This window comes from Ambystoma mexicanum, chromosome 5q (assembly GCF_040938575.1).
Source record: "Ambystoma mexicanum isolate Mex_15411 chromosome 5q, UKY_AmexF1_1, whole genome shotgun sequence".
Classification (NCBI taxonomy): Eukaryota; Metazoa; Chordata; class Amphibia; order Caudata; family Ambystomatidae; genus Ambystoma; species Ambystoma mexicanum.
In genome coordinates, this window is record NC_090933.1 from 1,211,916,589 (window position 1) to 1,211,988,677 (window position 72,089).

The window sequence follows — 72,089 nt, forward strand, 5'->3', positions numbered from 1 at the left end:
TGTTTTAAAGATTTGAATTATTGTAATACTTATCAAAATATTCAAACCATGCAGTTTGCAGCCTTAAATTGTTTGTCCCCAAATGGGCATGCAACGACGGTGTCCAGCTTTATGCTGTGTGGTCCTTAACAGCTGTTCCGGAAATAAAGCTGTGTTCTTTCTGCAGTTTGTGTGCTCCATCTTTGAGCATTTTCTGTCTCCTAGTTTTGGGTCATCTTGGCCTTGACATTGGCCTTTACATTGGGAGGCCCCAGTGAAATTCTCCAGTTGCCCCCGAGGGGTTGGGTTAACCCGCTGCTCACCTGGTGGAGGTGATTTTTGCCTAGGGAGACAGGTTTATCAAAAAGGACTATCTGATCCCTTGAGGCAAGAGGGTGATGCAGGCAGTGCAAGCAATTGAGAAGGGTCTCAGCATTGAGGGCTCTCGGAGGATCCAGCATAGCGTGAGTATACTGCTGCATGAAGAAGCAATATTGTGAATATGTTTTGTAGAAAATTCTGGTATTTTGTAGTACATTGCAGAGAAAAGGGATCTTTCTTTTAGAGAAAGGGAAAGGCAGCATTGTGTAGTAGCAGTATTATGTGTGTTCAAAGGTAATGACGTGGCCCTCCACCACTGTGGGAGATTCTGAGATTATAATAGAGCAGAAATGTGCATTGATTTGGGATATCTCCTCTTATAAGAGGAAGGAAGGCGCTGTGTAGATGTGGAAGAAGTGTTATTCGGTCCCAATAAGGGGGACCATGTTTGATCATATTTGTTTATGGTTTGTATGAAGGGGATAGTGTTTTTGGTTTTTCACGGTGGGGGACGTGAGGGTCTGATTATAATAAAGAAGTGTTTTTTGCAGTTGGTAAAATATAGAGTTGAGAGATTTATGTTGTGAGATGGGATGTTTTATGTTTTGTTCATGTGGGTTGTTGTGAGGTAAATATATTTTGTTGTGAAAAATGTGTGAATGAAAGGAACGTTGGATGGTGTGTGATTTAAAGTGCAATTCCACCTTTGCACCGCTGACGTTAGTTCAGGAGACATGAGGTCTCATCTGCGCATGTGCATTAGCTATTTTGTATACTGGTAGGGCGTTAAAAGCAGGTTATAAAACCAGTTTGGGGCCAGCCAATAGAACCAATGCCCCAATAGCACATAAATAAGGGAAATTCAATACAAATTTGGTGACATAAAAGGCAAGAATGTAAATCTGTTCTCCTGAAGTTATTAATCATTCTAAAGAGGTCATATTTATATATCTGGAAGAATCAGGAACAGAAGATGAGCATGCATCATTTCAGCTAACAGTACAAAATCTCAGAAGCGGACTGTAAATTCCTCCCTGCGAGAACTGAAGAAAATAAATATATTTCCCCACTCCCCCCACCACCCCCAATTAGGTTTTCAGACAGAGCAGTGAAAAGGGTTTTATAATCAAGAGCACACATGAATCATAGCTTCAAAGAACCAGACTTGTAGCTTCTGCCCATTACAATGCATGACAGCCTTAAAGCTGAAACATGGTGAAATGAAGCACATGCTTAATTGGTGTGCATTCTGTACACGTGATGCCAAGTGTTAGAAATGCTCCTATTCTTTGAACTATTCTAGCCAGAGAAAAAAAAACATTGTGGTTGTGATCTACAGAAAGGGAGGTTTCCAAATAAGTTAAATATATATTTATTCATCTATATTCCAATATGATAATATTTTGATAACTTCAGTTCTGGTAATAAAAGACAAATTGAACTTGCATGTCAGATGACAACCCACTTCAAAAAGCATAATCTAGTATTGCTGAAAGTGGGAAGATTTTGAAAATGCAACTGTAGTAACCTGACTACATATTTTATAAAATGGTCATTTTACGGTGAGGAGGGATCAGATGCAACATGCCATTTTCTTTCCAGTGACTATGGTGATATGGTAGTGGAGGATCAGCCTCTAGTATACAATTCCATTTATGCTCATATGATCTGTTTCCTGTCCATTTGTCCACATGAATGGTATGCAGAGTGAGCTATATCAGTGCTTCTATAGGCCAAAGGTTGAACTGCAAATATTTTCACCACCTTCTCATTGTAGAAACGCACCAATTCATTGTTCCTGTTCCACTTTGTAAGCTTGATGAAGCAGTGTTGATGCTGGAGTGCTAAAGGCAAGACTTTGCAAGTGTGCTGCCAGTCCATCCTGGGTGCCTGGCCCAAACAGGTATGACCATAAACAAGCGGGGTGACATCTCTGTGCTGACTGTCGGGTGCAGGTAGCATGGGACATGCTCAGATTTTGTGGACGTGTTCTTCTGACAGCCTCATCAGCATCATCGCCCTCTTCATCGACCATAAGCACTCTCACTTCAGATGAAGTTTGAGTCACCCTTCCACTTTTTTTCTGATAAGCTTTAAATCCCCCTCCATGTCTATTTTCCAAGTGACTCCACGGCCCCCAGTGCCATAATGTGTGTCCAGGTTAAAACGAAGCACAATTTATTTTCAGAGTATGGAAACTGCAAGGTTGTCATTGCTCTTTTTTAAAAATCTTGCAGGCAGATGATTGGGCCTTTTATACACTGGAAAAGAAATTGCCAGGGCTTCCTATTTTGGTGGTGATGGCGGCAGATAGCGTTAAGGACAAAGAAGAACACAGTCTGTTCCTGCACTACACTTCCTGTCGATATTGATTTACTTGCCCTAATTTGCTTTATTTTCTTGTTCTTGGGCAATAAAATGAACGAATAAGCACCCAACATGATGCTTCCTTTGCGCTTTACTTCAATGTCTCCTCAGTTCTCTACCCAACATGATGTTTCCTTTGTGCTATACTTCAATGTCTCCTCAGTTCTCTACCTAACATGATGTTTTCTGTATGCTATGCTTCAATTTCCCCTCAATTCTCTTCCAAACATAATGTTTTCTGTTTGCTATGCTTCAATTTCTCCTCAGTTGCACTTGCACTCACACATCTGCGGCTAACAGCATCACTGTTATCATCGTCATCTCAAGATGGCATTGCCAATTCTTGAATCGTTATTTTCCCAGGGACTGCTGGGATCTATATGGGGTTATTGAGATCTGCATCACCTGAATGGGGTAATCTCCAGGAAGGGGTGCAGACACAGCTAGGCTTTCTTGCAGTTTTTGTTCTAGATCGTGCTGCTCCGCCTATGACTATGTCTCACCACCGATGATTATCTGCAGCACTGCAGTGAAAGTCACATACTTTCCCACAATTGTTGAAATTGTGGCTCAATACCACTTCCTTGTTAACCACAGAGTCCTATAATTGTTGGTGTGTTAGGGATACCAAAAGGTGACGTCTGTGGAAGACTTGATATGCTATGGTATTGTTTATATATAAAGCGTAGATACAAATGCGATAGTTTGATCCCCTAGTTAGCAACACCGCTGGTTTTCATGCCAATTTTAATACATCTATAATAAAATGTACTATATGATTGTATGTTACTTAACATTCGTATTATGCCTAAAACATCTTGAATATTGCAAGTAAGAGCATCTAATTTCCTGAGGAGCCAAAACAAAATATGGCTCCAAAAAGCAAGCTGGGGCATTTTAGCTAATTTGCATACCCACAATTCTTTGCTCATGTGGCTCTGAACTGTAGGTAAAGTTTCATCGGTGGCTACTAGGTGGCTCTCTGGCATTTGTGACTTGGCTCAAAGAGCCTATTCTACACATATATTTTGTTGAGGCAAAACATGACAATAGGGTTATATCTCATTCAGGCTGCAACAGTCGTTTGTTTTCACTATTTCATACTCTTCAGATCACTTCATCACACATAGGAATAAGGAAGCTCTTGGAAAAACGTGACTGCTTAAGAATTCACCTCTGGAATGCCTTATATGTTTGTGTCTGTGGTTCTGTTGTGGGGTTCCTTCCGAAAAAAGAGCCATTCACTTCAGAATGTACCCCGTGCACTGCTGCTTTTTAAGGTTTAAATGGAACATTGCAAACTATATAACAAGCAGGCAGGGAAAGGAAACACTGCTGGGCTTTTCTCAGGGAGGTGTCAACTGAGGGGCTATGGTCAGTCTTGGCATGTGCAAACCTACCAAAGGCCAGTCCATTTTATGTAGAGCCGGTTGTGTGGCCATCTCAACTGAGCCTATTGCCCACCATGCCGATCTATGTTTAAGCTTGGGATAGGAAAGGCAGTCCATCACATGGTCGAGGCTTTTGATCACATTTGCTGTATTTCTTGCACACAAATGACTTTGCTCGATTTTTACGATGTTACCAAGCTGTATAATTGTTTGGTTCAGCACTTTTTATATTACCCTTGGCTAACACTGTGCAATCAAACTGAACTGCATACATGCTGCATGATGCCTGTCTGGCTAATTAAAGGGAGATATGGTTGTGGTCTCTTATTGACAAGGAGATGGTCTTCTTGTTGGCCTCCACAAGAGCAGATCTCCCAAAACACTGTTCCTCTCTCTCCGCCACCTATTAATAGCCCCGCCCCCAGAGGTATCCCAACAAAAGCATGCCTAATGTACAGTATTACCTAAGAGATGCTTGTTACACCCATTGAGTAAAAGATTTACCGCCAAACCATGGCCAACTAGATGAAGCCATCTTTTTTCTTCTTGTTCATAAATATTCCTCTGATGTACTTTTCAGACTTGCTGGTGGTCTGTAGCCAGCAGTGTCATAGTACAGGAAGTACCAGCAGCCAATCATACACAGGAAATAGAGAAGGGGCCTGAAACTCAAAATTGGTGGTATGTGTAACAAAGTGACTACCGACAGGCAGAATTATGGTTGTATACAAATTGTTTGTTTCACAATTGTTCGAATTACAATTGACCTTTTCACAATTGACCGAATTGTGAAGGTCAATTGTAACATATATGCACGGGGGAAAACCCCCGCAACTCCCCACCCAGCGCAAACCCCCCCAAAACCCTACACATATATATCTATATATATGTATACGGTCAACTGTGAAAAGGTCAATTGTGACCCTTTAAAATCGGTCAATTTTTCATTCGAACAATTGTAAACAAACAATTTGGTGTATACCAGAATTATAGGTCCTAGTAGTGACTTAGCTGTCTACTCAGCCCACGCCGCCACTGTACCAGCGGTGAACCCAATCATGCAAGTGATGGGTATACATCCTTCGCCGTTGGTGGTAACGTGGGTTATACTTTCAGGAGGGGGCGCGAGATCATAACAGTAGCGTCACAAAAAGCCAACATGCAAAGACTCTCGTAATAAAGGAATGTCCAATCACGATTCTTTAAAAAATATACATACATTCATTAAACTCATAAAAACTAAAAACACTAGCAAAACCTCACCCCGTTAAAGAGAATACAGTTAATGCAGGCTCTTTTATAGCGCGCCAGTCTGGGTACTTCAGTAGGGGTGTTCAGTCATGAAATTGCACCAATGTCACAAATCCATAGGATATGCTTACAAAGCCAGGGTTGCAAATGGGACTTCCAAGTCACTAGGGTTCCAGAAAGTGCACCGGAGGACAGGGCCTCTCAGCAGCGCCTCCCTTGTCTAGGTACTAGGCCTGTTTGCATTGAGGCACCGTGACGTTGTTTGCCAGTGCTGGAGTTCCCTGCTCATGCGTTGTATTCGTTCTGCGGAAACAGCGTCCTCCTAATCCACGTGCACTAGGCCCTCGCCCCTGGCCGCCCCTGCCAGCCTGTAGCTGGAATAATAAGCGGCGCCTCCGCTAGCAGCCTGAGCAGCCGAGTGCAAAATTAGAGCGTGTCGGGAGAATGTACTTCCCCCGGATATTGACGGAAACGACAGGCACGTGTGATTTGTTCTGCTCGCGCTGAGGGCCGAGGGTTGCACGTATTTCTTTTGCTACTGAAATGTTGATCATAACACGATGTCAGTGAAAATTGGAGCAGCTCCCCGCAGCAAATTAACTGGTTTATCCGCAGACGTTACGTTATATTTACGCGCGTCATTTAAAAGCGGACGGTGCTGTGAATTTGATAGGCAATAACTTTCGGCTTGTTGCCAAGCGATAAGGTCATTACATCTGAGCCGTTATAGGTTGTTCATGGTAATTAATTGTTTCACACACACTGAAGATGCTTTCCCCTAGGGAAATGTAAGGAAACCAGAGATATAAAATCCCATGTGTTTTAAAGCATGCAGGTTTGATTTCATAGACACATTTTCAGGGGCAAGTCGGACGCATTAAAATGGGGGACTCCTTAGAAAACTCAATGGGATGTGACGTCAACAGAAATTCACATATCAAGGTGAAATATGCACATTTAATTAAATTGGCTTTGCATAGCCACCCACATTTCACAGGACGAATGGCATTTGCCTTTCATGAAATTAACACACACACAAAACCAAGAGAGAATATTTTCTTCTAATCGTGTTTTTGAAAATGTTAAAAGGTGTGCATGTGTTAAACTCCAAGAACCAATACACGTTTTCCCTGGAACTTGCAGTACCGAAATGGAACATTTCACCGTAGTTTTTTGCAATGTGTCTTCAGGTTATATAGTGCAGTGGTGAAGGTTCTGTCCTGCAATCCTGACGACTGCATTTTAATATCCGAGTTCGGCTTTAAATCATTAATTCAACATGGACATTTTAAATGTTTTTTGGTTTAGCTAGTGGGGACTTAGTACGCCCTCTGAAAAAAGTGGGTGGACTCCGTACCCGCGTGTACCCTCGACTTGAGCCCTGCACATTTTATAACATAGTTCAGTTCACATATAGTGGTTGGCAGTAGACCGTCTAGCACAAGACCTGTTGGTGCAGTCAGAGCCTTCAACCCACATATGGGCTCCCATAGGCATTCTTCTTCAAATCCGGGGCAGAGATGCCCCAGGTGTTTACATTTGCGATAGGTTAAAGTGCTGAGTATGATTCTTTTGTCGTATCCTTGTAACCATGCTGATTATCCAAAACTGGTTAATAACATATCTTTATAAACCATACTGCCTTAACATTCAATAGATGAGTTTACTCACCTGGCTTACAGTGCGGACGCCCCTAATCGGTGGCAGTCTCGAGGAATTCCAGGGAGTACAGAGCGGCTGCACTCCATGCAAATGTGGAAATGCCTACAGGCCCACTCCCCAAAAAGCTTGGGCAGGGCCCAGAAATTGTAAAAGGTTTCTGCTGTCACGGCTGAGCTCCATGGGAGTACCAGAACATGGAGTGACCCAAGACAAGTTGTACCAGAGTAACTGCAATGCCTGTTTTTTTTTTTTTTTTAATTTGTTTATTTGTTTTGGTAGCAAAAATTAATTTACACCTTTACAAATAATACATAACACATAGAAATCATGTAAAACAAACAGTTTGATCAAAGTTGATCAATACTTGAACAACTAAAAAAAGTAAAAAGATAGTAAAAACACTTAGACATATTTCCAATACATCACCAGTAATCGCAAATGGGAATCTTAAAACATCAGATAGCAAACCAAACATAGCATGACAATGATGATAAATTGGCATCGCAGCCCTCCACCAACTTAACTACTCCCACAGCTAGTTGGCTAATACCATCAATCATAAGGAAGACAAAATCTCAAGCACCCAAAATTTACCCTCTCCAAAAGGTCCTATTGAGTGACAGCAGTTGTTCCTCAATTATTTCAACCAGTCTAGCAGTTGCTAGTATAATGGACTGTGAATTACCCTGCATGCATCTTAGCCATACTAGGTGACATTCAAACAGAGAATAAGAGGTAAAATATGCGACCAAGCAACATTGCCTATCCTTCGCAAAGAAATCGCAGTACATAAAAAGGTGTTCCAGAGTTTCGGGCTCAGATGTATCTAAGCAAAATCTGCATCCCTCCCATTTTGCCAAAACCCTGTAACAGTCCCAATTCCTAATACGAGCACCCGTCTGGATAAGATCCAGGCGGAAGCGCATATAGGACCTTCTTGCTACTTTGTCCGGAAAACATAAAATATATGGCAGCCGAGGTGTAACTGCATGCCTAAAGGTGGCATAGTTGTTAAAGGAAGAATAGCCTCCAATCTGATCGGAATTGCGAGCCCAGGAATTTTTAAAGAAACGCCTTTTAACTTTAGCGGGGGTATTAATCAAATCATCCAGCGTCATATTCAATGAAGTTAAGATCGCTTGTATCTTCTCTTTCACTATGTAGATCGAAGTTGGACACTTTCCAGCAAGCATTTCATGAAAGTCCTCATAAAGTGAATTTGGGGGTGGGGAGATCATTTTGGAAAATGCAGTTACACTCCTCCAAAGATATTTATCTTCTAATGGATATAAGCCCAATTCATGTATAATGATGGCATTGGGTAGATATCCGGGAAGCCCCAAAGTCTTCTTCCAAAGTTTACCTTGTAGGAGATTTAGAAGGGGCCCCAAATTCAGAAGGCACATGTCAACTGCATATAGAAGAATGGGCTCTATTTTCATGGTATAGTATTGTATGAGAGGCAGGAGGGAGAAACGACAATATTTGATGAAAATAATTCTCATTTGGGCCAATAGTGGGTTAAACTTCGCGTTCAACACTGTGCGCCATTTGCTAATAGACGTCCCATTCGATAGGTGATAGCCCAAATACTTGATCTCTTCTTTTCTCAAGATCGGCTGGGCATTTATTGTAAGGTTGAATCTCGGAAGCTTTTTTTTGGCGGTAAAAACCAATATGTGTGATTTGGCTGAGTTGATAGTCATGTTATTCAGTTTACAGTATTCGCCAAACAGGTTTAATTTATTTTGGAGTCCAAACGGCACTCTATCGAATATTATGACGTCATCTGCAAATGCTAGCCAGTGGAGCCGCAAGGAACCCAGTATTGCCGGAAAAGAATTGGAACCCAGCCAAATCTTGTCAATATCGGCAAGGTAAAGATTGAATAGGACCGCAGCCAAATTGCAGCCCTGTTTGACACCTATGTACGTAGGTATGTTGTCAGTCAATAACCCTTCCGCATTGATACGGACCCTGTAAGATGTATTCCGGTGTAGTGCTGCAATTAACGCTACTAGTGTAGATGGTATACCATAAGCCAGCATCTTTTGCCAGAGCCGCGTGCGAAGCACATTATCAAATGCAGCTGAAAGATCCAGGGCTGCCATGTATATGGTTCCATTTGACTTGGAGTGAGCATTCCGAAGGAGATGGGCTAAAATTGAAGCATTTAGTTGAGTGCCCATTGCTCTCCGAAAACCGACCTGGGCTTTTGAGAGAATGTTTAGGTCATGTATATGGACTTCTAGTTCTGACAGGATCAGTCGTGCAAAGATTTTCGCAGCTGTATCTATAAGGGCAATAGGCCTAAAGTTTAGAGGATTGCTTAGAGCACCCTTTTTGTGTATTGGAATGATTATGGCGGTCAGCCATGATTTTGGAATATTGCCAGTGTTGTAGATCAACTGGTAGCAAGGAAGGAGATATCTGGCCCAGAAATAGGGATCGTCTTTTAAGACGCAGGGGGGCAGCCCATCTGGCCCAGCTGCTTTAGAAGAATTCAATTGGGAGATTGCCCATATAATATCCTTTATATCCCAGGGACAAACCCGCGGAAAGGACAATTGCATACAGCTACTTTCTGTTTTGGAATGCATAGTTGGCAGAGCATATTTTTGGGAAAAAAACTTCTCCCATTCCGGTCCCGAGATGGTCGCCACAGAGCGGGTATCTGCCTTACCTGACGGATTTCTTAAAATGGCCCATATCTCTCGAGTTTTTTTTTTGCAGAGCAGACTAATCATACGTTGGTTGACGAAGGTAGAGGCAGCTTGATGTAGGGGCTTTATTTGGTGCTTAAAGCGCTGAATGATATAGTTTTTTTCACGATGATAGATAGGAGGACTGAGTGACTTTTTCCTTATGTTGGCCAATTCGCGATTTTTTTGCTTTTTTAAGATTGCAATCTGATTCAAGTTTGGATGGGCATCCAATGGGATACCTTTACACAAAGCATCCTTCGCTAAGGATACGAGGTGTGTCTGGATCATATTGATATTTCTTTCGTGAATTTTTTCGATATTCCCCAACGATATGGAGTCGTCATGGCAAACTATAAGGTCTCTATTCACCAGAAACACCAGTTTCCTGCACACGACAGGATTCCAGTTGACAGAGATGGTACTTCTGTTGGGAACCGCCAAACAGGCAGGAGGTGACGACATATAGGCATCACACCTCATATGGAATTTCGAGCACAGCATGTGGTGGTCGCTTAGGCCCAGGTCTAAAATTGAGATTGGATCAAGCAACCCAGAACACACTTTGGATGCCAGGACATAGTCGATAAGGGAAGAAGCATTGCCCCGAGACCATGAAGTCTGTAGAGAATGAGGTGCCAAGTGAATTGGGTAAATGCCCCATTTTTCAAAGAAACTTGTCAGTTGTTGCCCTCTAAGAAAAGCTTGTTGAGCATAGGAGGAACAGGAAGTAGGAGAGCATGTTATATTAGAGAACTGTAGATATGAGTTTAAATCGCCACCGATCACAATTTCGTGATTGGGGCACGAAACAGAGGCATGGCCCAAAATCCTGTCCAGATCCTCCAAAAGACAAGTAAGAGAAACTGACTTAGGATTCCAATACATCGACATTAGAAGCAAGGGCGAGACCTTGGTGGTTTCAAACGACAACTCCACCAGAATGCATGATATCGAGGTATCCAGTATAGAGGCCACTGCTTTGAGACCATTTTTAATAAGAACAGCGATACCCCCGGAAGGACGGCCTGCAAGTATGCGGCTGGCTGGAATAGAAAAACTGGAATAACCATCGAGAGTAATCTCATTTAGGCTCATCGTTTCCTGCAGAAATAATATGTCTGGTTTCTTCTCAGGAACAACCCGCTTATGCCATCCTACCAGGTTACCTTTCCACAACAATTCCAAGATGAGATGGTCAGACTGGCCAATTATGAGCCCGGAGTGGGCCCTTTAATGGCTGCAGCTGTTTTTATCAAAGGTTCCAGCCAAGCCAGCCCACTCAGTGGTTGGGTTAGCGATGCTAATTGGAGTGATAATTGAGTAACCTGGGAGTCGGACGAATCCATGCCTGGACCCACTGGACATGCTGGCAAAGTGGGAGGCACCCAGTCAAGAAAGGCCCATGCGCTATCCATATCCGAAAATAGGCATGGTATGAGACCAATAGAATGAAAGTCCTCAGCAAACTCCATCAGCATCTTAGTTATAATCTGCGATTGGACTCTGCAGAGGGCTCTCTGGTTGTTAAGAGTTGCCAATTTGACCCAGTCAAGGTCCTTGGATGAAAGATTCCTAAGCGCTGGAATATGGAAAAACAAATTCATCAAAAAAGACCTATTTATACGGGCAGGGCCATTTATCTCTGGATTACTAGTCCAACCCAGGATTAGTTTCATGTCCTTTGGTGTATGTATGAAAGACAGGGTGTCAGGAATGGATTTCCCTGCCACTGTATGTGGGGAGTGCACAACCTCCACACTGGGAGGCCGTACCGGGGACGCCAGAATCACAGGTGCTTCTGAAAGGAGGGGGGGACAAGCGCTATCTTCAACTACCACAAGGAGAGGTGCAGAAGGAATGGCAGCTACTGCCTTACCATCCGACACTCTTTCCAACTGTAAGGGGGCGCTAGTTGGGCTCACAGCAGGTGTCACGGTGCCCTCGGCTGGAATCGTAGTGCTTGCCTTTCTAGGTTGGATATTGGGAAAGAAGGAATGAAGCTGAGATTGCAGCTTGACCGTGGGAGTTCCTTGTGGGCCATATGGGGCGATCTGAATATTGCCTTTTTTCAACGCTGCAATCTGTAGGTGTTTCCTGCTTTCCTCATTAAGATCACATAAGACTAGACCAAGATCATCGTGGCTAGTCCCAGTACCCAAGATTACTTTAGATTCCGAGGGCAACTGGGCACAACCGGGAGTTGGTATTTTAGGGGTAGCTTTCTTCTGACTAGCCTTGGTAAGGTTTAGGCGTTTTTGAGCTCTTAGGAAGGACTTCCTTGCTTTTCGCGAGACAAAGTGTCTTCCTTCATGCACCACAGGTCCTTCCTCCAAATCCGGGAATACATCCGCCGCCATCGATACAGGACTAGGCAGGGCCTCAATAATGTCAATCAGGGGGGAGGGGCTGTCAGGAGGAGCAGCAAAACCTGGAGAAACTTTGGATGCCTCTCTTGGGGGATCTATGGGATCCAAATGATGCTCGGTTGCAGCCATCTTATAAAGAAGTTGCTCTATCTGTAATAGACGGTCGTGCTGGAGTTTAAGAACCTCCACCAAGTCTATGGCCTCTGAGTTTGCATGCTCCAACATAACCCGCTTATCCCCTTTCGCAACCTGAAAACAAGAAATCTGTGAGGAAACTATAGGGTAAGTTCCCGGGTCGGTTTGGGAACCGTGAGTGTAAGTCAAAATAGTAGAAGGGTGCTGAATTACTCTATCTGGGACATTCTCCAGCATTTTTTGAAATTGGGCCAGATAGAAGGATCTGGAATGTTCTTCTGCTATAATAAAACCTTCCAATCTGGCCATCTTGTCTTTCATAAACGATAATGAAGACTGCATCTCCCTTATGGAGCAATGTGTAAGCTCATGACCCTTGTCCAGCAAGTTAAGAATACGTGAAATTACAGGAAAGTTGGAAGGTTCATTGAGCTGAGTGTGTGAGCAAAAGTCCTCTGGGGTAGATGCCGATCTCACTTCACCCCTTCGGGCTGCGAGGTCTGCCTCATCTTTCACCGAAAAGAAGGGGTCCACACCTCCTAAAGGAAAGGGCCCTATCGACAATTCTTCACCAGTCTGAATATTATCATAGAAAGAGGCGGCTCCCCCTTCCAAACCCCTATTCAGGGAGGTCGACGGGATAGTCCCGTTGTCGCCATCTTTTTCACTATTGGTTTCTGAGGGAAGATGAAAGTGAACTTGTTCACGAAAGGGAAAAGCAGTCGACGCAGGAGACGAGGGTCCCAACGAGAGACGCACTCTTTTGCTTAGTTCACTAACAATGGTGGGGGCCAGCATAGAAGTGTCGGCGAAACAAGGAAGGCCTCGAAGGCCTTGGATAGGCGAGGAATCTAATTCGTGACCATGATTAGTAACATCACCCTCTTCCCCAACATACTCATTAGCTTCTTGGACTGAGAAGGTTGACACTGCCGAAGACGGGGGCAAACCATGTAGGGATAGGGGGAAGACCAATGGTGGTACAACCGTTGAGACAGTCTCATTACACCCCTCATGGCCCAGCCCAGCCCCCCTCTCTATTAGTAAGGCAGCCATAGATGGTGAGAGATCAGATGCTGCCAGAAATTGAGGGGGAAGGGTGAGTTGGGTGTTAACAACAGACTCTTGGGCGGGTTCCTGCGGATGTGAGCCAGTTTTACAGCCACTTCTTAAAGTTGGGCTCATGCTCTACACCTCTACACGCCCCAAAACCAAACAATGAAAACCACCCCTTTTTATCCAAGGACAAGGGTGGTGCCAAACCACTAAGGGCCAGGTAATGCAATAGCACAGGCCTACACTTCTTGAAATTTCCTCCGTAGATTCACTAAGAAGTTTAACAAGGTGTAAACATAGACTCTAAGCACGTAAGAAAAACATTCTGGAATTATGCCAGAGCAGGTACACAGCAGGTACACATCTATCTTGCCTTAGACACAAAGAAGAGAGCACCCCACTTAAGGAAACTCACCAGAAGCTGACCCCGCTGTATACAAACTGGTGGGCCGCAATACCAGAATTTACAACAAAGATGTCGAGTGGATTGCGCAATAGCAGTGTCAAAGGGAAAACCTGAGCACTCGCCACACTATACCATGCGCAACGCTACTGGAGGTCTAGATGCCGCCTCCGCGCTCCACGCGAACCGCGAACAGCCAACAGTACTTAGATGGTACTTGGCAGGTGCGCGGCGCGGGTGCGCGAGGAGGCTGGTTTTCAAAGAGACCTCCTGGGCGTCACCCGTCACAGGGGGGCGGGGCCTCCTCTGAAAGGGAAACCTAGGGGGGAGGAACACAAAAGAAAGAACGTTAACCACACCTCCAGGGCAGCGTTGGTAAGGCGGTAAAGCAGCAAAAAAAACTAGTGTAACAAGAAAGGTTCCCTTCCCGGGGAACAAGGCAAGTGAGGGACAACAAGGCAAGTGGGCAAGGACAAGTCAGTATGTTGAAATCAGTCACCTCCTTTCCTCGTTCGAGGGCCAGGCAAACTGTGTGTCACACAGTGAGACGTCCTCCTGGCTTACAGAAAGTCCAAGCCGTACACACGGCAACAGGAAAGGCAGGCGCAATGCAGCGCAGGGCAGAGGCGGCGCTGCACGAACAATCCAAAAGACAGGGCAGTCCAGTCCAATCCACAGCCAACAGTACTTAGATGGTACTTGGCAGGTGCGCGGCGCGGGTGCGCGAGGAGGCTGGTTTTCAAAGAGACCTCCTGGGCGTCACCCGGCACAGGGGGGCGGGGCCTCCTCTGAAAGGGAAACCTAGGGGGGAGGAACACAAAAGAAAGAACGTTAACCACACCTCCAGGGCAGCGTTGGTAAGGCGGTAAAGCAGCAAAAAAAACTAGTGTAACAAGAAAGGTTCCCTTCCTGGGGAACAAGGCAAGTGAGGGACAACAAGGCAAGTGGGCAAGGACAAGTCAGTATGTTGAAATCAGTCACCTCCTTTCCTCGTTCGAGGGCCAGGCAAACTGTGTGTCACACAGTGAGACGTCCTCCTGGCTTACAGAAAGTCCAAGCCGTACACACGGCAACAGGAAAGGCAGGCGCAATGCAGCGCAGGGCAGAGGCGGCGCTGCACGAACAATCCAAAAGACAGGGCAGTCCAGTCCAATCCACAGCCAACAGTACTTAGATGGTACTTGGCAGGTGCGCGGCGCGGGTGCGCGAGGAGGCTGGTTTTCAAAGAGCCCTCCTGGGCATCACCCGGCACAGGGGGGCGTGGCCTCCTCTGAAAGGGAAACCTCCTTTCCTCGTTCGAGGGCCAGGCAAACTGTGTGTCACACAGTGAGACGTCCTCCTGGCTTACAGAAAGTCCAAGCCGTACACACGGCAACAGGAAAGGCAGGCGCAATGCAGCGCAGGGCAGAGGCGGCGCTGCACGAACAATCCAAAAGACAGGGCAGTCCAGTCCAATCCACAGCCAACAGTACTTAGATGGTACTTGGCAGGTGATCAATCCGTATCCTGATATTTTACCTGTGAAAATATCCACACATGTTCACTGTAGCAATCACCATTGATCGCATGATCAGCCGAAACGGCAAAAGTAGCTTTCACCCCAATTACCCAGATATGGGGAGGGATTGCCTCCACAAGACAGAGAGAATACATCCTGATGAGCAAGCTGCAAGCCCAAGCGTCTGTCCAGAGTCTACTTCTCTTCACTCTCTATACTTCAACTTGTGGTGCCCGGATCTCCTCTTACAGCTTCTCCTATCAACTCTTCGCTGGCGACACTCAGAACATCTTCTCCTTTCACTACTTATCCGACAAGCTGTTGTCAAAAATGTCAAACTGTCTCTCAGACATCAAATATTTGGTGCCGTCTCACACGCTCATACGCAACTGCTCTAAGACTGAAGTTTTCTACTTCCCAGCCAAAACATGCTATCTCTCCCACTTCTCCTGTTCTTCTTTTCTCTCTTGACTACCGTGCTTACCCTTCTACCATAACCATGGTGTTACCTTCTCCCCATCACACAATTCCTCGCTCTTCATCTCTAAATCTGCCACTGCAGCGGGACGGAACCTCCTCAATATCAGAAGAATCTATCATCTTCTTTCTTTCAATACTGCTAAACAGCTAATCTCCTCCTTAGTGCTTTCTAGATCTCATCACTGTGCTAGTCTCCTCTATGGCCTTCCTAACTATGATTTGTAACTGCTTGACAAAGTACTTAACTGCGCAGCCGGCACACTTTTCAACCTTTTCATCATCTACTCTCCTCCTCGCTCATTAAGATAATACTCAGCTCACCTCCTTGCCACCACTAGAGACCCCTGTCACACATCCCCTCTTGTTTCTGCTCACTCTCTCTCCTCGCTCCACTATTCTGGAATACTCCTCCTTTCCCCCTCCGTACTACTCCAACTCTAGAACTATGCAAAACCAACCTCAAAGCTCCCCTTCTTTCTGAAGAAAGTGTTTCCTAGCACTCTACGCTACTGCATATCCCTGTCTGCCTCTCTCCCTACCCTTCATGGACAACCATGCAGCACTTTTCCATCAACCATCCATCCTTAATTCAGCACATTCTCAACCAACCCATTCCTGTGCATTTCTGTCCTATCCTCATCCCTGTTTTATGTTTCCACCTTCCCCTGAAACATCTGGTCTTAAAGTCACATTCTCTCACCTATTGTCAAGAACCCAATGTCCTCCACTCTTTTATCAATGGTAAATTATGTAAGTGTTTTTGTGCCAAAAAATGCATTGCTTTCCCTGTGACTTTTATGAATAGATTACTAAAATGTTAATAAAAAAACGTGCTGTGACATCCTTAGAGTGAAGCTTTGGTTGATACTTTGGCGATCCACACTTCCCTTGTAAGAAAATAACTGGAGGCCATTTCCCCCATCTTAGTGGGACTAGCCAGGACAAAGTCTCAATAGCTGCTGTCTACTCGAATTGTCAGCCTTGAGCAAAGGCGTCACCCTACTACTGGGGCATGGGTCTGTGGGAAGCAAGTCTGCCTGCAGCTGACAGAGTTAGAAATATCTAGCTATGAGGCCTAAATCAACCTACAAGCAATCATCATACCTGTTTTTCATTGTGAATGAACTACCATCATATCAAGTAGAGTTGGGTTTGCAGTGGAATGTCATAACTTTGATTACACTCCTTGCTGCACTCTATGACTGAATTCTAATCAGGGCTTTTACCAGCTCAAATAGCATCAAGGACCTGCTCATCTCTTACATGCCGGGGTAGACACCCAATGATTGATCCTGCTTTAAAGCCATATGCCATCACATTGTTTCTTACTCTAGCAGTGGCCTGTGCCACACCTCAGTATCAAATCATGCCAGAACCACACAGCTGCATGATACCCTGATAAGGATTGGCTTATTGATCCAGGCACAATAAGTCAAAGGAGCAAAAAAGCCACTCAATTCATCAAAAATATCTCTGGTGGAATTTCATTATGATGACCTTCATAAGAGGGTATTAAGATTCTTCCTGAACCTGAAGTGATCCTGGTTTCTTTTGCCAAACTGTGTTGGTGTGGCAGTCCCATGTGCTGCAGGTTTAAGTATTTCTGTTGACTTTTAATGATGTGGGCTGTAAAGTGAATGAAATCTGGCAGGATCAAGGTCTAGAGAGATTGTATTAGCCCTACTTCTTACTGTGATTGTTGGAGTTCAGGAGCGACGCTACTTAAGGAACGAGGTATAGCCTTTGTTTTTGATTCGACATAGGACCATCAGAGTGCTGGATAGATGAAACCAGGTGTCTGTGCAAAGTGCCACATGAAGTGGCAAGCAAAGTGAAGGCAGTCTGGCAGGATCGAGGTCTAGAGTCTTTCTACTAGTCCTAATGCTTGACTTAACGTGGGATCTTTGGAGTGCAGGAGCGATGCTGCTTGGATAAAAACTGCATGATTGTACGAGGTGCCCTCAGGTGTAGCCAGCAAAGTGAGGGCAGTCTAGAGATAGGTACCTTTCTATAGACCACGTGCCTTACATGAGTAAAATACAGACATCTTTATAGCCTTTTATTGCTGACACAATGTTAACATTGCTCTGATTAGAGGTTCTAACAGGTGCTTTATCTCATTGGACATTCAAGATGAGTACTGATGCATGCAACGTATAAAGTAGAGCAAATAACTTTCTCCTGTACCATCCTCTGAGCGTATTGTAAAAATGGAACATGTCAAGTGTATTATTAGATGCTACTAATAAAACATATGGCTCCCCCTACACTCAAAATATAACATACTTCTAGCACCAATTCTCACTTAAGGAAAATTACTTTTCTCTAGGGGCCCCCATTCACCCCGATTCAATTGCCAATAAATCTATTCCTTTGTTGATGCGCTCCCTTCAACTTTCTCCCAAAATACTTGCATCTCACCACAGAACTTATGAGCTGAATGACTCCTCTTTTATTAGGACTTGTTTAAGCCTTCAACAAGCAGCAAGAGTAATCTCAAAGGGTAATACCTCACTACCAGTGGGTTTCTTTCAACCTATAGTGGATCACAATGGGGGTCATTACTAGTATGGAGGCAACTCGTGTCCGGGTTCTCGGAATGGGGACTTACTGGGTCATTCCAACCTTGGAGGACCCGGTAAGTCCCCATTCTGAAAACCATTCCCCATTCCCGTTCGAGCCCCCATAGGGCTCAATAGGAATGGGGTAGGAGCTAATAACGGGCCCGTAAATTACCAGCCGGCCTTAGTGGGACCCACTAAGGGACCTCGGAATGCAGCGGGAAGGGGTTAACGGCACCGACATCCTTACCAGTGCTGTTAACCCCCTACCACCGTACTCGTAATGACCCCCAATGTCTCTAGCCCAGCCCCAACCCCACCTGGCCATGCACAATCTCATAGAGACTACTCACTATCTACATTTGTTTCACAGGTACCTCCCTCTTTTGATGCCTTGAATGTATTCCAAAAATTATTAATTAAGCTTTATGCTGTTTTGTTAACTGATGTTCAAACAACCTCATCATTAATAGGCAAATTAACAACAATTTGCTTAGAAAAGTATGTTTTGAAGCTTGGGATGATGCTTTCTTTGAACTTTTTATTCACTGAAGATCTAATTAACAGCAACCATGTCTCGGGAGGATAGCTCAGCTGCACCTTGCTCGCCTTGGAAGCAAGACAACATGAAGCAACACAGATTCGATCCTCGGGTCAGCACTTAGAAACCTGTGGGTATAAATAGCCTACCATATCATATCATAACCAGCAAGAACAACTGAAAATCTTATGCTCTACTCTGGGTAATTCCACAAAAACTTTGGTACCTGTGTGACAAAATTGGAATCTGCTTCTAATTCTATCAATGGGAAGTCATCTATTACAAAATGACTTATATCTAAAATAATTAATTATTGTAAATACAAATCGCCCGCCTTCAGCTGAAACTGTATCATTAGTAACAAATGACTATACTCGCTTTGAATTGGTGGAACGTGTGGGGGCTAAAAAAACAACTACATTTAAATAGATTAAATTTCCAAGGCACCATAACGATATTCATCACAGCTAAATCATTTCACCTCAATATGGATACGTCATTGGAGTGTGATTCCGATGAGGACTTTCCTTTGGGTTTACAGAACCTGACACTCACCAAGCCCTGGTCACATAGCCTTTAGTTTCCTATGTGGAATGAACTTCATTAAGTTCATCTTCAAAACTGGCCTCTTTTAATCCTGTAGCTAATCCTCAGATAATATAAATGAGACTCTGTTTGATGATGATAAACTCTCTTAGGGTAGTGAAAGAGTGCTTGCTACATGTTCAATTCTAGGTCCCTTCTTAAGAGATATGAATTCACCACATATAGCTCATATGGTGGAATGTCAATATGTTGACCATAATATGATTGGTCATATTGCACTTTTTGATGATTTGTGATTGTGTAATGGGTTCTGATCTCTTTTATGGGAAGCCTATTTCTATTTCTACTTCACAGTCACATATTTCACAGTGGCTTTCCGCTTAGTCTTTAAACAACGATTTTCATGCATCTGACAATCATTGATAACTTAATAACAGAGCATTCTTTTATTGAAGAATTTCAAAGATGTGTTATTTTTGAGAAATCACTAACAACTTCTCAGCCATTTGTTTCTGAATGGTCCTGGCTGTGGCGTCTTCTGCAGCTCACTCCAACACGTTGTCCCTGATAATTATGTTAACAGTTTGAAATTACTGATTTAATCAAGCATAAAAAATAACTTTATAAAAATTGGTAAAGTTCACCACATAAAACAATGCAGCTTACAAATAAATGGCAGACCATGCTTTTGATTTTAACAATGGCTGATAGAAGAGGATATTTGGGTCTATAAACTCAGTTAATCAATGTAAATTTAAAACTAATCTTTTTTTGTAGTTACTTAATTTAAACATGTTGGGCCATTCTTCGATTTGCCAGGATTTCAGTAGAAATGCTAGTTTGAACATCCCACCAGATGAGAAATGACTCTGATTATTATTTTGAAAATAAAAATGATATCATTTCATTAAGATATTTAGAAGGAGTGTTTTCCCATCAAAACATGTGTAATGTCAAAAAGAAATAAAAAAAAAAAATAACTATAGGACTCCAGGACTGGACAGTCTTGTTTTATGATATTTCAAACTGTGCACGTCTTCCATAAACATGGCTATATCATACATCATTCCCATATATAAAAAGTGATATTAGAAATTCTCCTGCTAACTTTCAGCCATACACTATTTTCGATTCAATGTTTTCTGTTCATTACTCTTGAATGAGTTGTTGTATTGTATCTGGCAAAACAGATTAATCCCAATGCATCAGACTGGCGTTAAGAAAGGTTTTAATGGTTGGGTTAATGGTTTGTTTTTGGAAACAATTAAGCACTGAAATTATCTGACCCTGAAAAGACAATGGGCCTCATTACGAGTCCAGCGGTAGCCGGCATACCATAGTGATTTACCGACACCTTGCCGGAATAACTGGGGCATAACAGCCTCGGCGGTCCAGTAAGTCAGGTTCCGGTAAAATGTTGATCCCCATTCCCGTGGAGTAGGACTCACGGGATGGGGACCATGGAAGCACCGGCACAGTTAATGACGGTGCCGGTGCTTCCTCAAACGTCTGCTGGCATGTGCCGTTACACCCACCAGGGTCAGACTTGGCTGGTGAAACGGCACCCACCAGTAGACTCATAGTTTGCCGGTCCAGAAACAACGGTGCCGTTAAGCTTACTGGCACCATTGTTTCTGGACCAGCAAACCTGTAATGAGGTCCAATGTGTGCCGTGTTGTTAGATTTTTCAATTATTCTTTGATACTGTTAATTGAGATCGCCTATGCAACATTTTCCAAATGGCATATACCACCTGAGCTCTTAACACTTATCATTATGTTCTAAACAAACAAGAGAATTATGGTGCAATGCAATTGGTCACATGGGCGTCTCTGTCACCCCTATTCCTATCACTACCGGTTTGAAGCAGGATTGTGTATTGGCCCCCATGGTGTTCACCCTATACTTTGTGCTTCACATGAGCAGGTCGGTAACTTACTAGATAAGTTGAGAAAATTAACTATTCATGGTTGGCATACACTGATGCTCTGGTTTTAATGGATAGTTCTCAGACCGGTCTATAGCAAATCCAAGACGCTGTTAGAGTAGAATGCTAGGAAATATTCACTTTGGAATGGTCTGGAAATAAATACTTGAACATAATTTATTATGCAGTTTACTACGAAACACTATAATAACAGATCACATAAGTGGATCATATACGGTGAACAGCTTAGAGATGTGTGTTATGATCTATATGTATCTTAATCACATGTTAATCTTATTGTAATATTATTTGTCTCAGTTATTAGAAATGTTTCATGCTGTTCTGTCTTCGCAAGATCTTTTGTAGCATGAGGGTGCACGCGAAGATTAGAATTTTATGAGTTGTTTTGATCAGTTGAACGGTGGGCTTGTTAAGAATAAAACTCACCTTAAAACTTTCTCTGTTTGTCCATATGAAACTTAACATTGGCGATGAGGATTTGCGGTTTCCGACGAGCCCACTGCCTGCTCATGCCCTTGCTAGTCAGAGGAGACCTACAGGACACACCAGAAGGGTTTTCGGAGCCGTCCTGCACAAGACGCTGTCGACCGGCGCTGAGAAGGGAGGAGAAGAGCTGCTCCACAAGCCGGTGTTGAACCGCCTGGAGGACCCCAGCCCACTCCACCTACGCGTGTGTAGCAGCGGCCGCAATGGTGCCCTTTCCCCTGGCGCCGTATCTTTGCGACGTGTGCCGCTCCGCCCTTAACTCCGTGGGCGTTGAATCGGCTGGAGAGGAGAAAGGAAGTACGCTCCTCGTACCATAAGTCTCCTAATAGAGGTGCACAACAGTAAATCAAGGTAAGCTCTATTGGCACAGTAATACGTGTAATTGTGTAGTACAAACTGAAAAGAGCTTAGATAGATGAAGGCAACTTTACCAGGATCCACAGAAGCTTTGCAGGCACGTGTTAGAAGGTACAACTTATAAATAAATGAAGACATATACATGAGGAAGGACAAGAGGGAAAATCTTCTGAACTGAACTTTATTGTGGAACAAGTACCAAGCTTAGGATAGCAGAAACTACATCAAATTCCAATATGGCAGCAGCAAGCATGCCTCTACCGCGTCCCTTCATGTCTGAACCTGGTACCTGTCATGATGCCTACTCCCGGAGAACCAGTCCAGGACCAGCATCCCCTAAAGCAGACATCATCTTCCTGGGGAGAAGGCCAGCAACCCCTAGTAGGGGCCCTTTGGACATTGTCCTGGCGCCTTTGGCGCCAGGCTCATTTTGGACCTCAGTCCTGGCGTCATAGGCGCCAGGCTCATAAAGGGAGTGTTTATGTGAACTTACCTGATGCAGACCGTGCTGCCAGATCCAGACCTCTTTAAGGCCTGAAAGGGACTATTTTACCTGTGGGACTATTTTGCCACTCGGGCGTGGCCAGGGAAGAATACGTACCTGGAACTACTTTGGGGGGGGCTATTTAAGCCACGCCCAGACAGCAGCTCATGCTTCGCGTTGTTCTGCACCTAGCAGCTGGACGCTCACCGTGTCTGCTCCTGCATCCTGACTCCAGCCACACCCGCCTCCATCATGGAACACCTGAAAGGAAAGAAGAGAAGGGAAAAGGGGAACAGAAGAACATTACCTGCTTCTACCCGGAGTCCGGAGTCATCACGCCGGCGATCCTAAGGGAAGACATTTATTTTCAAGACGCATCGCGTTGTTCGCTGCAGCGCCGCGTTCCACTCACCTGTTCACGAGGCATCTCTGTGCTCCTTAGCGACCATCTGCACGATCCGCCGCATATCTGCGCCTAAGGGGGAAGAGAAGAACAAAAGGTGAGCAAAAGGAACATATTGAGGAAAGCCAGATTTTCGCCATAAGACTTACCTGATTATTGTTGGGAGAATCTGTCCTCATCTCGGGTCGGCGCCGCTTCTTCGGCAGTACCGTACCCCGGCCCCTATGGGGAAAAAAGACACACGCATTAGTTGGTGAATATAAGGACATTAAAGGAACCACCCATCATAAACTCACTTGAGTTTACCTTCGGCAAATTGTTTCCTCTACGCGAAATTTTCACTCAGCACCTGTGATAAAAGGGATAAGAGACGGACTACTGAATATAAAGGCAAATAGAAAAGGAGGCCAACTCTTGAACTTTTACAACAGTATACTTACGGCACCTTGCCAGGAAAGTCAAGTAAGCTTGGATCATCACCAATCCGAACACCAGTGAAATAACTGGATATAATCGCACCCCTGCACCAGAAGCAGGATGGAGAGATCGTCCTTTCAAACCTTAAGGTGAGAGTTAACGGGGAATTTCGGAGGTGGTCTGAGGAGAGTGAAAGAGGGAAGTGGGAGGCCGACGCGCTACTCTGCAGGTAGTTAATCCCCTTTCTCCATCTGCAGAAGGATTCTCCTGCGAGTCAGACAAGCGAGATTTGGAGGTCCTGTCCAGTCGGTCTTCCGAGTTCTGCGCATCACCTTAGAAGAGGCTGCAGCAGTCCAGACCTGGTCAGCATCTCTGTGGGAGTCAGGTGAGCGTTACAGAACACGAAGCCTTCCTACAATTTCCCACCCAGGCGCTATGGAGACTTCCGAGACTGATCAGTTGGCCCACCTATTGGGGGAATTACGGGCCAAAGGGCATTCTGCTCGTCAGGAGACTAACGCTCTCAGGAGAGAACTAATTGTATCTAAGGAACGAACTGATGACCTTGCCAGGCAGCTATTGCAAGGTCAGGCTGGACAAACTCCCCTACCAGGTTCAGGGGGTATTCCCGCCCCAGTGGTTTCAAGTAACCCAGTGCAAATTAATCTACCTGGAAATATGCCGTTGGCCCCACCTGAACGTTTTGCCAGGGACCCCAAAAGATTCGCCGTATTCATGAATCAATGCCGATTGCACTTTCTCTGCAGACCTGGGGCCTTTCCTAACGACCAAACCAAGGTAGCTTTTGTATTATCATATCTCAGCGGCTGTGCTGCCGATTGGTCAGTTCCACTGGTTACTCAAGATGACCCAATACTCCGGGATTTTCAAGGCTTTCAGACACGCATGGAAAGACTATTTGCTCGGCACTCTCAGGGACAGGCCCTGGACAACGAACTTCTGTCCCTACGACAGGGTAACCAGGATCTCTTAGCCTATATCGCAACCTTCAATAGGTTGGTTGTGGAGACCGGGTGGCCAGAGGATAAAAGAATCACGTTATTTCATCGAGGTCTACGTGGAGAACTTAAGGATGTCCTGGCCCAAGTTGTAAATCTGCCCTAAGACTGCATGTAATATATAGACTTAGTGGTCCAATTAGATCACAGGCTTCAAAACAGAAAGGCAGACCGGTCCAAGTTTGAGACACGGGTGTTGGTCAAAACTCACGTTAACCCCAAGGGTGCCCATGTTTCTGAACCTATGCAAATTGGAGGGGTTAAAGGACCTTTAACTCAAAAAGAATGTGAAAGAAGACGGCAGATGCGATTATGTCTTTATTGTGGGGCTTCTGGACACTTTTTACGAGATTGTCCAGTAAAACCGCCCAAGAAGGCGGTAGGAGCTGCAGATAAGAACCATATGGAACCTGATTCGGGAAACGACCACGGCCGACAAGCGTAGGGGTCCGCTTGCCGAGCCTGAAAACTAACTCTCAGACCTCTCACTTCATCATGCCAATGGTCCTTGTAGATCCGGAACAGCCTGGGCGGTTGCATGCAATAAAGGCATACATCGATAGTGGGGCTATAGGAAACTATGTGGATCGTGAATTGGCTTCCAGGATCAACCTCCCTCTTCGTCCTGAAACCAGTAAAGAGGTCATCACCACAGTAGATGGAACCGAAATCGCCTCTGGGCCGGTAACACATTCCACTGCAGAGGTGACACTAGTGGGTCAGGACGGGCATCGGGAGGCTGTTGTGTTTGACGTAATCAAGGCTCCAGAGTTTCAGGTAATTCTAGGAATCCCTTGGTTAGAAACACATAATCCTCCAATTGACTGGCGAGCGAAGAGGATAACCTTTCCGGATTGTGCACAAACCTGTTATCCAGGAAATCCAAATATAGGCCTGGCTACAGTAACCTCTGCCACTTTGCAAATACCGCCGGAATACCAAGAATTTCAAGACGTCTTCCAAAAGGAACAGGCCAACACGTTACCCCCTCACAGGTCGTACGATTGCCAAATCGATCTGATGCCCGGTGCACAACCCCCTTGTAGCAGGATTTATGCTCTTACTGAACCCGAGAATCTTCATTTGCGACAATATTTAGATCAATACCTAGCCAATGGTTTCATTCGCACGTCAAAGTCTCCTGCATCCTCGGCTTTGTTCTTCGTGCCAAAAAAAGAAGGCGACCTCAGTACTTGTATCGACTACCGCGCATTGAACCAGATAACTGTTAAAAACCGTTACCCTTTGCCTCTGATCCCTGAACTTCTTGACCAGGTGAAGGATGCCTGCATATACACCAAGTTAGATCTCCGGGGGGCTTACCATCTGGTGTGAATAAAGGAAGGCGACGAATGGAAAACTGCCTTCCGCACCAAATATGGACTATTCGAGTACCAGGTGATGCCTTTCGGATTGTGCAACGCACCTGCTGCCTTCCAAAACTTCATGAACGATGTCCTTCGGGAACTCATCGATGTTTGTGTTGTCGTATATATCGATGACATTCTTGTGTACTCCTCTTCGGAATCTGATCACAAAAAACACGTCAGGGCAGTTCTTGAGAAATTGCGCCAACACAAACTGTTTGCAAAACTTGAAAAGTGTGTTTTCCATACCACAGAAGTTGAGTTTCTTGGTTTCATCCTGACACCTAAAGGAGTCCGAATGGACTCGCGAAAAGTGGATGCCATCCTCAAATGGCCATCGCCTAGCTCTGTGAAAGGCGTTCAAAGCATGCTTGGCTTTGCCAATTTCTATCGCAGATTTATCCCGGAATTTTCACGTATTGTACAACCCATCACTGCACTCTTGAGGAAAAATAAATGCTTTGAATGGTCTGAGGAAGCGAACAGGCCTTTCAGGAATTGAAAGCTAAATTTACCTCCGCACCTGTATTGAAACACCCGCATCCAGATCTCCCATACATAGTCGAAACCGACGCATCCAGCTTAGCCATGGGAGCTGTCCTGTCTCAAAGAGATCCCGAAACTAACCAACTGCACCCCGTAGCATTTTGGTCCAGAAAATTCTCGGCACCTGAGGTCAATTATGCAATCACTGACAAAGAGTTGTTAGCCATTAAGTCCGCTTTTAAGGCTTGGAGGCATTATCTTCTTGGCGCTAGACATACCATCACAGTGATCACTGACCACCGGAACTTACAATATTTGAAAACTGCCAAAGCTCAATTATCACGTCAGCTCCGATGGGCTTTGTTTTTTGCTGAATTCGATTTTGTAATTACCTACCGTCCTGGCAGCAAGAATGGCAAAGTGGACGCTCTATCCTGAATAGGAATGGGAGAAACAGATACAAACTCAGAACCTGTACCGATAATTCCCGAACAAAGAATTCTGGGCATGACCTCTTTACAAACACTGGAAGACATTCAAGCTAGAGTTAAACAACTCCTGGACCCTACAGCCTTGCAGGATTTGATTCAAAAGGGGTCTTACTTTACTGTCAATGATGATCTACCTTACTTCCAAGGGCGCTTATTTCTACCACACAAAGAATTACAAGAACTGGTTATTTCTCGTTGTCATGATACTCTAATAGAGGGGCACCCAGGTATTGCCAAGATGGAAGAAAAGGTTAAACGACAGTTCTGGTGGCCCTCTTGGCGAAAGGACATTAAATCCTTTGTGATGTCCCGTGGTGTTTGTGCCCAAAATAAAGGAAAAAAAAAGACCAGCTGGTCTTCTTCAACCCTTAGACATTCCACCGGCAACTTGGTACACCTTGTCACTGGATTTTATTACGGACCTGCCTCCTTGTTATGGATATAACACTATTCTTGTTATTGTGGATTTATTTTCCAAAATGGCCCACTTCATTCCATTAAAAGGTTTACCTTCAGCTTCTGTCCTAGCCAAGGAATTCCTTGAAAATATTGTTCGTTTACATGGATTCCCGTCCATACTAGTCTCTGACCGGGGAATCCAATTAATTTCCCATTTTTGGAGAAAGTGTTGTCAGCTGGCACAAATCGACGTAAGATTATCAACCAGCCACCACCCTCAGACTGATGGTCAAACAGAGAGGACTAACCAGACCCTTCCTTGAACTATATTTACGGTGTATGTTGCATCAATCTGAAAGTAATTGGAAGGATATTCTTTGGATTGCCGAATATGCATACAATAATTCGGTACATTCTGGAACTGGGCAAAGTCCTTTTTATACCTTATATGGGCATCACCCTCGAACCTCAGATCTTGACTCGCCTCAAAGCCTCGAAATGCCCGCAGTAGACCATCTGCATTCTACAATAACTCAAGCTTTCAAAGAAGCAACTACACATTTACAGCAAGCCAAGAGAAAATACAAGAAGAATGCTGATCTCCATCGAAGTGAGGCACCTCTTTACCAAATAGGAGAACAAGTATGGCTGGCTACCAGACACTTATCGCTCAAAGGACCTCGAACTTTTAACCCAAAATATTTGGGGCCTTACTCAATTACGCAGCGAAAAACTATAAGTTGGATCAGTGAAACGGGTTAACTCTGGCAGAATTTAGAACATATCGTCTTTTATTTAAATTTAACAGATGTTCTACTAAAAATTAAGCATTGGGTATCACTTGATGTTTTTTTAGATAGATATGTCAGAATGGGGATTGTATGAAGGTATGAAAGAGATGATGAACTGCTGATGTTTTTAGAATTCTTATGTAATTAATGATATATTTTTGTAATAAAACAATTTAAATAAAAGACGATATGTTCTAAATTCTGCCAGAGTTAACCCGTTTCACTGATCCAACTTATAGTTTTTCGCTGCATAATACCTGAAGGATCAGGAACTATAGTGCAGGTCTACCCCTTTGTTTCTTTCTTCTTACTCAATTACGGCCATAATCAACCCGGTGGCCGTCAAACTCGACCTACCAGCTAATATGCGGATTCACCCTGTTTTTCATAAAGGGAGTGGTTATGTGAACTTACCTGATGCAGATCGTGCTGCCAGATCCAGACCTCTTTGAGGCCTGAAAGGGACTATTTTACCTGTTGGACTATTTTGCCACTCGGGCGTGGCCGGGGAAGAATGCGTACCTGGAACTACCTTGGGGGGGGGCTATTTAAGCCACGCCCAGACAGCAGCTCACGCTTCGCATTGTTCTGCACCTAGCAGCTGGACGCTCACCGTGTCTGCTCCTGCATCCTGACTCCAGCCACGCCCGCCTCCATCCTGGAACACCTGAAATGAAAGAAGAGAAGGGAAAAGGGGATCAGAAGAACATTACCTGCTTCTACCCGGAGTCCGGAGTCATCACGCCGGCGATCCTAAGGGAAGACATTTATTTTAAAGACGCATCGCATTGCTCGCAGCAGCGCCGCGTTCCACTCACCTGTTCACGAGGCATCTCTGTGCTCCTTAGCGACCATCTGCACGACCCGCCGCATACCTGCGCCTAAGGGGGAAGAGAAGAACAAAAGGTGAGCAAAAGGAACATATTGAGGAAAGCCAGATTTTCGCCATAAGACTTACCTGATTATTGTTGGGAGAATCTGTCCTCATCTCGGGTCGGCGCCGCTTCTTCGGCAGTACCGTACCCCGGCCCCTATGGGGAAAAAAGACACACGCATTAGTTGGTGAATATAAGGACATTAAAGGAACCACCCATCATAAACTCACCTGAGTTTACCTTCGGCAAATTGTTTCCTCTACGCGAAATTTTCACTCAGCACCTGTGATAAAAGGGATAAGAGACGGACTACTGAATATAAAGGCAAATAGAAAAGGAGGCCAACTCTTGGACTTTTACAACAGTATACTTAGGGCACCTTGCCAGGAAAGTCAAGTAAGCTTGGATCATCACCAATCCGAACACCAGTGAAATAACTGGATATAATCGCACCCCTGCACCAGAAGCAGGATGGAGAGATCGTCCTTTCAAACCTTAAGGTGAGAGTTAACGGGGAATTTCGGAGGTGGTCTGAGGAGAGTGAAAGAGGGAAGTGGGAGGTCGACGCGCTACTCTGCAGGTAGTTAATCCCCTTTCTCCATCTGCAGAAGGATTCTCCTGCGAGTCAGAGAAGCGAGATTTGGGGGTCCTGTCCAGTCGGTCTTCCGAGTTCTGCGCATCACCTTAGAAGAGGCTGCAGCAGTCCAGACCTGGTCAGCGTCTCTGTGGGAGTCAGGTGAGCGTTACAGAACACGAAGCCTTCCTACAATTTCCCACCCAGGCGCTATGGAGACTTCCGAGACTGATCAGTTGGCCCACCTATTGGGGGAATTACGGGCCGAAGTGCATTCCGCTCGTCAGGAGACTAACGCTCTCAAGAGAGAACTAATTGTATCTAAGGAACAAACTGATGACCTTGCCAGGCAGCTATTGCAAGGTCAGGCTGGACAAACTCCCCTACCAGGTTCAGGGGGTATTCCCGCCCCAGTGGTTTCAAGTAACCCAGTGCAAATTAGTCTACCTGGAAATATGCCGTTGGCCCCACCTGAACGTTTTGCCGGGGACCCCAAAAGATTTGCCGTATTCATGAATCAATGCCGATTGCACTTCCTCTGCAGACCTGGGGCCTTTCCTAATGACCAAACCAAGGTAGCTTTTGTATTATCATATCTCAGCGGCTGTGCTGCCGATTGGTCAGTTCCACTGGTTACTCAAGATGACCCAATACTCCGGGATTTTCAAGGCTTTCAGACACGCATGGAAAGACTATTTGCTCGGCACTCTCAGGGACAGGCCCTGGACAACGAACTTCTGTCCCTACGACAGGGTAACCAGGATCTCTTAGCCTATATCGCAACCTTCAATAGGTTGGTTGTGGAGACCGGGTGGCCAGAGGATAAAAGAATCACGTTATTTCATCGAGGTCTACATGGAGAACTTAAGGATGTCCTGGCCCAAGTTGTAAATCTGCCCCAAGACTGCATGGAATATATAGACTTAGTGGTCCAATTAGATCACAGGCTTCAAAACAGAAAGGCAGATCGGTCCAAGTTTGAGACACGGGTGTTGGTCAAAACTCACGTTAACCCCAAGGGTGCCCATGTTTCTGAACCTATGCAAATTGGAGGGGTTAAAGGACCTTTAACTCAAAAAGAATGTGAAAGAAGACGGCAGATGCGATTATGTCTTTATTGTGGGGCTTCTGGACACTTTTTACGAGATTGTCCAGTAAAACCGCCCAAGAAGGCGGTAGGAGCTGCAGATAAGAACCATATGGAACCTGATTCGGGAAACGACCACGGCCGACAAGCGTAGGGGACCACTTGCCGAGCCTGAAAACCAACTCTCAGACCTCGCACTTCATCATGCCAATGGTCCTCGTAGATCCCGAACAGCCTGGGCGGTTGCATGCAATAAAGGCATACATCGATAGTGGGGCTATAGGAAACTATGTGGATCGTGAATTGGCTTCCAGGATCAACCTCCCTCTTCGTCCTGAAACCAGTAAAGAGGTCATCACCACAGTAGATGGAACCGAAATCGCCTCTGGGCCGGTAACACATTCCACTGCAGAGGTGACACTGGTGGGTCAGGACGGGCATCGGGAGGCTGTTGTGTTTGACGTAATCAAGGCTCCAGAGTTTCAGGTAATTCTAGGAATCCCTTGGTTAGAAACACATAATCCTCGAATTGACTGGCGAGCGAAGAGGATAACCTTTCCGGATTGTGCACAAACCTGTTATCCAGGAAATCCAAATATAGGCCTGGCTACAGTAACCTCTGCCACTTTGCAAATACCGCCGGAATACCAAGAATTTCAAGACGTCTTCCAAAAGGAACAGGCCAACACGTTACCCCTCACAGGTCGTACGATTGCCAAATCGATCTGATGCCCGGTGCACAACCCCCTTGTAGCAGGATTTATGCTCTTACTGAACCCGAGAATCTTCATTTGTGACAATATTTAGATCAATACCTAGCCAATGGTTTCATTCGCCCGTCAAAGTCTCCTGCATCCTCGGCTTTGTTCTTCGTGCCAAAAAAAGAAGGCGACCTCAGTACTTGTATCGACTACCGCGCATTGAACCAGATAACTGTTAAAAACCGTTACCCTTTGCCTCTGATCCCTGAACTTCTTGACCAGGTGAAGGATGCCTGCATATACACCAAGTTAGATCTCAGGGGGGCTTACCATCTGGTGTGAATAAAGGAAGGCGACGAATGGAAAACTGCCTTCCGCACCAAATATGGACTATTCGAGTACCAGTAGATGCCTTTCGGATTGTGCAACGCACCTGCTGCCTTCCAAAACTTCATGAACGATGTCCTTCGGAACTCATCGATGTTTGTGTTGTCATATATATCGATGACATTCTTGTGTACTCCTCTTCGGAATATGATCACAAAAAACACGTCAGGGCAGTTCTTGAGAAATTGCGCCTACACAAACTGTTTGCAAAACTTGAAAAGTGTGTTTTCCATACCACAGAAGTTGAGTTTCTTGGTTTCATCCTGACACCTAAAGGAGTCCGAATGGACTCGCGAAAAGTGGATGCCATCCTCAAATGGCCATCGCCTAGCTCTGTGAAAGGCGTTCAAAGCATGCTTGGCTTTGCCAATTTCTATCGCAGATTTATCCCGGAATTTTCACGTATTGTACAACCCATCACTGCACTCTTGAGGAAAAATAAACGCTTCGAATGGTCTGAGGAAGCGAACAGGCCTTTCAGGAATTGAAAGCTAAATTTACCTCCGCACCTGTATTGAAACACCCGCATCCAGATCTCCCATACATAGTCGAAACCGACGCATCCAGCTTAGCCATGGGAGCTGTCCTGTCTCAAAGAGATCCCGAAACTAACCAACTGCACCCCGTAGCATTTTGGTCCAGAAAATTCTCGGCACCTGAGGTCAATTATGCAATCACCGACAAAGAGTTGTTAGCCATTAAGTCCGCTTTTAAGGCTTGGAGGCATTATCTTCTTGGCGCTAGACATACCATCACAGTGATCACTGACCACCGGAACTTACAATATTTGAAAACTGCCAAAGCTCAATTATCACGTCAGCTCCGATGGGCTTTGTTTTTTGCTGAATTCGATTTTGTAATTACCTACCGTCCTGGCAGCAAGAATGGCAAAGCGGACGCTCTATCCTGAATAGGAATGGGAGAAACAGATACAAACTCAGAACCTGTACCGATAATTCCCGAACAAAGAATTCTGGGCATGACCTCTTTACAAACACTGGAAGACATTCAAGCTAGAGTTAAACAACTCCTGGACCCTACAGCCTTGCAGGATTTGATTCAAAAGGGGTCTTACTTTACTGTCAATGATGATCTACCTTACTTCCAAGGAAGCTTATTTCTACCACACAAAGAATTACAAGAACTGGTTATTTCTCGTTGTCATGATACTCTAATAGAGGGGCACCCAGGTATTGCCAAGATGGAAGAAAAGGTTAAACGACAGTTCTGGTGGCCGTCTTGGCGAAAGGACATTAAATCCTTTGTGATGTCCCGTGGTGTTTGTGCCCAAAATAAAGGAAAAAAAAAAGACCAGCTGGTCTTCTTCAACCCTTAGACATTCCACCGGCACCTTGGCACACCTTGTCACTGGATTTTATTACGGACCTGCCTCCTTGTTATGGATATAACACTATTCTTGTTATTGTGGATTTATTTTCCAAAATGGCCCACTTCATTCCATTAAAAGGTTTACCTTCAGCTTCTGCCCTAGCCAAGGAATTCCTTGAAAATATTGTTAGTTTACATGGATTCCCGTCCATACTAGTCTCTGACCGGGGAAGCCAATTAATTTCCCATTTTTGGAGAAAGTGTTGTCAGCTGGCACAAATCGACGTAAGATTATCAACCAGCCACCACCCTCAGACTGATGGTCAAACAGAGAGGACTAACCAGACCCTTGAACTATATTTACGGGTGTATGTTGCATCAATCTGAAAGTAATTGGAAGGATATTCTTTGGATTGCCGAATATGCATACAATAATTCGGTACATTCTGGAACTGGGCAAAGTCCTTTTTATACCTTATATGGGCATCACCCTAGAACCTCAGATCTTGACTCGCCTCAAAGCCTCGAAATGCCAGCAGTAGACCATCTGCATTCTACAATAACTCAAGCTTTCAAAGAAGCAACTACACATTTACAGCAAGCCAAGAGAAAATACGAGAAGAATGCTGATCTCCATCGAAGTGAGGCACCTCTTTACCAAATAGGAGAACAAGTATGGCTGGCTACCAGACACTTATCGCTCAAAGGACCTCGAACTTTTAACCCAAAATATTTGGGGCCTTACTCAATTACGGCCATAATCAACCCGGTGGCCGTCAAACTCGACCTACCAGCTAATATGCGGATTCACCCTGTTTTTCATGTATCACTTTTGAAACCAGTACAACCTGGAACCCGATTAATCAAGCCACCAGAACCTATTCAAATAAATGGAGAACCTGAATTCGAGGTCAAGAACATTTTAGATTCCAAGGTGTCAAAGTAAAAACTTTTCTATCTAATAGATTGGAAAGGATACGGGCATCAGGAAAGGTCTTGGGAACCTAGTGACCATGTACATGCACCTCGGTTAATAAAAAAATTCCACCGGAATTTCCCAAACAAACCGAAACCCCCGAGAGAACAATCTTGGGAGGGGCCTTGGGGGGGAATGCTGTCATGATGCCTACTCCCGGAGAACCAGTCCAGGACCAGCGTCCCCGGAAGCAGACATCATGTTCCCGGGGAGAAGGCCAGCAACCCCTAGTAGGGGGCCTTTGGACATTGTCCTGGCGCCTTTGGCGCCAGGCTCCTTTTGGACCTCAGTCCTGGCGCCATAGGCGCCAGGCTCATAAAGGGAGTGTTTATGTGAACTTACGTGATGCAGATCGTGCTGCCAGATCCAGACCTCTTTGAGGCCTGAAAGGGACTATTTTACCTGTTGGACTATTTTGCCACTCGGGCGTAGCCGGGGAAGAATGCGTACCTGGAACTACTTTGGGGGGGGGCTATTTAAGCCACGCCCAGACAGCAGCTCACGCTTCACATTGTTCTGCACCTAGCAGCTGGACGCTCACCGTGTCTGCTCCTGCATCCTGCCTGACTCCAGCCACGCCCGCCTCCATCCTGGAACACCTGAAAGGAAAGAAGAGAAGGGAAAAGGGGATCAGAAGAACATTACCTGCTTCTACCCGGAGTCCGGAGTCATCACGCCGCCGATCCTAAGGGAAGACATTTATTTTAAAGACGCATGGCATTGCTCGCTGCAGCGCCGCGTTCCACTCACCTGTTCACGAAGCATCTCTGTGCTCCTTAGCGACCATCTGCACGATCCGCCGCATACCTGCGCCTAAGGGGGAAGAGAAGAACAAAAGGTGAGCAAAAGGAACATATTGAGGATAGCCAGATTTTCGCCATAAGACTTACCTGATTATTGTTGGGAGAATCTGTCCTCATCTCGGGTCGGCGCTGCTTCTTCGGCAGTACCGTACCCCGGGCCCTTTGGGGAAAAAAGACACACGCATTAGTTGGTGAATATAAGGACATTAAAGGAACCACCCATCATAAACTCACCTGAGTTTACCTTCGGCAAATTGTTTCCTCTACGCGAAATTTTCACTCAGCACCTGTGATAAAAGGGATAAGAGACGGACTACTGAATATAAAGGCAAATAGAAAAGGAGGCCAACTCTTGGACTTTTACAACAGTATACTTACGGCACCTTGCCAGGAAAGTCAAGTAAGCTTGGATCCTCATCAATCCGAACACCAGTGAAGTAACTGGATATAATCGCACCCCTGCACCAGAAGCAGGATGGAGAGCTCGTCCTTTCAAACCTTAAGGTGAGAGTTAACGGGGAATTTCGGAGGTGGTCTGAGGAGAGTGAAAGAGGGAAGTGGGAGGCCGACGCGCTACTCCGCAGGTAGTTAATCCCCTTTCTCCATCTGCAGAAGGATTCTCCTGCGAGTCAGACAAGCGAGATTTGGGGGTCCTGTCCAGTCGGTCTTCCGAGTTCTGCGCATCACCTTAGAAGAGGCCGCAGCAGTCCAGACCTGGTCAGCGTCTCCGTGGGAGTCAGATGAGTGTTACAGTACCCCTAACATTAGATGGGACAGGTGGAAAAAACTATTTGATACTTACCTAGTGGCAATAGGTGGTAACAAGTTTGCACCAGCAGGGAAAGAAGCTACTGTTACACAATTTAGGCACAGAAGGAAGCAGTATTTTTGACGGATTGTCTGAACCTACAGACATTGGGCAAGTAGAAGAGGATCAGTTTATTATTGCCGTCAGGAAGCTACAAGCACACTTTGAATCGAAGAAAAATATCACGTTTGAGAGACAAAAGTTTTTCTCCAGAAGTCAAGACATCCTAGAACCGGTAGAAGCTTTCATTGTATCTCTACGCACGTTGAGCCACTCATGTGATTTTGGGCCCCTCACTGACTCTCTAATTCATGACCAACTGGTGCGGTGCACTAACAACAGAATACAAGAAAAATTGCTGTCAAAAGATTTGTATTTAGAGCAAGCAGTGGAAGTAGCGAGAGGCATGGAAGAAACCTCAATATATGGCTAGTATGAAACCTGACAAAAACAGCAATGAAGTTGCAGCTATAAAGAATGGTAAAAAGTTCAATATGGGAAGAAACATAAAGTGTAATAAATGTGGCAGCAACCGACATGTGTCCTTGAAGCCTTTCTGCACAGATCGTAATGCAACTTGCCTCAAATGCAAAAAGAAGGGACACTAGAAAACATTGAGATAAGTGTTAGACACCTGGAACAAGACGAGAATACCCTGGATCAGCAAAATGTACATGCCAAGCACATCCTAGAGGTTGGAAATGTTGCAGGAGGAGAAAAGGGACCTGTAGATGTTTTCATGATCAACAATAGGGTAATTACAATGAAAGTAGATAGCTGCTTCCCGTGGACAATAATGTCCAAAGAAACTTTTCAAAAATGTGTTAAAGGTGAAACTGGAAGGCTATGAACACCAGATCAAACTAAAGGAAGAATGCTGTGCCTAAAATATACAAGGTTAGGTTAGTTCCCCAGAACTTGAGAGACAAGGTAAAAACAGAAATTGAAACTTTATTACAGAGAGGCGTAATTGAAAGGGCGGAAGGTTCAGAATGGCTGTCACCCGTGGTAATATCGGCCAAACCCAGTGGCAACATAAGACTTTGCGTGGATTTGAGGGAACTCCACAAGAACATATTGGTTGACCATCACCCCCTGCCGAATATCAACGAGAAGTTGGCCACCTTAAATAAAGCCTGTGTCTTTTCTGTAATTGACCATAAGGTTCCATTGTCAGAGGATTGTCAAAGTCTCACCTCATTCATCACATCTGAAGGGACATTCAAATTCTGCACTCGGCTTAGCTTCGGCAGCTGCAGTATTTCAGAAAGTCATGGAAATGGTAGTGGAGGGTATTCATAATGTGGTGGTATTTCAAGATGATGTTCTGATATACGCAGACTCTAAAATGGAGCATGATAAGTTGCTCCGATCTGTACTTTCTAGATTAGAAAAGGCAGGCTTAACTGTTAAAAGGAATACATGCAAGATATCAGTGGATAAAGTGTAATATCTTGGTCATGTAGTGTCAGACCAAGGTATTTTTCCTAAATTGAGCCTAGTAGAAGCTATAAGGAGTGCACCATGACCATTAGACAAAGACCAAGTTAGGTCATTTTTGGGTTTAGCCAAATACTATCATAGATTTGTAAAAATAAAACGTTGCTGCCATATCCACACCAAAAAGAGCATTATTAAAGAAAGGAGCTAAGTTTCAATGGTCCACACAGTGTGATACAGCGTTTAGAGAGATTAAGGAAGGAATTGCGCATGCTCCATTCAATCATGAGGATCGCACGGTGCTAGTGGTTCATGCGAGTATTCTAGGTCTGGGGGCATCCCTTTTACAGTACAACTCTAACAATGATGAAAGAGTAATTGCCTTTGCCTCTAGAGCACTTAAAGGAGCAGAGGCGAATTACTCTGTAGTTGAACGTGAAGCTATGGCTATGCTCTGGGCCATTGGTCATTTCAAGTATTTTTTGTGGGGAAGGAAGCTCCTATTGCGCTCAGATCTCAAACCCCTAGTGCAACTATCCAATACTGGAAGATGGGCCTCAGGATCTCCCAGGATAAGGAGATGGGGTCTGGGACTTCAAAACTACAATTTTGAAGTAGATTACCTACCTGCAAAAAAAATGTAGTAGCATATTTTTTGTCCAGGATGCAGTTGACCAAAGATGTGAGTTGAAAGTGGGTTATGAGGATGAGAGCTATGTTGTTGCTGAATTATTCAGTGTAAACCAAGAAGAATGGAACAAGGCTGAGAATAATGATTTAGACTTGGAACTTATTAAACGATGGACCATTGATGAGAGGCCAGAAAAGGAAATATTTGATAAGAAGTATGATTTATGGTGGGAAATAAAAGATGAACTAAGCATAGTAAGTGGAAAATTGAGAAGGGGTAACTGCATTGTACCCCCTGAGGGTGTACGTAGGAGTCTCATCGAATCTCATCAGGGTCTCACCCAAAACCCCCTCTGGCAAACCCATTGGCCAGGTGGAGTCAGGACTCGGGCCTCTAGAGCCTGTCATCCTCTTCAAAAGCCCTCATGGGGCCAGTCCTGGCGCCAATGGCGCCAAGCTCATACAACATGAAAAACAATGTGCTTGGGAACTACTTTATTGTATTGTCAGCCAACATGGAGGCATCCACATAGCTTGGTTCCTAAGAACCAAGCTATGCGGTCTAGTGTTTTGGGTGTGGTAGCCTGGGACTACTTTACCTGGACTATTTTGTTGGGGCTATTTAAACCACACCCGAGCAAGACAAAGACAACATGCTTTGCGTTACTTTGCAGCTTGCAACGTGACACTCACCGTGTCCAGCTATTCCCTCGAACCTCGGAGAAGCAGAACCTGCAAGGAAACAGAAGGAACATCATTAGCAGCAGCATTTTACCTACAGTCTTCATCTTTAAACACTCGCAGCTACTGAGAACAGCTTCTTCGAATCTGCACGCCTCCCGGACAGAATGACCTGAAAGAGGAAGATAGAGGCAACATTAAAGAAAGCAGTAGAGACATTTACAAATTACGAACTGCTCAAAAGGCTTAACTGGCTGGGCGCCTCTCGGCTGGCACCACTCCGGACATTCCACTTGTGCTGAAGAACACCGCGACCTACAAGGAAGGAAAACACAGGTTAGCAAAGGTAAGACTTTGCAGCACTGCGCATAGCGCTTACTTACCGCATCATAGCGCTCTTACTGCGCCATCATTTACCAGCGGGGCTCAAGCAAGCCAGTTCGCCTCGCTGAAGCGCTGCATACCTAAGGGAGAAAAAAGAGACATTTTAAACAAAGAAAATCATGCAGGATAGCAACAAACCTAAATAACTGCAATAAGACCTACCTGAACAATATTAAACGGGCCGGCTTCAGTGAAGTAACTGGACCGCACTCCCCCATGAAAGATAACACGCCCCTGCAAAGAAGGCAGGATGGACAGCATGTCGAATTCTACCACAAGGCAGAACCTTCCCCGCAGACCACATCAGGGCAAAGCTGAGAAGCATACCATTGAGTAACCCGGCTGGGTGGCGTCTCTGTGTATACCAGGTGAGTGTAACAGAATGCAAAGCCTACCATAACAAATCCATCTGGCCGCCATGGAGACATCAGAAATGGACCAATTGGCCCAATTACTAGGAGAGCTTCATGCTGAGGTTCATTCTGCCTGACAAGAAACTAATCCCCTCCGGAGAGACCTAATAGTGACCAAAGAACGCACTGAAGAGATTAGGAGGCAATACTTGCAATCACAGGCAGGACAGACGCCTCTACCTGGAAGCAATCCAAAGATGCAAAACCCTGCCATACCACCCACTCCGGTACAGATCATGTTACCTGGAACAGTGCCCCTGGCACCACCAGAAAGGTTCTCAGGTGACCCACGGAAGTATGCAGCATTCATTAATCAGTGCCACCTTCATTTTCTTTGTAGGCCTAGAGCATTTCCAAATGACCAAGCTTGGGTAGCTTTTGTCTTATCATACCTTAGTGATAGTGCAGCAGATTGGTCGGTGCCGTTGGTAACCCATGACGATCCTCTATTACATGACTTTGGGGGGTTCCGGAGAGAAATGGAAAAACTTTTTGCTCGCCATACCCAGGAACATGCAGTAGACAATGAACTCTTGTCCCTCCGACAGGGGAATCAGGACTTGTTAACGTACATTGCTACCTTCAACAGACTGTTTGCCGAAGCTAGGTGGCCAGAAAACAAAAGAACCACGTTATTCCATCGAGGCTTACGAGGCGAATTAAAGGACGTCGTAGCCCAGGTGGTTGATCCACCCAGAGACTGCAGAATTCATAAATCTGGGCGTGCAGCTAGACTACCGGTTGCAGGACCGAAAGGCAGACCGGTCTAAGACGGACCATCGGACCGTGTATGTTCGACCACGGGAAAACACAACCCGTGTACCTGAAAATGCTGTAGAACCCATGCAGATTGGAGGGATACGGCCTCCATTAACAAAACAAGAGCGGGACAAAAGAAGACAACAACAGCTTTGTTTGTATTGTGGGAAACCAGGAAGGACTGTCCAGTAAAACCCCCAAGAAGAACAGTCGGGCCATAGAGAAGGATGACGCTAAGGAATCAGAAAACTACCAAGCTCAACAAACGTAGAGGTCAGTTTGTCGAGTGAGAAGGAAGAGTTGTTGACCTCGCACTTTGCAATACCAGTGATCATAATTAACCAACAGTCATCAAGAATGCATGCCGTTGAAGCATACATCAATAGCGGAGCAGTTGGAAATTATATTGATCAAGAACTGGCAGCAGAGATGGGGTTTCCTTTGTGTTCTAAGCCAACTATGGACAAGGTAACCACCGTGGATGGGACAGAAATCGCTTCCGGACCAGTACCCAGTGCACAGCCAGGGTAACCTTGCTGTGCCAGGACGGACATCGGGTGTCTATTTCATTCGATCAAGGCACCTCAGTTGAGGCTAATACTAGAGATGCCATGGTTGGTTGCTCACAACCCTTTGATAGACTGGCTGGCACAAAAATGTACATTCCCCGGTGACTGCTCCCCTGCCTGCTATTACCAAGAGGAGAAACCCGACGTCTGTATCCCCATGACTCCCGGAGCGACAGTATCAACCCTGGCAGCAACTAATACCTTGCCAAGTGAATACCCTGATTTCCAGGATGTTTTCTGAAAGGACCAAGCCAATACATTGCCGCCGCACAGGCCCTACGACTGTCAGATCGACCTTGTTCCTGGTGCACAAATCCCATGCGGCAGGATCTATGCTCTCACAGAACCAGAAAACCTTCATTTGAAATCCTATTTAGACCAGTACCTTGCAAACAGATTTATCCATCCTTCAAAATCCCCCGCAGCCAGTCCTTTGTTCTTCGTACCAAAAAAGGAAGGAGACTTGAGAACCGGTATTGACTACTGCGCATTGAACCAGATCACCGTGAAGAACCGCTACCCCTTGTCACTTATCCCTGAGATGCTAGACCAAGTTAAAGATGCCCAGATTTATACCAAATTGGACCTTGGAGGAGCGTACCACCTGGTCCGAGTCAGAAAAGGAGATGAATGGAAAACCGCCTTCTGTACTAAGTACGGCTTGTTTGAATATCAAGTCATGCCCTTCGGGTTATGCAACGCTCCTGCGGCATTCCAGTATTTCATGAATGACGTCTTAAGGGAGTTAATTGATGTGTGCGCCTTAGTGTAAATAGAAGACATCTTAGTATACTCAGCCTCGGAACAAGATCATGTCAGGCACGTTTGTTCAGTCCTCACCAAGCTCCGTCAACATTGCTTGTTTGCAAAGCTTGAAAAATGCTTTTTTCACGTCACCGAAGTAGAATTTCTTAGTTTTATCCTTACTCCAGGAGGCATCAGAATGGATGTGCTCAAGGTAGATGCCATTCTCAAATGGCCTTCACTGATGTCTCTGAAAGGGGTACAAAGCATGCTGGGCTTTGCAAACTTTTACTGCCGGTTCATCCCAGACTTCTCTCAGGTTGTGCACCCAATCACAGTACTATTACAAAAAAAACAATAAAAAGTTTGCTTGGACCGAAAAAGCAGAAGAAGCCTTTCAGGAACTTAAACAAAGGTTTACCTCCACTCCAATCCTGTGACATCCTCGTCCCGACCTCCCTTATGTTGTTGAAACTGACGCGTCCAGTCTCGCAATGGGGGTTGTCCTTTCGCAACGAGACCCGGAAACCGGCCAGCTACATCATGTGGCCTTCTGGTCGAAAAAGTTCTCACCTCCAGAGATTAATTATGCCATCATGGACAAGGAACTTCTGGCTCTCAAATCCACCTTTAAGGCCTGGAGGCACTACCTTCTGGGGGCCACACACACCATTACAGTCATCACAGACCACCAAAACCTGCAATATCTCAAAACAGCCAAGGCCCAGTCCTCGTGCCAATTACGGTGGGCCCTTTTCTTCGCCGAATATGATTATGTAATCACATTTCGACCAGGAGTCAGAAACGGAAAGGCGGATGCCTTATCGCGCATGGGCATCGATGAAATAGTATATACAAGTCCAGACCCATCACCTATTATACCTGAAGACAAACTCTTGGGTATCACGACAGCCTTAACACAAGCAGAACTACGAAAAGAAATCCAGCGGACAATGAATCCTTATGCCTACCTCGGATGGCAAACTCAAGGAGAACAATATACCATGAAGGACCATCTACCCTTTTTTATGGATCGCCTATTTGTACCCAAGAAGGAATTACAACAGCATATTATTTCAAACTATCACGATTCACTGATCGAAGGGCATTCTGGGATCACCAAAACCCTTAGCTAAGGTGAAAGAGAACTTTGGTGGCCTACCTGGCGTAAGGAACAATAATTACAATTGAATAGGTCCAAGAAAAATAGGTGCTCTCAGAATACTCCTGTTTTTTGTCAACCTCTGCATAAAGAAAGAATACATTTCTTCAAGCTCTGTTGTAGAATCAGTCTTATTCTTTATCTAAAGTTATACAGTTCAACATAAAATGGACGCTCCAGAGTTAACATCAAAACAAAGGGGAGGTTTTTGACTGGAAGTACAGAAAATATTTACAACACACAGAACCAAAAGTTTCTTGGTAAAACAACAATTGTGTGTGTGCAAGACAAAATCAACTGCAAGTTTCATTTGTCCTGAAGTTCACATGAGAATAGCAAACATATAGACATTTGGACATTTATAACATCAGATAAACATTTCTTTTAAAAACAAGTCATTTTCTCTGTGTAAAGCAGCATAAATATACTGCAGTTGGGGATAGTGTGTCTACACCACAGTGTTTCAGCCGTTTCTAGGTGGGCTTGGTATGCCACATCTGGTGTACAGCCTTCATCAGGACGGGGGTCTGTACTGTATGATGTCTGCGCTGCAGGGGGAAGGGAGACAGTTGTCAGGGAAGTATTCATGCACCGATTATTTAAAGAAGAATAAATCATGTGCTGTGTAGTATTGAAAACACACACAGCTTCCCTATGGAAGTCTACTTACCTTCTCGTAATGAGACTGACCAAGAACAACAGCGTAAACAATCGGACAATATCACAGGTCTAAAAGAGAAATCCAACTTCTAACCCCCTCTTGGATCCACCCCAGGAGAGATCCTTACCTTTGAAAAAGTGTTGACTAAAACCGTCATGGCTGTTTTCAAGAAAGACAACTTCTATAGGGATAATTTGGATCGAGAAGAGAGGATTGCCATGAGGAACCTGGAAACCGTCCGATCAATAACAATAAAACCCACAGACAAAGGGGAGGGATAGTCATCTGGGACACGTCTGATTACAACACAGAATGCCTGCGACTATTGAGTGACCACGAAGCATACTTACACCTCGACCACAACCCCACAAAGGATCTACAAGAAGAAATTGCTAGCCTTACGCAACATGCCCTCAATGAAGGGTGGATATGCGAGGATGAAAATATGTTCCTGAACAAGACCAACCCACGCACACCGGCTTTTTATATTCTGCCGAAGATGCATAAAAACTCAGAAAAACCACCGGGAAGACCAATAGTATCGGCATGTGAATCCCTCCTGGAACCACTATCCCTGTACACCGATCATTTTTTAAAACCCTTTGTAATTCAGATGCCCTCATACCTGAAGGACACCACCAGCACCATAAATCTACTTGATAACATAATTTTAACGGACGAAAGCCCCCTTGCTACTATGGATGTAGATACTCTACATACATCAATACCACAACAAGAAGGGCTAGAGGCTATACGAGACTTCCTGAACACCAGAGAAGACTTAGGAGGTCATTACGGCTCAGGCGGTAAGTACACCAACTTTACCACCATGGTGGATGGCGGATTTACCGCCCCATTCCAAGGTGAGTGGGGCGGTAAATCCCCATTTCCCACAGGGCATAATGGGAGTGGGGAAGGCGCTAATTACGGCACCGTAAATTATGGTGCCGTAATTAGCACTAAGGCGGTTTAGCGCCATGGATTTTAACGCCTGCTAAAAGCAGCCGTTAAAATTGGAATCAGGCGTTAAGGGTTAACGACAGCGTTAACCCTTAACGCCTGGGTCGTAATGACCTCCTTAAACTCCACTCCGACCAATTTAATTCTGGAGTGCATGAGATTGGCCATGTCTGAACACTTCTTTCTGTTTCAGAACCAAATCTATAAGCAAACAAAGGGTGTGTGCATGGGGGCCACTTTTGCCCCGGATATTGCTAATTTGTATATGTCCAGTTACGAAAAAAACAATGTATTAACAACAGAGATCCCCTTTTTGGAGAACATTTCCTTATGGAAACGATTCATTGATGACATCATCATCATCGTCTGGAAGGGCACTTCACATGAACTGCAAAGATTCCACAACTGGATCGACGCAAGAAATCTACATATCAAATTCACGATACATTGGGACCACCACCAAATAGATTTCTTGGACCTCCACATCTACAGAACTGGCGACCTGCTAAAAACTGAACTATTTCGAAAACCCACTGACCGCAACAGTCTATTACATTTTCAAAGTTACCACCCGATGGGTTTAAAGTACAACTTACCATACGGACAATTTCTACGTATACGGAGAAACTGCACAGATCTAGATAAATTCCAACAACATGCGGATGGATTGACTGAACGGCTTACAGAAAGAGGCTTCCCTAGAAAATCTATCAGCCAAGCAAAGAAAAGGGCCAGACATACTCCAAGAAAAATCTGTCTAGAGAACAAACCCAAAAAGGATCTGGGCAGGATATTCTGTGTCACCACCTTCAGACCACTGAGCCAATTGATCCAGAGGACCATCAAGAAGAATTGGCAGCTGGTCAAACATCCTGGCACATTAAACAGTGTGCTGTGTTTCGCTTTCAAAAAGAACAGGAATCTCAAGGACACACTGGTGCACACCTTCATAGAACCACCTCCGCAAGCAACGAACGCGCTCTGTGATCTACCCCCGTTAGTTGGACACCACAAATGTGGACACTGTGTGGCCTGCCCTCTGACCTTACAAAAAAGATCATTCGAGCATGACAAAATGAAATGAAAAAGGCAAGATTTTACCAACTGCAAGACAAAGGGGGTTATATATATCATACAATGTCCCTGCGGTCTCCTTTATGTAGGGAAAACAATACGTGCCATAAAAATGCGCATTTCAGAACATCGGTCCTGCATTAGGAATAAGGTAGCGGACAAGCCCTTAGTTGAACATTTCATTCACAAGAACCATAATAACACTGATTTGAGATGGTTTGTCCTTCAAAAGGTAAAACCAGAAAAACGCGGTGGAGACCTGAACAAAACACTAACACAACTAGAACAACGCTGGGTTCACAAACTCAACACTGTACAGGCTGGGCTGAACATCTCAGTCGAGTGGAAATCTTTCCTATGAAATCCCATTCCCTGGTGATAGAACAGAACTGTGATCCTATATATATGAGCATAATACATTCTGTCTGTTCATCTACATAAATCAAAAACCTCCATGAAAGTATGTATACTGTGGCAATTACAAACAATAGTCACTTGATGTACCATTACTGTCTTTACAAAACAACTTGTCCTAATGTTGTTTGACGATGCAATTGTACAAGAAGCTATTAAAGACAATGCAAAATGTTAATTGCACACATGTGTATTTTTTGTATTAGACTATGTATGGGACCCTATTGCACTATTTAGTGTTTGTTTGCTGTGATGCTGCTTTAAGAACTTCACCTGTACTGGTGAAGCACATTCGTTCAGCATATCCACGCCTAGTGATAAGGTCCCACCCCCAGTTTCAAAGAGGATGGTCAGAATTACTCTCCTTTAACCCGACCCCCCCTTTTTTTAAACCCATTTTTTTAACCTCTTTGCCCGTTCTCCTATAGTTGGGCACTCGGTGTCGGTTGCCATGGCAACCTATGCTAACATAGGGTCTAAATTACGCTTTTGAATCTCAATAGAAATGGGGACCCATGTAAATACTTTCGTTGTACAATTCGAGCGATTGATGGACCAATATCACTCGTTTTACTATCGGCAGCAACCTACCCCAATCTAAGATGGCCGCCGTATAAATGATTACGGAGACCTAGCAACAGCGTTACTAACGCCTCAGCCAGGTTGCTGTGTATCGTAGAATGACTCAGCGGTTCGAACGCTACAGCGGCAGTCTGCGAGCAGGTCCTGCAGCCTGACAGGTAAGGCCATTTTGTGCACACTGGGCAGGCATTTAGAACCATTGAGGTGCTTCAGTGCGATGAAATATTAATTAGATATTCTCGCCCAACTTAGGTTTTGCCCGCGGGCCACTTGAAAGAAAAAAGAAACTAGGCTCATTTAAAAGTGAAATATCACCTCCGGCCGAGAGGTAAGAGTCTATTTTACGAAAATATTGCCCGCCTTGACCAAGTTGTTTACAATCCATTCGAAGATGTTTTTCATACTAATAAGAAACCCCAATCTTTCTGTTTTTCACAATAGGATCATACAGAGATTAGCCGTTGTGGCTTATATATCCTCTAAACAACAGAACCTGTGGAATTTATACACCCATAGGTAAGCTGTGTGTGTTTTCAATACTACACACGCAGGATTTATTCTTCTTTAAATAATCGGTGCATGAATACTCCCCTGACAACTTTCTCCCTTTCCCCTGCAGCGCAGACATCATACAGTACAGACCCCCGTCCTGATGAAGGCCGTACACCAGATGTGGCATACCAAGCCCACCTAGAAACGGCTGAAACACCGTCATGTAGACGCACTATCCCCAACTGCAGTATATTTATGCTGCTTTACACAGAGAAAATGACTTGTTTTTTAAATGTTTATGTGATGTTATAAATTTCCAAATGTATATATGTTTGCTAGTCTCATGTGAACATCATGACAAATGATACTTGCTGTTGATTTTGTCTTGCACTCACAAAGTGGTTGTTTTACCAAGAAACCTTTGGTTCCGTGTGTTGTAAATATTTTCGGTACTTCCGGTCAAAAACCTCCCCTTTTTTGATGTTAACTCTGGAATGTCCATTTTATGTTGAACTGTATAACTTTAGATAAATAATAAGACTGATTCTACAACAGAGCTTGAAGAAATGTATTCTTTCTTTATGCAGATGTTGACAAAAAACAGGAGTATTCTGAGAGCACCTATTTTTCTTGGACCTATTCAATTGTAATGATTGTTCCCTAATAACCCTCCTGGGTAGAATAGGCTCCCAACCAGGAGCCCTAATTTTTTAATCCTACCTGGCGTAAGGACATCATCCAGTATATTCAGTCCTGCGGTGTCTGCGCACAAAATAAATCACAGAAACAAAAACCATCTGGTCTCCTACAACCATTAGAAATTCCTCCAGTTCCATGGCACACTCTTTCCCTTGACTTCATCACTGATCTACCTCCAAGCCAAGGGTTCAACACCATCCTTGTAGTTGTGGACTTATTCTCGAAGATGGCCCATTTTATTCCTCTCAAAGGCCTCCCAGACGCAGCCACTTTAGCAAAAGTGTTCCTGGGGGGCGTGTTTAAGCTACATGGCTTCCCTTTGGTTCTGGACTCTGATTGAGGCAGCCAGTTTGTTTCAAACTTCTGGACAAAATGTTGTGCAACGGCGCAGATCGAAGTTCGGCTATCTACCAGTCACCATCCCCAAACGGACGGCCAAACCGAGAGAACCAATCAGACACTCGAGCAATATTTACGGTGCATGCTGCACCATGAACAAAGGAATTGGAAAGACCTACTATGGATAGCCGAATATGCATATAACAAACCCTTTGGCCAGATGGAGTCAGGACTCGGGCCTCTAGAGCCTGGCATCCTCTTCAAAAGCCCTCATGGGGCCAGTCCTGGCGCCTATGGCACCTGGCTCATACACCATGAAAATCAATGTGCTTGGGAACTACTTTAAGCTATGCGGTCTAGTGTTTTGGGTGTGGTAGCCTGGGACTACTTTACCTGGACTATTTTGTTGGGGCTATTTAAACCACACCCGAGAATAACAACACGCTTCGCATTACTTTGCAGCTTGCAACGTGACGCTCACCGTGTCCAGCTATTCCCTCGAACCTCGCAGAAGCAGAACCTGCAAGGAAACAGAAGGAACATCATTAGCAGCAGCATCTTACCTGCAGTCTTCATCTTTAAACACTCGCAGCTACTGAGAACAGCTTCCTCGAATCTGCATGCCTCCCGGACAGAACGACCTGAAAGAGGAAGATAGAGGCAACATTAAAGAAAGCAGTAGAGACATTTACAAATTACGAACTGCTCAAAAGGTTTACCTGGCTGGGCGCTCTCGGCTGGCACCACTCCAGACATTCCACTTGCGCTGAAGAACACTGCAACCTACAAGGAAGGAAAACACAGGTTAGCAAAGGCAAGACTTTGCAGCGCTGCGCATAGCGCTTACTTACCGCATCATAGCGCTCTTAATGCGCCATCATTTACCAGCGGGGCTTAACCAAGCCAGTTCGCCGCGCTAAAGCTCTGCATACCTAAAGGAGAAAAAAGAGACATTCTAAACAAAGAAAGGCATGCAGGATAGCAACAAAACTGAAGAACAGCAATAAGACCTATCTGAACAATATCAAACGGGCCGGTGTCAGTGAAGTAACTGGACTGCACTCGCCCATAAAAGACAACGCACCCCTGCAAAGATGGCCAAAAATAGATCAAATTAAAGAAAATTTTGTAAAGAACTGTAATGCGTGCCAGTTGAGTGACAAGTCCAAGATTGTACGTGAAGTGCCCCTAACACCTAATAGCATACAATCCCAACCTTGGCAGAAGTTAGCCATTGATATATTAGGACCAGTTGCAGGATTAGGGGTGGTTACCAATATATCTTTGTTTTAGTTGACTTTCATTCAAAGTGGGTGGAATGGTATGTGTTCAGAGAAGTAACAGCCAAGGAGCTAGTCCTCTTTTTAGAGAGAGTATTCCTCAGGGAAGGATTTCTATCTGAATTAGTATCTGCTAATGGGGTACAATTTGTATCACAATTTATGAAGACTTTCTTGGAAAGTTATGGGATTAAACATGTCAAGACAGCGTTATACCACCCAAGGGTGAATGGTTTGGTGGTGAGGATGAACACACTGAAAAAAGTCAGGTTTCAGTTAGCTATGTGTTCAAACCAAGATTGGATGGAAATATTGAATAATATGCTGTGGAATTATGTCACTACACCACATTCTGTCACTAAGGTGTCCCTTTTGTGTCGCAAAAAGGCAGAGAACCCGGTACCAAACTTTGTCCGGGGTCGTTAGGACTAGCAGGGACAGTTGATGCAGATAGGAAAATTATCATGAGGCTCATCAAGCCGGCTCAGACAAATAGCAAGGAATCCTTTGACAGGAGGGAGTGTGTGAAGAAAGGAGAATGTAAAATTGGAGATTGGGTTTTTGTTAAAAATCCAAGACACTCCCAAAAATGTGTTGAAAGTAAATATATTGGTCTGTAAAAGATTATAGAAGTGAGGGGTAGTGTAGTGGTCCTAGAGGGTGGATAAGTGTGGTCTCATGGTAAATTAGCAAAGGCTAAAGAGAAGGTCAATGAAGATGGTGTAGTCATAAATAAGAAGATCATTTGTAATGAGGAGAGTGGTGATGAGCAGGAAGAAAGTGAAATCCCTAAGGAAGGTTTTACAGATGACAGACACGAGAAAGTTGATGACTTTCATAAATTGAAGAGGACCATCCACAAACCACTATGGTTAAAGGACTTTGTGGAGTGAAATGTAGTATGATATATCTCGTTATTCCTTCAGTCAGTTGATTGAAGGGAGGGAGATATGTTATGATCTATGTCACATGTTAATGTTATTGTAATATCATTTGTCTCAGTTATTAGAAATGTTTCATGTTTCATATTGTTCTGTCTTTGCGAGCTCTTTCGTAGCGCGAGGGTGCACGCGGACATTAGAATGTTATGAGTTGTTTTGATCAGTTGAACTGTGGGCTTGTTAAGAATAAAACTCACCTTAAAACTTTCTCTGTGTCATCCATATGAAACTTAACAAGGTGCAGCTACTGCAATAACTAGGGTCCTGATTACTAATCAGTAATCAGAGAGCCCTTCTTCTACATATAAGGAAAGGATCAGGTCCCTTTGGCAGCAGTGACAGAGAGATTCCATCAGCAGCATGGCCCTCTCTCTTCTACTCCATTCTTTGCAATCTACAAGCACAAGATCATTCCAATTCCTTTGTACAGTATCAAATTGGTTTAGTCTTAACTATTAATTTGTGTGAAGTCTGAATGTAGAAAAGCGTATTGTGTTTACCAAAGTCCCTTTCAATACAGATGAGACCCGAGCTTGGGTTCAGTTCTGACTGGTCACCTGGCTAACCTCTGACCCCTGCTGAACTCCTGACTGAAACTGCACTGGTCACCAGGCTACCCTCTGATCTCGGGTCCAAGACCCCTCCCCCGCCAGCTGAACACATGCACTGCCTCCCAGGCAACCCCTGCACTTGAGGGCAGTTTCTGTATCCCTACAGCCCCGCCAGATCTTCACACTTGATGTCTGCACTCACTACTGCACTTGCCATGAGCTGGATGCGCTTTTTACCTATGCACTTTTACCTATTGTTTTATTTATTTAATTTATTCTTTACTGTTTGATCCTATGTATTGCACTGCCCTTGCATGTACCCTTCCCTCTCCTGCACTTGTGCGATCTCAATGCCACCTTGCCTAGTAAGATCATTGTCTTTGTCTTCCCTCTGTTCCACCTCCCTTGCCTCGTATAGGCACAGATAGGCGCGTTATAAATGCCATATCATATCACATCATATCATATGGTCTCCTTTGCTATGTTGAGAAGATACATTTGTAAAGTTTGTTAAGTTAAAATTCGAACTGCTGTAGATGGTACTGTGCTTGGTCAGAATAAGGTCCTAATGAGAAGTGGTAAACATAGTTTGTTACAGAATGTATAAAACTTATTTATCGAAATGATTGATTTTGTACCTGATTAATTTTTTGTAAAATGTAATTTAGAGACTTAATTAGGAACAGTAATTGGGAAAACTGGGGCACAAATCTAACCCACTCATGAGGGAAGTTTTTTATTAGTTGAGTATGTCAACCATTTTCCAAAACTTTGTTGCTATCCAGATCCCCATATCAAAATATCCTGGATAGACAGTTTATGATTTTATTATCTTATTTCAGATACAGAAAATTCAAGCAACTTGGTTTCAAATGGCACGAAATTAGCTCACAATTCGTTAAAAAAAATAATGAATTTGTTAAGCATCTTTGTGTTAAATGGCCTTTTCTGGGTCAATTCAAGCACATGTATTTTAGTAGTTTTGTGTTTAATCCCAGTGTTATCGAAACAGAAGCATTTTGGTTTTGTTCAATGCATATGAAACAGGACCTCATTGATTCTTGCATTGATTCATTATTGTGACTCCATACTTAAAACTATTCAATAATAGATGTATCTATGATGATTTGTACTTCATGTTTAAATAATCAGTGTAAAGTGTCCTATAAACTATGCATACACAGTAAATAAATAAATTAATAAATAAATAAATACAACAATGTGGTCATTGCTGAAACACTTTGCTATTTCAGGCTCAGTAAAAGTGGCCTTCTGTTGTATCTCTGAGCAGCATTGGGATATCAGGGTAACGTGGATTTCAAGGAGGCAAACTATTGTAATCTACGGTCAGTTCCGGGACAATTGTAGTTGTTTCCAGAAATTTTTAGTGACAGGCCTTGTGTCACAGCACTCCATGCACGAACACCGAGCAAATAATGGGAACACATTTTTAAGGGAACCATCCTACTAACCATCTAGTACTCGAAAAGAGCAACATTTACTTGTGGTATGAGTTGTCTTGAAGTAAAGCAAACAGGCCTCCTAATTTCCCCCAGTTGCTCGGAGGTCACAGAGGCTAACTAAACGCCACATTTCATTGCATGCACTTTAAAGTGGGTTTGCATAGAAGCAGCTCCTCATTTTTATTGTTGCCTCTGCCCATGCAGCTCACATTCATCCTTTGTTGTGTTTTTTCTGGATAGCGAAAGGTTTTTGGGATATTCTGGAGCAGTGTTGTTCCCTTGTCACATGCTTAGATGTGAAAAAATTGGTTGTGTTTTTCAGTAGTGTTGTCCAAGTGATGCTTGGCCACAATGAACACTGATGGAAAAAGAGCTGAGCACATGGTGAGCACCAAATGTGATTTCTCTGGCATTTGAGGGGAACAGTCTAAAGGTATTTCGGCTGAATATCTTTGCAGGAAAGTCAACATCCATTTTACACTTCTGAAATGTGTATCATTGACTGCTAGGTTAACTCTGGTTCAATGTGTTGGATGCTACTCAGAGGTCTATGTACCTGAATTAAGGTGGTTGACACTGTTTAAGGATCTTCTCTGATGGCCTAGTACATTGAAAGGAGACTCCTGCAGGGAAACAGAGGCTTAATCATTCTACTGGAAGATATAGTATTTCCTGGATTCTGTAAGCAAATGATTTCAATGCCGTCTGATGTTCTCTCAAAAAGTACTGCCCTCTCTCCATCTCAAAAACATGAATTTCCTGATTAAAAGTGATGGAAATCCCATAGAGCAACAGTCTCAGCATTCCACTTCATGTTTTGGGGTAGCTAGTAAGAGCTTAGACTTTTCTCAGTTCTCTTATATCTGATAAAAGGGCTTTCTATTGAATGCACTGGGAATGCAATTTTACGTGTGCCTACTCTTGCTTTTCTTCCTGTTCCCTACTTACCCAACTTCGCTGAAATATAGAATTATTTTCCCTCTTGTCATCAAAGACATTTCTTTGGTGCAAACAAGGTATAAACTCCACCAGCTAGCAGTGCAAGGTGTCCCCGAAAACCATTGCCCTCCTAGCATAACTAACAGCCCAACACACCTCTTCCCTCATGACTACACTGTGTAATTTGTAAATATGTAAATACCAACCTCAAAATCTCAATGTTGGATATGTTGTAATGTCCTCCTGTTCCTGTTCCACATTCCTCTTCTTACCCCTTCACATCTCTGTATATTCTGTTCAGTCCAGAAATACTCTTAAGTAAAGGCAGCATAATGAAATACACATGTTTCTATTGGTTGTTTGACTACAGACAAGTGAAACAAATGTAATACCCCCAGGTGAAATAATCCCACAGCCCAATCTGGGGTAAGAAGACGCTGTTTTAATCGTAATGTTTTGTTTCACTTAAAATTATGATTACAGGAAATAGCTTCATTTGGGGATTAAAATGCCACCTGTTCACAGTTCTATTTTCCAGGGATTTATATTTTTATGCAGAGGGGTGGGGGGATATTTCACTTGTGTTTTGGCTGAAGACTAAAATCATATGGATTGAGATTTCTCAGGACCTCTCTTGTTGGTGCTATCCACCGGTAGACACTAAGAAAACACTAACCATTAACATCCTCTAATACTCCTATTCACCCAGCCTTGAGTCCAGATAAGAAGGTGCTCCCCTGTTCTGGTCTCCTTCTGATCAGGTTTGAAAATTCCCTGTGGGATAATTTATTTTTCCCTTCTGCACATTTTAATAAAGGGCCTTCATATGAATTGGTTGCATGTCAGCAGGCAGTAGGAAAAAGATCCAAGTATTTTTATTTTATGGACACAACACTTTCTTATACTTGAGAAAACCCTTCCTCTTCAGCATCATTTCACACATGGTATTGGACTGGACTGTGTGTTGTTCTCCTCACTTTCTCGCACCCAACAGGTCTGTCCTCTTTGCTTCTATTGGCTCATTTAATTTGATATGGCATAAAGGGAAGTGTCAGCAAGAATCTAGACCCCTGTAGAATGAAATTTGACAAGGAAGTCCTTTTTTAATATACAGGGTAATTCATAGAATTCAGCGCACTAGTGGCGTACGTGGCTGGCACACAGAGTGCGCGTGTGACTTTCTGCACCAGCCGCGTGCGCTAAAATCCATTTCCGCGCACAGCGTATTCATTGATTTTAGCATCCAAAACCAGCCGTGGCGCAGAGTGGCGCAGTGACCCTGCAGCAGCGCCAGTTACGCCCCTAACCCCTCCCTGTGTGCCATGCACAGCGCCAAATCCCGTACATGGCGCAAAGGCCCCGAACCACGAAAACGTCAGTAAAACTCCCTGCGCACCCCTCCGAATACATGTACACCCCGGCGCGGGGAGTTTCCCACGCGATTGGCCCTGTGCGAGCGGGGTACGTGTGTCACTGGGGTGCGCGGGAACTATCACATGCGATTGGCCCTGTGCGAGCGGGGTACGTGTATTACTGCGGTGTGCGGGAGGTTTTGCACGCGATTGGCCCTGTGCGAGCAGGGTACGTGTATTACTGGAGTGCGCGGGAGGTTTCACACGCGATTGGCCCTGTGCGAGCGGGGTACGTGTGTCACTGGGGTGCGCGGGAACTATCACATGCGATTGGCCCTGTGCGAGCGGGGTACGTGTATTACTGGGGTGTGCAGGAGGTTTCACACACGATTGGCCCTGTGCGAGCACGGTACGTGTATTACTGGGGTGCGCGGGAGGTTTCACATGCGATTTTGCTGTCAGAGCGGGTTACGTGTATCCAGTGTGGTGCGCGGGGAGTCCTACACGTGAACTGGCAGTGTGGGTCCTCCCAGGTGTCCCCTCTACCCCCTCCACGGCCCCTGCAGGCAGCCAACACCACAGGGGACTACCCTGCACCCCTGGGCATGTTCCGCAGACGGCCCGTCCACCATGGCCATGCCCCCCAGCCAGGCCACATGTCACGTTGCACTAGTGATCACCAACTCATGTCCCCCTGCACCCCCACCCCCCACCAGTGAGGGGCACCTGCCAGCAGGCCCCCACTCATGTCCCACTCATGTCCCCCAGCACCCCCACCCCCCAGCAGTGAGGGGCACCTGCCAGCAGGCCCCCACTCATGTCCCACTCATGTCCCCCAGCACCCCCAGCAGTGAGGGGCACCTGCCAGCAGGCCCCCACTCATGTCCCACCCATGTCCCCAGGCACCCGCACCCTCCATCAGTGAGGGGCTCCTGCCAGCAGGCCCCCACTCATGTCCCCCAGCACCCCCACCCCGCATCAGTGAGGGGCACCTGCCAGCAGGCGCCCACTCATGTCCCCCAGCACCCCCACCCCCCAGCAGTGAGGGGCACCTGCCAGCAGGCCCCCACTCATATCCCACTCATGTCCCCCAGCACCCCCACCCCCCAGCAGTGAGGGGCACCTGCCAGCAGGCCCCCACTCATGTCCCCCAGCAATCCCACCCCCCATCAGTGAGGGGCACCTGCCAGCCGGCCCCCACTCATGTCCCCCAGCATCCCCACCCCCCAGCAGTGAGGGGCACCTGCCAGCAGGCCCCCATTCATGTCCCACTCATGTCCCCCAGCACCCCCACCCCCCAGCAGTGAGGGGCACCTGCCAGCAGGCCCCCACTCATTTCCCCCCCAACATGTCACATGACCCACAATCATGGCCCTCATGGCCACCAAAATCCCACGGCACGCCACCCCTGCCCAAATAACCAACCAAGCATAACATACACCCCACATTCAAATGCCCATTACATGAAACAACCCAAATGGCATGTATGTACATCAACACTTGTCTCTCACACACACACAATGGGTGCCAGTGAATGTGAAAACCCACATCGTGACATACATGAAACCATTGAGAGAATACCACACATTGAAGTACGGGAACAAATGTATTGAACAAAAAATGTGGTGAAAGAAAATCAAATACCAAACAATGGACATAAGGAAAACAATGCAGAATGTCACATAATGATAAAAAAGGAAATCATAATCCAAAATATATGAAATCAAAAATGTCTCCAAAGTCTCCTTCCAACAAAGCAAATCCAAACAGAAATGAAAAAGTAAAATCCATTGCTCCATGGAAAAATCAAAAAAGAAAATGCCGACAAATCCACACTCCAACTATTTACAAGGATGAAATCCTGGGTCCATGAGCCCAACTGTCCAAATGAAACCTACAAAAATACACTAACTAATGAAGAACTATATAGAAAAATGTGGGGTATTGTCCAAGCACCGCAACAAAAAAATGAAAACCAAAATGAACCCTAACACTAACTAACTAACTAACTATTTACAATGGCAGTGGGCTAGTCCGACGGCTCACTTTTGGATGTCCCGGGCCAGGGCATCATCAAACTCCCGCTCAATGTCCTGGAGGCGGTCCTCTTCCATGGCCCAAGGGTTCGCAGGTAGGATGACATGTTGGCCACCAACTCACTGCGAGTTGCCTCGAGGCTCCACATCTATGGCGTGGCCCAACCGCTGCCACACGGAAGACATTTCCAATCCTGGGTCCTCCTTCCCTCTGGCCGATGCCTGCCCCTCCGATGTTGAAGGCCCTGAGCCATCATTGCCCCCACCATGTTGCTGCTGCTGCTGCGCCTGTGCCCTGGCTCTTGCTGCCTGCACATCCTCCTCCGGCTGGGGTGCAGTTGTCGTGGTGGCCACCCCCGCTGGACGTCCGACTCCTGACTGTGGCAGGGATGTGTCCTCCACCAGCCTGGCAGCTGAGTCAGAGGCAGCTCCACAGGGTACCCAGGTAATACATGGGTGGGAAGATGGCATGGAGGACGACTGGCGCTTTGGGGGTTCAGGTGAGGAGGGGGTCGCAAGAAGGTCCAGCAGACGGAGGAATCCAGCACTGGTGACCCGTCCCAGTAGGTCAACGCAGTGAAAGAAGCATCAGAGATGACGTGCAATGTCTTCACGAAAACACTGCACGTTAACTCACATGCCCCGTTGACGCAACACTATCCCAGCCAGGACAGGCTCAACACGATCCCGGATAGCCACATCCGCAGGGAGAGGAAGGCCAGTTGTTGTGCGCCCATCCCCTCCCTGAAAACGGGTCTGGACGTAGGCATCCCTGCTGGTGCCGGATGATGCAGTCACAGGATCAGGGACAGGATTGCACACAGGCACCTCCGCAGTGGCCTGTGCTGCCTCCTGTCCCTGCCCCTGCACTGCACCACTGGCACCAGTGGAATCCCCACCTCCAGACCCCGTGTGTGTCCCTTCCACGGCCTCCTCCTCCTTCAAACCCCCCACCAACCAGGATGACTCCATGCCATCTTCCTCCGTCGGACCCTGTGGGGTCTCAGCTGCCCCTTCTGCTGCCGAGGAGTCCATCTCCAACCTTCGCCTTTTGGACCTACCCTCGGCAGCTACGGCCTGGGATGCGGCACCAGACTCCTCACTCCCCGAAGAAATGACAATCTGGGAGGGGAGCCGGGCCTTGCATCTCCGGCTGGTGGTGCGATCCCTGGCGCTTTGCTCCACAGCACCCTCTCCGCCCTCTTAATCAGTTGCTGCTGCAGACAGGGATATATAGAACACAGGCATCAGGGCACTGTATAATGGACTGATACACACATGACAGTTGTACATGAGTGGCAGTGTCAAACATCAGACATGGCATCACACTCCCTGACACACATGTCATTTCTACTCACACACATGAGCTATTCCACAGCAATATTGCACCAGGCAGCACCATCCATAGACATACAACATCATCAGCATCCGAAGGTGAGCCTGACGTCACATGAAACACAGGGAGTACACAACACATGCACACACACCAACACACTTAAATGCATGTGTGCATGTCCACCAACTGTCAGAGTGATGAGATCGCCATCCATGTCACATCTGGCATTCAACCTTCTACATGTCAGTGTCACATGCATCCATGTTGCATCACAGTTGCACACTTGTCAAATACACACACATGCACATGTACACAGTGCAGATACATTCAGCTGGACCAAACATCCATGTGTGACATCACAACCATGCCAACGTACATACACAGTAATTCAAACATGTGTGCTCCCACATCTGCATTTGGCCTGCATGCTTACCCACACATACACCATCCATGTGTCTCAAACATGACAGGACTCGCATGTGTCAGCCTCACACCCCTGTACATCCATACATGGGCCTACAAAAACACATGTGCAACATGAACACTACTGGCACACCACGACACGCACAGCGTCCAATCAGTATGCATGTACACTTACCGCTCGACTCCAGGCAGGTCTGCCTCTCAAGGACCTGGACGTGGAGCGCTGGGCATATGCGTTCCAGGACCTTCATTTGGTGGTCGGACAGGTTGCCCCGGCGCCCCTTGGCATGCGCTGCCTTCAAGAGGCGCCAGGCCTTGTCGAGGTTCCTGGACCTGAAGTCCTCCCAGTGCTTCTTGACATGTTTGAAGTCACGGACTTCCACCCCCTCCTCGTTGATGGCAGTCACGATGTCCATCCAGATCCTGGTCCGTCCTTCATAGTCGGTGCGAGAACTTCCAAAGAGGGCATCATACTGCCCCAGGACTTGCTCCACCAGGATACCAACTTCCCTGGCACTGAAGCTGGTGGCCCTCTGCCTCTCTGGATGGGGATTGCCAGTGGTGCCAGATGGTGGTGTTCCCGACATGGCAACCCCAGAGGCAGGTGTGGGTGGGCAACTGGGTCCTGGGGCTGGGATGTGGAGCAATGGTATCCCAGTCGGGAGTCTTCAGTTCCAGCAGGGGTGGTCACAACAACTGCACCCCTGCAGATGGATGATGTGCAGGCAGCAAATAGCAGGGCACGTGGGCATCAGGCAGGCAGCAGCAGATGGCAGGTGGGAGCGTGCTCGGGGCTCTGGGGGGCAGTAATTTGGCCTTCTGGGCAGGAGCATGGTCTTCTGTGTGTTGTTGCGTGGCCAGCTTGATACGGAGTGATTTGGCACATGAAAATCTTGCACGTCTGCGTGTAATTCGAGGAAAGGCCTGTAGTGCGTAAGCGTGTCAGCACGCGTACGTGGTTTCATTGGACCAAACGCCCTTAGCGCGTAAGCGCGTCTGTGACGTGTTGCGCGCAGGCGTTTCCCTCGTGACGTGGCCATAGTGGCTCATGGTGCATGAAAAAACTGCATGTCCACGTGTGAATGCGTGTAATCTGAGGAAAGGGCCTACGCGTCTGTGACGTGACACGCCGGGTGTTTCCATCAACACGGGTGCATGTTCATCATACACGTCCAAAAACTGCACGTCCGTGTGTCAGCTTGTGTAATTGGAGGAAAGGGCCTTAGCGCGTACACGCATAATTGATGCTGTACATGTGGGCCGCTTTAAAAGGTATGTGTAGGACCCCATTTCTTTGTACGTGCTTTTCGTGGAGAGCGAGTGGGTGAATTCTGTACTTCTTGTCGATTCACACGCGATTACTTCACAGTGTTTCAAGTTCGTACTCCCTGTTACCTCTGACAGTGTTCATTTTTTTTGTTGGGCTTGTTTCCTCAAACAGCATTCACTTCTTCTTTTGTCCTGTCTCCTCAGACAGCGTACAATTCTTCTTTTGGCGGGGGTGTTGCCAACACACACACGCGCGTTTTTTTCACGTTCTTTTTCCAGGCAGACGGTGAGTCGCGCACGCATTTACCAACTGTGCTTGCCCCGTGTGTCGCATACCCCTTCAGAGGTAATTGTAGGCCGCGTGTAACACGCGTATGCTTATTTTTGTGTTTCTGGGTGCGACAGCGTAGTGCGGGTTAATTTTTCCACTCACGAGGTCTACGAGGGGTTGCGTGCATGTTACTTTTTGTTTTCAGGGTGCCTGTGCGTTGCGTGACCCGTCATCTTCCCCCAGGGGTCACAGACAGCCTTGCTCGAGCACTAGGGTACGAATTTCATCTAGTACCCTACCCCTTTCACCCCCAATTGCCCAGGAAAATTGTTTACTGCAACTCCCATACGCACAACAACATCAGTGCCATGGTTGGGAGGCGACCAAGCAGTAAGGGAAGCAAAGGTGGCCGACCTCCAAAAGGTGGGCGTGGTGGGCGCGGTAGGGGACGTGGCCAGGATTTGCAGGGTGCCCCTAGACCCCCATGTGTGGAGGACCAATCAGGGACACCCATGCCCCCCCATGGTTGAGGGAAACGTGGCTGACACCATCCCAGCTCAGCCCTTGTTGGACCAGCCCATTGTGGCACCTGACCTGGCACAGGATGACTCCCAGGCTGACTTCCAGGTCAGCAAGTCTAAGCCACGTGTGCCGGTGCAAGTTGGTGTCACCAGGCCACGTGGATCTGGGGCAGCTATGTCATCTGCTGCCCCAAGTAGGCAGGGTGGGGAGGCTGCAGGGGCAGCTGCAGCTCTATCCACCCCAGCTCTGAGTCTCCCAGCCGGGACAGTGTTGGTCTAGGTCCATCAAACTGACGCTGCCCCTACCAACGTCACACTTCAGCCAATGCCTGCACCAAGACCTATGGTCATTGTGCCTTCGCACACTCCCAGTACCCAGTCCACCTGCGCTTCTGCCCCTACTGACCAGAGCGGCGCAAGCCACTCAGGCTCCGCTCCACCTTTGAAAAAGAGGAAGAAGGGTGGTCTGGCACCACAGGCTGAGACCCCAGACAGGGCTACACATTCCGGCACGTCAAGGAAGCCTAGCTTTAATGACGCCGAACTTGATGCACTTGTGACCTATGTGTCAGCACATAGCTGCAAAATGATGGTGACTGCAGGGTGCAAGACCACACCTGGTCAACGTAGGGCACACTGGCAGACCATCGCGGACCGCATAAGTGCGCTTCGATTTGTGAGGCGCACAACTGATGATTGCTACAAGTGGTGGAATGACCTGAAACGCAGAGCAAAGAACAAGCTGGCCTCAAATCATGCCGCTACTCTGATGACTGGCGGTGGGTCTCCACCAGAGGACAACGAACTCACTGAACATGAGTCTGTTGCTGGGACCTTCGTCACAGAGGAACAGATCCAAGGCGTGGGAGAGCTACCTGATTACGACGCATTGTCCGGTGAGTGCCCATGCATGTGTGTGTAATCCATGTGTATGTTGTTTGGGTGACGGGTTCTGATTGAGTGCCAGGTGAGGGTGTGTACTCTTGAGTGTTATGGGTCACCCATGTGCTTCCTCCAACACGTGCCTTTGATTTGGGTATGACAGTATCCCTTCTGCCCACAGTAGCCAATTAGCCCCACATTACTGTTGTTGCACTTGAACTATCATCTTGCAACAACATTGTTCTGATTTTTTCTGTGTTCATTCAGGCTGATTGTTTAGATTATCCCATTTTTCATATGCTTTTTTCATCCCTAATGCCACATATGTGACATGCTTCTGTCATTGTTTACACCCCACATTGTGCCACTTTAGTTACCTGGTTATTTGAATGATTAGACCATTCAGGGCGAGGGAGTATTGGCCTGCTGAAATTTATTTTTAGGGCCTGTTTGCATGTGGAACATGATAGTTGTTTCCTGTCATGTTCAAGTGACCAACCATTTATGTGTTCATCTGCCTACAATCACTGTCGTATTGTACACTGGATTTGTTGCAGTGTGTGGCACATGCATATTTTGCAACACTATTCTGCATTAATCTTCTCATCATGTCCATGTGACATGGATGTGCGACAGTACTCATTCACTGACATATCGCTGTAGTTGTCTAATTTACCATGGCTATGCTACATGACATCTGTGTGCTGGCATGGGTCATGTATGCGTATTGGACATGCCACTCACAGGCTGATGTGTGATGCCAGTGCTACACGACATGCTGCAAATGTGTTGCTTTTTCATCTTGGTGTCCTCATTGTCTGCCTTTTTGACTCCCCTTCAAACTCATTGACAGTGCATGCATGCCAGAGTTATAGTCATGTGGGACATGTGTAAACCATGTACATGATCTCTGTCTTGTCAGGCCTATGTGTGTGCTATGGTGCTCATGCCTGTTTCCATTTCTTGCATTTCATGTGTTTTTGCAGGTGATGACGCACTTGATGCTGGTGAGGTTCAGGAGATGGTGCAGACCCAGGAGGATTCTCAGTCACGGCCAGGCACCAGTGGGGGATGTGGTGTGGTGGTGGGTGAAAACACTTTGGTACTGCAGACCATACTGTCGAGGGGTGTCTCTGGGTGCAGCTCCCCAGACCTCTATTCAGGTGCTGAGTCGGATGATGAGACTTATGTGCTGTCGCAGGTCAGTGCTTCTGGCAGGGATTATGTTCTGTCCAACCCACCTGCACCAGGGATAGAACCCTCTATAGGGATGTCAGTGTTGGTAGGTCCGCCTTTGGCGTTTACGGATGCAGGGTCACACTCCACAGCATCTGATCCTGTTCCTGGGCCAGCAGATCAGAGGGGGAATACAGTCCTGCAGCCTCAGGCAGTGCCAGCACAGCAAGGTGCAGATCGCCTTGACCCGAACAGGTGTGGTGCCCGCCAACGTTGTGGCCGTGCGCCACCAGGCAATACTGTATGGGAAAACTCCATGTACGGTATGGCAACCCAACAGGCAGCATCAGTAGAAATTATGGCTCAGGCAATGGAGAGGGTGGCCACTTCCATTATCCCTCCTGAAAGGCAGATGGAGCAACAACAGCAGGCAACAGACTCCATTTGCCAATCACACAGGGAAGACATGTTGGCGTCCAACAGGGACCGACGGGTGGCACTGGAGACTCTGCGCAAATCCATATCAATAGAGTCACAGGGCCACAGGGAAGCCCTGAGGGTGGAACTTCATAACCTCAGGCAGAGTCTGCTTGAACTTGAGGCTTCCCGAAATGTTAGGGCAGACCAGCAGCTGGAGCAGCTCACATGTTCGCTTTCAGCTGAGCTGCAGGCAACACGTGAGGAGATCCGGGCATCCCGCGAGGCCATGCGTGCTGAAGTGCAGGCAACCCGTGACATGCTGCATGGGGATTTCTGCACTTTAATCCTCCAGAATCAGACCTTACAGACCCGCATGCTTGCTGCCATGGAGGACCATACCAGGGCTTTGCGTGGGCTGCCTCCCATAGTGCCACCACCTCCTGATGCAGCAGCAGAGGGTGAAGAGAGCGACAGCAGTTCTCCCACAATGGCATAGCCATGCAGGCCATGAGCCCATGCAGGTATTTTTTTTTTCTCGCAAAACATCCACACAGGTGGGTGTTGGTGTGCACCCTGTCCTCGAACCTCTTGGGTGGCGTCCCCCCCTTGGCCCCACATGGCCATTTTCTTTTTTTTTTTTTTTACAGTGTGTTGCCTTGTGTGGCTCCCATGGGCATCCACTGTATTCTGGTTGGGCACATGCAGGCTTGTCCTGAGTTTGGGTTAGATGCTTGGGTTCGTGACGCACACACCCCTCCTGCTTCCCGTTTGCATGGGCTTGCAAAGGGTGTGACCAAGTGACAGTGACTTACACAGTGACATTGGGCTCCCATGAGCTGTGTGGGCAGTCTGTAGTCAATACTGTGTGTACATCCCTTGTGGGTATTGTTGTTGTATTGTACACTGCATGGTGTATTGATATGTGCTTGTGCATCCATGTCTTCCTCCTAATTTGCAGGTTCCTTCCTCATGTCTTCACAAGGCCATCTCCTTTGCAGGTGGAGTTCATGTTGTATGCAGTACACTGACACATTTGGGTGGCAGCAACACTCTACAGTTGGAAGGGGTCGATGTGCTGGCTTATTCAGGTTGTAAGACTACCACTACTTTGACTTAGTACTGTCATGTTTTTGCAATGTTTCATGGTGTGTTGCTGTATTGTGTTGGTGGTAAGTATTTGTTCATGTGTGCTGTTTGTTATTGATTACTGGGAGCATATTTTCTGTGGGCAGTTTCCATTTGGGACAGTGCACTTTGTGACACTTGTGTCAGGTCTTGTGCATTGCTTTGTTTGCTTTTACATTGCATGTCATGCCATGGTGTGTTGGGTGGCGGAGTTGGGGAGGGGTTGGGTGACATGGCGCTATTTTCATGTTGTATTTTGCAAGGGGGTAGTCATTCATGCAGCATGAATGTGTGTTTTTTTGTGACACAGCATTGGTTGTCTTTCGGCAGGTAGGGATGCACACAATGTAACAATTCCAGGTGACCAATCTCAGACTGGTATGGTTGTGACAGTTGACTTTCCCTTATGTCATAATCATTGATTGTCAGCTGGTATGTGCCAGGGCTGTGTGCACTCCACAGGGGTGTGATTTTAGGTGAAGTAATTAGCCACCAGCTGTGTACGGGCTGCCTCACCACATGCCCTTTCCCCTCCCATGCGCAGCAGCCATGCTTGTGGTTGGGGATGTGGGGACACCACCATGTCCACTGGCAGGCCCTGGCGTGTTGCAACGTTGTGCAGGACACATGCTGCCACTATGATCCTGCACACTACTGGGGCGCGTATAGCAGCTGCCCACCAGAGTGGTCAGGGGAGCGAAAGCGTGACTTGAGCACTCCGAATGTGCGCTCCACTATGCCCCGGTTTGCAATATGGGCTGTGTTGTATCTTACCTTGGGTGGTGTGGTGGGGTTCCGAATTGGCGTCATCATGTGGGTGCTCAGTGGCTAGGCACTGTCCCCTGGGGAGGTGATGATGGGTATCATTAGTGGGGTTGTGACATTACTCAGTATCTGACATGCATGCATGTGCAGGGGCATTTATACTCACCAAGCAGCCATGTATCGTCATGCCGCCCAGCTTCTAGGTCCCGGTTTAGGGTTGACATTCTGTTAACGAAACTTTCATGGGTGGACCCTGGATAGTTTGCATATACTGAAGTGATGATTCCCTTGGCATCACATACTACCTGCACGTTGATGGAATGCCAGTGCTTGCGGTTTCTGTAGATGTGCTCAGTTGGCCTGGGAGGACGTAGAGCCACATGGGTTCAGTCAATGGCACCTAGCACTTTGGCAAGTGTGCCACCCCGTAAAAATCCTGGACGACAGCCTGCCTTTCTGCAGGTGTTCTGGGCAGGTATATGTCCCTGCGGACTGATGGGCGTGCAGTCATGATGGCCAACACCTGGTGCAGGCAGCGTGACTGCGTGGCCTGTGAGACCCCCTCCCCACTATGGCACTTGTCCGCTGAAATGAACCAGTGGCCAAGAAGTGCAGTACATTGAGCACCTTTTCCAAGGGGCTCATGCTTGGGAGCACAGGGTGGGTGATGTAAGGTCAGCCCCCCGCTCACTCACCAGGTCGAGTATTATCTGAGGTGGAATCCTGTACCCCCCATACACCTGGTCATCAGGCATCCCAAAAAGGCTGGTTCTGGGTGTAGAAATCTGGCCCTGACTATTCTCCTCCTCCTCCTGCGGTATCCCACGACCACTGCTGCGATGAACAGCATATTCATCTTGGCGTCTGAGCTTGTTTGTTGTTTGCGCGCACTTTCATGCTGTGCGGGTCCACGTACGCCTGCTTCCTGCTGGCATACATGTTTCCGGATTAGTGCATCTTTTTTGGCGCACGTGTTAGCCCCGTTCGTTTCCATGAATACATGTTGTAGGCGTGCGTGTGGGCGTTCCGCGCATTTGCCTCCTGTACTTCCCCCGTGACGCCCACATTTTCACGCGTTGTTCCCCATTCCACGTGTTACGCCCTGTGTTATGCCTACTTTTATTGTGTGCGCTTCTCTATGTGCGCTTTCGCTGTGTGCGTAGCGCATGCTGCTTGAAGACTTGTGTGCCAGCGTGCGCCAAGCAGGATTTTAGCGCACATCCATGGATTTACACGCGCACGGACTTCCATGAATCGCTGTGCACGGGTCTCGCTGCGATGTTCACACTTGCGCTGCGATTCGCACACTTTTGCACGCTTGTGCAGGAATTTTCAGCGCACATTCATTCCATGAATCAGCCTCTTAGTGTCTTACATAAACATGATATTGGTGAAAATAGCATTCAAATTCATTGGAATTTTCTGAATAATTTATGTGTCAGCCATTTTATGAATGATAGTGTTATTAAAAAATTAAAATTTTGCATTATACAATCGGTTTAAATTAATTAATGGCATGCATTGGATATTCGAGATAAACAACCCATTACCACTCGTAACCTCGACATTCTCTTCAATACGGAAACCTGGTTCAATGAGGCCTCCGGCCCAGCTATCTCGCTCGCTCTCCGACAGGGTTACTCCATCCTCCGCCAGGACAGAAAGCTCTCTAAAGGTGGAGGTGTTGCTCTCATAACCAGGGATGAGCTCCCTGTCAGGCTATGCAATCACCCATGGGAAGGCAACACCGACCTCCTCTCTGCCAAACTATCCCTATCCTCTAACTACTCTATAAATATACACGTCATATACAGGCCTCCCGGCACAGCCTCTGAATTTCAAGGGCATCTCCTCCATGTCCAAAGCAACAATCTTAACAACTCCACCAAATCCATCTTACTCTGTGACCAAAACCTCTGGTCTCACTGACCCTAAAGAAAAAGCAGCCTTAGATTGGCAGTGAACTCAAAGACCTTGGGTTCACACAAAAAGTCACCCACTCTACGCACTCCAAAGTTTGGGTAGCAGACCACAACTGCCCCGCCACCATAACCTCTAACCTGTCATACCCGTGGACGGACCACAACTGCAGCCAATTCTCCATCCCCACCAAGCCCACCACCAAACCTCTCTCTCTACGCCCCCCAGCTATGGTTAGAAGGTCCGAAAAACCTACGGGCAACAACTTTTGCCCCAACTTTTTGCCCCTTTTGCCCCTTCCTAGATGTCAAGGAACTGAAACCCCCTTTCACAAATGACCCTAACAACCTTGCTGACATCTACGCTCTCACCCTCTCTAGAGCCATGAACACCATAGATCCGATTGAAGCTAAAAAGAAAAGAAATCCATGAACACCAACCCATGATTTACGGATGACTTACTAGCCCTCTGTTAAAAAAATGCACTGCTCTAACTAAATGTCAGTGCAACCCCTGTGAGTCTACCAATGTAGAATTCAAAAGTATCTCATTGCAATATAAAAAAGCTATCTTCCATGCCAAATACAATGCCATCAAACTCCGGATCTCCAAAGTCAACTCCAAGACCAAGGAGCTGTTTTCCATCTTTAAAGATATCACCACCCCACCTATGAGCCCCGATGAAATCATAAAAGATGAAGCATGGTGCGCCAGTATACTAGCAGCACTACTAAACAAGATCACTCTTCTCCAAGATAAAATACAAACACAACGAAACTCATTACCCAAGCCCGACTTGCCTGCCACACCCACCACACCCAAGCCCAAGCTGCCCCCCCTCTTTTCCTTCTGAGACGTCTCAGAATCTGAAGTCACAGCTCTCCTCCAACATCTCAAACAGTCCACATGCAAAGGAGACATTTGTCCACCTAACATCATCAAAGATAGCGCTGAATCACTGGAACCCATCATGAATGCACTCATCAATGCCTCATTCACCTCAGGTATTGTCTCATCCAGTATAAAAGAAGCCTGGGTCTGTCTCCTTCTCAAAAAGCCCTTCCTTGACCCCTCCTCCCACAACAACTACTGCCACTGACATCACCACTGTCCCATTCCTACTCAAAATCCTAGATAAAGTGGCTCAGAATCAGATCCAGCACTTCCTTGAAACTAACTCCATCCTAGGCAAAAGACAATCAGGATTCCACAAAGGCCATGGCACAGAAACTGCCCTCCTGGACTTAAAAAAATAAATAACCAAGATAATGGACAAAGGTAAACCAGCTCTCCTACTAGTACTTACCATCCGCCTCACCAATGCAGCCCACTTTTCTATGCAGGCCTCCTCGTGAATAACCTCGTTCATAGAATGAAGAGCCATGAAAGTCTTCTCAGACTTGGCTAATGCGGCTCCCACCACCATCCACTGTGGTGTTCCACAGGGATTGTTCACCGCACCTACCTACCCTTTATAACTTGTTCACCAAACCTCTTGTTGACAAACTAGACTCCCTCGGCTACACCAATTATGCCGATGATACCCAAGTTCTCCTCCCCCTCATTGGATCGTGCAACCATGACTCTGCAACTCTTCTCCAAATATACTCCTCTATCCAAGTGTGGATGGCAGCCAATGGACTATACATTAACGCAGACAAAACTGAGATCATTCTCACAGATCCCCAAGAAATATTGGACAAACTCAACCATAAATTTGAAAACTTCATCATCGACAACACCACCATCACTGTCTCCTCTTCAGTCAAGACCCTGGGGATCTATCTAGACTCCACCTTGTCCATGAACAGACAGGTCAGTGCTGTTGCCTCCGCTTCTGCCCACACCACTAAATTAATAAACGCCATGAAACTTTTCCTCTCTAACCAAAACTGCCTCTCTATCGCCCGAGCCACCATTGGTGCCAAGTTAGATTAGTGTGATGTTCTCCATGCAGGCACTTCAGCCAAAAACTTAAACCGGCTCCAAACTGTCCAGAACAACGTGCTTAGAGCAGTACTCAACATCCCCAAAAGAGATCACATCACACAGGCCAGACGAGATGCCCATTGACTCCCTGTTAAAGAAAGAATTACTTTCAAGACAATTACCTTAACTCATAAATGTCTTAGCCTCTCTGCCCCATCATACCTATCCAAAACAATCTGCAGAGACCTCTCTGCACGCCCAAGAAGAACAAACCATGGCAACCAACTGCGAGTCCCACCCATCAAAAGGGCCAAAGAAGGGGATAGACTTTCCTCAAATAGCTCCCAAACTCTGGAACACCCTACACAACGCCCTCCGTGCTGAAACTTCCCTCACAACCTTCCTCAAAGGCCTCAAAACAACACTCTTCAAATGACACCCCCACTGCAGCCTGTTGAACTCTGTACCCCTTTGTATCGACTGTAACTAAGTATGTATAACCAAACAGACTGTCTTGCAATGAAGCTCGTTTTGCTTGTCTCTGTAACCAGTTATGCTCCCTGTAAGCAGACCTCTTCACATGTAACAGCGCCACAAAGCCCCCGGGCTGCTGTGCGCTATATAAATGTTAATAAATAAATCAAAAATAAAATATTTTTCTGCTGATTTCTCATTTGTATTTGTTTTTTTCAGCAACGCAAATATTTCCGTAATGAACCATTACTATTCATTACAATGACGCACTTAGAACTGAGCACCATTTAAAGGCTATGGGCCTGATTTACAAAGATGTTTCTAAACGGGAAAGCCTCATTGAAAACATATTTGTAAATCATATCCTATATGTTTAGCTAAGTTCGCTTGACCAGTAGAAACCATCTGTTGCTTATTAAAATGTAATGTAACTTAAAGAAAGCATACATTAGTAATATAGTCATATTTTCTAAGGCCTAATAGGCCAGGCTGACATTCTTTGGGAAACATAATGCTTTCCAAGGTTAAGGGTCTGTAAGCCTCTATTTTTTTTAAAATGCACTAAAGATGCTAGCCATACACCCATCAATCAATGCTATGGAGTCAAGACCATGCTTTTTGCTACACTCCAAATCAAATGTATGTATGCAACCTTATTTTTGGAGTTCGGAACGAAAACCTATTCACTTGACTAAGCACAGCTGGGCTGCATATCTCCCATGCATTGATCTCAGTGGTATGTTAATTGAGCTCTAGAAGTGATTGTTTTACTATGGACTGGAAGCATGCTATCAGTGGCATTTGTCAGAATGAAAAGAGAAGAAGCCTTTCTCCAAATCAGCTACAAAATCAGCAAACGTCATCGCGATTCTATGAGCCACCCTTTGACATAGAGGAAAGACTATGTTGGCAGCATGTTCGTGAACTGGTTACAGCTTTATGCCCAGCCTAGGCTGTACTGATTACATGCTCCTACTGCTCCTCTCTGCAAACGTAGGTGCACCGTCAGCATAAGGCCATTTCAGATAAAGAGACAGGAATATGACAGGCAAATTTCACACAAGGTACACATTGAAGTCCCCACCACCTTCAGCTGCCAGCTTTATGCCATAGCTCCATTTCTTTCCAGTTGTGATGTTCAGGGTCTTTTTATTTGCATTAATACATGGTCTGACAAAGAGAAGTTATGGGTTGACGTGACAGAAGACGTTACATAAAAAAATGGGCACCCATTCTGAGGACTATTAATACACACTAACCCGGGAGATAATACCCATCAAAGATCCTGTGCTAGTGATAAACATCCAGATGCTAGCAACAAGAATGCAGTTGGAATGCTGCCAGGGTGGCACTCAACTATGGCATAGCAATACCTAATGAGTAGCAGTAGAATTCTGTATAGTACAAATCTGCTCAGTATGACAAAATGGAGTTAAATATTTGAAAAGCGTATTTGACCGGTGGGGTACAGCGTTGCACAGGCTGCATCATCAATGCATATTCTGTCACTGTTCTGCACAATATGGCAGTGGTTGTGAACGTGGAACAGTGGTGTTCAGTAAACCTCACTGTTCATTAACACACATTTCTTCTTCTGGGGTGCAAAAAAAGTATCACAATATTGCAATGAGTGCAGCTCTAACATTCCAAGGGGATCTCAACCATTTCAGGGTGCAGAACAACATGTGTTTTTGCTATTCAGTGGATCTATGCACTGGCAATCTGATCAGTGCATGTTTCCTTGTGACTGGAAACTGCCAAGACCATCAAGAGCCTCGTCAATGTCAATGGCATAAACCTTGTATCTTTAGCAGCAGCCAATTTCCTGTTAGCACCAAATAGGTATTTCCAGGATGCTAATCAAATGGTTAGGCCCAGAATTGCAAGGGTGATATAAAATAGAGTTCCGTAAATTACATCTTGATTGTTTTCACTGTGTTTGGTCACTTGGTGCAATGTTGGGCTTTTCTACCAAAATGTGTAGGGTTATTTTGCTTGCAAGATTGCGTGTCAAATTACTGTGACATTACATGTATGGTATTGGCCTGCATTCTTAAAGTTTCTATTTGTTTTCCTCTAGTTGCCTTCACAGGGATACCCCAGGTGACTTCTATTTATTTTTTAAAGTATTTGTTTCGTTATTTTTCTGTATGGCTTTAGCAGCAAACATAGTTGCTGTGTAGTTCTCCAAGAGGAAAGGGGAAGAAGATAGAGGAGGGCGTGAGGAGGACGTAGTCCAGTCCTTCAAAGCATTCGAATATTGGAGCAATTAAGTTCCGGTAGGGAACACAGGGGATGTGAAGTACAACTAAGTAACATGTCTCTAGCTTGGCTTTCAAGCATATGTGAGTGCACTGTTTCATGCTAAAAAACACGTGTTGGGCCACATAAAGAGTTGACCATGTGTCTGCTGCTTTCTACATGAAAAGAACTGGAATCTAGCAAGTCTAAGTTCAGCCTATCAGGCTGGTTTTCAATTACTTGCAACTGGTGTATCAAGGCTTTAGGCAGATCCAGGTACAGACTGTTGCAGTACTTGATGTGGGACATATTTAGGAAAGGCAAACCTGCTTCATAATGTGGAGGTGGCAGTATGATTTCCTAGTGATGCCCTGAATTTGAAGGCCAAATGAGTGGAAGCCATAATAGGTAAAACCAGGTTGTTTGCTGCTGGCACAAGGGAGGGATCAGTGTCCATGGTGGTAGGCCAAGCAAAAAGCAAAGCATGGGGGTGTGTTGAGATATATGCAGTTGACAATCACCTAGTCATGTATGCTAGACAAGCATGCAGTAATCAAGGCTGCATCTTGAGTAGGATAGCTCCTATTGAATCAATATGGATATTGTCTGTGTAGGTCTAGGAGGAAGCACAGTGGGGAACGATGATGTCAATGAGAAGCTTCAGGCAGGCCTTTGAAGTCCACAGAAAGAGGACTGATTCCTGGGGCACACTACAGAAAAGGTCTGGAAAGGAAGCTCTCTGATTTGAAAGAAAGAAGCAATTAAGTTGAGATCCCGACAGTTGATGTTAAAAGACTCCCAAATGTCAATGAGGATGAGAACTGCTATAGTGCCAGAGAGTACATCAGCTCACCCCCATGAAAAACAAGGCAACTTCACTTTCTCTAGTAGGCCAGAACCCAGAGTGTTGATTCTTTAAAACATTATTAGATTTACTATAGCACAACAGGAGTAGCCATTTCCTTCACAGTTTTCTTCAAATTGGCTCGGCAAGACTGATAGAGAGTAGGTGTTGATTGGAAGACATGAGAGGGGTAATGCTAATGCTAGCCCATTGTAAAGACTCCTAAGCAATACTAGTTTCTAGGGTATCAACCACAGAAGCCAAGAAGCTGAGAACCACATGGCAACCACTAAAATATCACAGAGGTTGTCAAAGCAAGCAGTGAAGGAGTTATACTCAGAAAAGTCTGCAACTTATCCTTAAAGTTGGCCCATTCACTGAATAACACAGAAGCATCAGCATGTGGTCTATAAATGGTGACTGTATTGACAGAGGTTTATAGTAAACATTTGCAGTCTAAACACTCAAAATAGTAGAT